The sequence below is a fragment of the Gobio gobio genome, assembly GCF_949357685.1.
Source record: "Gobio gobio genome assembly, chromosome: 25".
Taxonomy (NCBI): domain Eukaryota; kingdom Metazoa; phylum Chordata; class Actinopteri; order Cypriniformes; family Gobionidae; genus Gobio; species Gobio gobio.
Genome location: NC_137121.1, coordinates 22,942,903 through 23,003,850, shown reverse-complemented (window position 1 = coordinate 23,003,850; position 60,948 = coordinate 22,942,903). Strand labels below are relative to the sequence as shown.

Genomic DNA, 60,948 nt, shown 5'->3' with positions numbered 1-60,948 from the left:
TGCTGGAAGAGGTGTTAGTGAGGCCAGCAGGGGGAGCTCACCCTGTGGTCTGTGTGGGTCCTAAATCCCCAGTATAGTGATGGGGACACTATACTGTAACAAGCACTGTCCTTCGAATGAGATGTTAAACCAAGGTCTTGACTCTCTGTGGTCATTAAAAATCCCAGGATGTCCTTCAGAAAAAGAGTTGGGGTGTAACCCCGGCATCCTGGACAAATTTGCCCATTTCCTCTGTCCATCATGGCCTCCAAATCATCCACATGTATATAGTGATTGGCTTCATCACTCTGTCTCCTCTCCACCAATCAACTGGTGTGTGGTTGGCAGACTCTGCTCGGCGGTGCCCACAGTGGCGAGGGCTCTATGACAGCACATTCCTCCTTCCTCCCGGGTTTCAGCACCAGTGTAACGAGGTTAGTTAATAAGGGAAGAAGGAGGCGGGAACCGGCGAACGTTCAAACACACTTGAATTTATCAAACTAAACAAACAACAAAACGAAAGTAAAGTGGCAGTCCCTCAAGGATGTCTGCCGCACACACATAAACAAAACATAACGTAAATGTCAAGCCCCGTCCTCTCTCGTCCCCTGTCGTCGCCCCCCCTTTTATGCTCCCGAAGCTCCTCCGTGAAAAATATGAGACCCTTGTGGAGCGCAGGTGACACTTATTAACACTCACGCCACGACCTCGCCCCGTTCTTACCGCTCTCAGCCTCATCCCGCTTGCCACACAGAACGTGGAGCATTCACAGAACATGCTGGAGATACATGCGAGTAATACAGGTAAGTACCGAAAATTCCTTTTCTACTTCATAACAAAACTTAGTTCCTTCAACAGGACAAAATCACTGGTCTTCGTTTGAGATCAACTTGCAGATTGTAACAAAACCGAAGATTCAGGTAAGCAGCTCAATATATAACAAACTCACTGATAAACAAAGTTGCTTAACTTCCTTGGTGATAATGACTGGAAAATACACAGGATAAACAAAGCTTTCAGCTCAGAACAAACATAGAGAAAAACAGGTATGTCCTTCTTAAGTGAATATAATCCAAAGGTGAGTCCAGTCCCCTTTTTCAACAACTAAAGCATATCAACATAAAGATCAGACAAAGACTAGCTGTGTTCGAAATTGCCCCCTAGACCCTCATTCACTTTTCCCTACATGACTCCACTAATATAGTCCACTTGAAGACCTGAATGAAAACGAGTGAGTGAATTCGGACAATGAGTGCGCTGGACGGGCTGCCGCTTTTGCATAGTTTGTGCTTGCTGTTTAATAATCACTTGAAACTTAGCAAACTGGCAGCTCATGTAATGAAAACTTTTATCTTGAACTATGTAATAGAAACTATAATGTATAAACATTAATTAAACAATTTAACAATCAATTAAAAAGGAACTTATACCTGTATGATATTACGCTGTAGCCACATTGAGGTTTGGAAAATTGATTAATGGATGATTCGGCTGTGGGTGCCATCTTCCGACGAGAGGTGCGAATTCATTCGGTGCGACGGTCACAGTGCATTATGGGTATTCTCTAGTTGTTAAGTGTACATCAGTTGTACACTTGTTATTGCGGTGCATTATGGGATCGAATGAGTGCACTCAATGACATCCACTATGGTTTCGGACACCACTACAAATGGCTGTCCCCTCAAATAGTGCCCTATTTGATGGTATAGGGGACGATTTCGGATTCCGCCTGAGAGTCCAGTTTTTGTGACACATTCGCTCTAAAAAATACATAAAACAAATTATTGAAGTATGTATGTTTTTGTAAGTATGTTTCACAGTAAACTGCTATTTCTGTAAAACATACTTACAAAATCATTGGTAAGCGTTTGAGATCAACTTGCAAATTGTGACAAAACCGAAGATTCATGTAAAGAGCTCAATATATAACAAAATCACTGATAAACAAAGTCGCTTATCTTCTTGTATATACAGTATATATGAGATTTAATTCCCCTATTTTTAAAGTTAATCTGTAATCACTAAAAGTTCATCTTTAAAAACACAAATATAATAACACTTAAATGCAATCTTTAAGACCTTTACGATCTTTAATGTCAAAATTAATATCCATTTTTCATTGTTATATATTTAATGTATTTAGACAAAATAGTATATAATTTATTATTGGTTGTTTATCAATAATCGACAATAAAATGGAAGCAATGATTGATTTGGCGGTATCATCCAGAAATGTAATATCAGTGTATCCCAAAATATATTATGTAATGGCTTATGTAAACAGCTATATATTTTTGTGACTTGTTTATCAGTGATGGCATAACTATAGGCAACCCCTTTATAATCAAATCTGTTGGGAAACAATAGTACAAACACACACAGTTGTTTTTTTCCAACCAGACTTTCAGACACACAACTTCAGTTCAATCAGGATATTCCCACGAGGAAGAAAGAGCTAAATTGGTATAAATAACTATGAGTCAGCCTTCTCGACCCTGTCCTGTCCTCACTGAGGCTTCTTTGGGAGATGTCTTTGTGCTCTTTCTAAAGACCTGAGACGACCAACATGATGTCACTGGGAAGGACTTGTTGGTTGTGTGCTCTGTTAATTGGTCTCTGGTGGCATTCGGTACTTGGAACACATTCAACTAGCATAAAAAAGCACCTTGACTTTATAATTAATAATCTAAATCTTAAAAGTCATAAAAATACTTAATATAATCAACTTCTTAATTTATCTACCTGGATTTTAAGTTTAATTAGAAAAGATACAAATCTCAACAAAATAAAAAAAGATTTATGTGAAGTCAAATTATTTTCAAAGGAGGATTTGAGGCATTTAAAATTAGGCTGCATTTGATAGACCTTTCTGGAAAGAGAAAATTTCCCCTTTTGAAGCCCCATGGATGAACTCTTGTGTCAATGTTTTCATTCTCTTTCATTTCTTTGCACTTCAATGGATTCTTCTTTGGATTGGAGCCCATTATAAACACACTGACATAAAGAAACTGAGGTCAGACTTCAAAAAGGTTTCAATTTTTGTACATAAAAAAAGCATTGTGTATTTTTTTTTACTGTTGAACTACACAATCTCTGTTGAATATGCAAAAACATCTAAGCCATTAGTAAGTAGATTTCAAAGGTGTAAATACTGTAAATCTCTGGCTCTAAAGGCTGGGACACACCAAGTCAACGGTCGGCCGCCGGGCCATTATTGACTTTCAGTTGGCTTGGTTTTTTCTGTGTGTTCTGCACCGTTGGCTCTAGTCGGACGGCATCTGGGTTTTTGGGCCGAGTCAGCATGTAGAATCAGTGTCTGGCCGTCAGTGAGAGTTCTTTGACATCGGATTGGTGCGTCCTGGGCTTAAAACACCACTCTTGTTTGTTTGAACATCCCGATCAGCCTAACACCGAAACACTGAATCCAACAACCAATGGTGTGAGTTTGGGGCTGAGATAACTGTTTGTTCAACCAATGACAGATGCAAGCACTTCAACCTTTATGATAGGCTAATATTGACATATAATACTTTTATTTTTACAGCTCCTATTAGATAACATTATAGGGAATTATTATCAACAGTCTAAACTTCTGTCCACATATTATAAATGTATACCATGCAAACTACAGTTAGAATACAACATTGAAAAATGTTTCGTTTCCTGCCAGAATATTAACCATTAAGTTTACAGACATTTCCTTTAACTCTAAAACACAACACAATGCAAAGCATCACTCAAAATACGGGTAAAACGCCTGTGAAAAATCTATATGGAAAATTCCTTCATATTAAAGCTGCAGTCCGTAAGTTTAGTCTCTTTGTCGCCATCTCTGTTTGAAACCTGCAATTGTAGTTATTTGTGGAATTCTCGTCTTTATGTGGGTTGTGCATCTGCACGGCTCCTCAGAGCGGATGAATCTAATGTTTTGAGGAGTATGTGCGGCTGTCATTCATTCACCGCACCGGTGTGGATACTGTACTTTGAAATCACAGACTACAGCCGCGTTTCCACCGCAGGAACTAGGAACTTTGGGGTGGTACTCGGTGTGTTTCGACCGCAGGAACCGGGGTCTAAATGAAGTTCCGGGTAAATATTTCCCCCTCCAAATGGCCCTGCTTGTAAGATAGTACTTTTTCAAAGTCCAGGAACTTTCGGGGGTGGGACTTGGGCGCTGAACATGCTGATTGGTTGAGCTCACGCAGCATTTTGTTTCAACCGGCATTTTTTAAAATATTTTGCGAGGTTCGTTCTGCGTTTAGTGAATATCAGTCTTGCTCTTTCTGTCCGATGGCGCGCGTTGTCTCAGCAATCGCACGGTCAATGTCCGTAATAGCTGATAATAACCTACGTTGACTTATTTTAAATCTAGCTTTACGAGCTTTCAGAATACGCTTTAGTATCAGTGCTCGTCTCTTTTCCGCCGTTTTGTTAATTACCTCTTTAGTAAACAATACATAACCAGCAAAAGCAGCGCTGCTTGCATCTCCTCCATACTTGTTATTGTTGCAGACAGTGTCGCGCAAAAATGACTACTGTCCGTCGCTGACTGGGAGGAGCAGCCGCACACAGTCCCACGTCTCTGGACTAATTTGCCTAATCTTCATGGTACTTTAGACCGCAGTGGAAATGCAGACAGTAGCAGGTCTGGGGGAGAAAAAGTTCCTGTAAAAAAGTTCCTGGTACAAATTGTTCAGAGTAATTTCGGTGGAAACTTTTGAATTTTTTTTTTAGGTATAATAATCGATTTAAAATGCTAAGAATCGAATGAATCGCGATTCGATAGCGATTCAGTGCTTTAAAATAAACATCAGATAACACTACATGCGTGAATTAATGGAGACGCTGCGCCGTCATCCGCGCCCTCACAGCTCTCCTCACAGACACTCCTCACTCTCCTCACTTTACCACCTTTCACTGGATTGCGCTCGCACTCCGTCCGTAGCTCTCATTGACACATGTTTGAGCAGCCCACGTTTGAGCTCTCCCCAGGACGTCCACTGCTATCACATGAGCAGATGACAGCTCTCTATCGAGACAGGGATAGTTCTGAGTCAAACCGCTCAAGCCATTGTCAACTGCCAAGTCACCATGGTCACTGTTGAAATAACTGCTTTCATTGCGTGGAAACGTCACCGTTATTTTATATAAAATAAAATACTGTTTTGGGGTCATACAATACCTGAGCAGTTGAAGTAAAAACTTGCTTATTCAAGGATGCACATTTATTGCATGACCGGAGCAAACACAGGCTAATGTAGCCTAAGTGTCTAAAATGCATACGCACAGTTCTGATGAATGATAAATGAAATTTAACTTAATGTCGTTTAACTGAATGTAAGGAAACTGCTGAAATAACTACAACTACTACAACTTTATCTATCAATCAGATGCGCATTAAAGTTGCATCCGATACTATGGCAACAGTAGAAACCGGCGCGTTTTTTTTTCAGAATCATCATAAGGAAAATGTTCCTTATAAAGAGAACAAATAGGGCTTTTCTGTGAAGAAAATTTAGTTTAGGATTAGTTTGAAAAGTGCATGATATTCTAGTCTCTCCATGGATGCATTGCATGTTTAATGTACCTGGAACACTTTAATAAGGTTGTGTAGCCATTAATACTATCATACACAATAGTTAGCATGAACTAACAATACTTTTAAAGCCTTTTTAAATTTTGGCTTATGTCAGTTTCTACAAATGCCTTTTTTTAGGCTATTAAAATAAAGTGTGTAATAATAGTAAAGTAATAACATGAACTAACATTAACAATGGACAAAAGTTTTTTTTTTTTGTGCCCACTCTCTGACCCCTGAAGGCCGCTGTGTAATTCACACCCTGACTAAGACACATTGGGAGAAGCATTTTAATAATCCTATGAATGCATATAAAAAAAAGCAGAATTGAATCGAATTGAAATCAAATTTTAATGTGAATCGAATCGTTTTGAATTCGCAAAAATAGTTCTTGAATCGAATCGAAAAACCTATGAATCGTGAATCGAATCGATTCGCTGCCTACCTAAATATTCACAGCCCTATTACAAGCTTACCATTGTGAATCGGGCTAAGGTAAGAAGATAGTTTTGAACACTGGCTGGTTATAGCCTAGAAATCAGGCCAATGACAGCGTGTATAGAGTCGGTGGGCGGGCTTAACATAATAACGGCAGAGTTGTGACGGTTCCGTGTGAAATCCCTGCTAACAAAGAACGGCATTCTTAAAAAAGGAAGATGTGTTCTGAGTTTAAGTTTAATCTATCAACTAGCTCCGCTGGTGGGAAAACGCATGGGACTCAGCCACAACCCGCTTGTGATTGTTGTCACCACTGATAGCGCTCTGGTTGGTTGTAGCGCTATCCTATTGCGTGCAGAAGGAATTTGAAAGACAACCGTTTATCCCGCCTCTTGAGCCCTGCCAATGGTGTGTTCCCAGACCCAACATCGTGATGTGGGTCTGGCTTGTCAGGCTGGTTATGTACTTGCTCAAAAATTGATTTTGGATTATTTTTAACCAAAACAAGTTATGGACTCCAGCTTTAACACAGTACATCAAGCCCTTTTCTTAATGTTAAATCTAACAGTCAGCCATGTAACTCGCTAATCCAGTCCAATAAATAATTGCTTTGATTCTTTTCTTTTAGGGTTTAAAAGAACATCAGGTCTACAGGGAACATAATATGAAAAGAAATGGGGAGCAAAATGTTCTGATGGCGAGGTGTGATCATTACAATGGCAGTGGTTATTTTTGTAATCTGATGGTTCAGTTATTTAGGGCCCATCTGACAAATGAGATCATTATCTCTGGTAGGGATGAATTACCTGTTGAATTACTTAACAAGTTAATGAGCAATTTTCTAAGTGCGTGGGCATGATGCATCTCAACCCACAGATATGAGGACAAATAGACATTATTACATGAAGAAAGGCTTGTGTTCAGAAAGGACGAACTGGTTCACTGGGTATTTTCTTTTATAAAATGACATTCAAAGCATGTTTTAGTGTAATTGGACCTGATTTGAGCTTAGTTTTATTCATTTCAATTACGGGGTCACTTGCTATACTGTTCAATAGTCATTAAAGTTGGGAAAGATGACTAAAATCTATCCATCACTGATGGTATGAGTAATTTCATATCACGGTAATAGTATATGTCATGATTTTGCTGGAATTTCAAAAGAAAAGAAAGCAGTGAGCTTCACAGTCCTGCCAACTAGCCACCAAAATGTATCTACCGCGGCATAAAAAACACTAGCAGTAAATCTACCAGCTTACACATGGTATAAGCCATCATACATACTGCTTCTTTTTCATCATCTTTCTTTGATGTGAATTGATATACGAGCTTTAAGCTTGTCCTCCCTGTGGCATGAAACCCAGAAGAGTCTTGACTTTAGGTCCTGTGGTCTTTCTGTAGTCAAAGTATCAATTTTAATGTTACTTTTGGCTCAGACTCGATGTTAAATGATGACTTCCACATATTCTTATGAATGAGTAGCGCTTTTCCCGTCTCCCCTGCTGAAATATAAATGCAACTGTAGTTACTTAAATGGATGAGTGGAAAAAGCCAATGAGCCGTGCTGTTGGTAAAAACCTGAGGGAATCTATTTTAAGACCCTAAACACATAACAAGGCACAAAAAGACAAGTGAATTTGCATCATTTTGCTTTTGATTTCTGTGCAGTCCAGAGAATATGCATATCTCGAAACCCCATCGATTTCGCTTTTAGAAGGCCTTTATTAACCCCCCGGAGCTGTGTGGATTACTTTTATAATGGACGGATGCACTTTTTTGGGCTTCAAATTTTGGGCTGCCATTCATTGCCATTATAAAGCTTGGAAGCACCAAGACATTTTTTAATATAACTAATAGATTTAATATATTTAATAGATTGTATTCGTCTGAAAGAAGAATGCCATATACACTTAAAATGGCTTGAGGGTGAGTAAATCATGGGCTAATTTTCACTTTTGGGGACGAACTATCCCTTTAAGGTCTGTTCACACCAAGAACGATAACTATAACTATAACTATAACTATATTAGCATCCACACCAATGCACGATAACATTCTGTTTATTATAAGCGCACACTGCAGTTTTGGTGTCTGCTGTGTGAAATACTCGAGCGATTTAAAGTTGGTAGATTCTGATCGACTGCCAATGTTTTTAATGTTCATCAGCTGAAAAAAATCACTCTGAAAGTGATTCCGAAGATATCGTTCCTCTGTGTTGTTTTCATTAAAGTTGTGGTGTGGACTCTGCTGTTCTCATCAAATTAAAACTTTATAGTTATGGTTATCGTCCTTGGTGTGAACAGGCCTTTACAGTATATCTGTATTTTGGACTTAAAAGGTGCTGCAACCTTTACAGAAGTTCCATCTATTTATTGTTGTTCGTTTTGCAACCCGAATATCAACTGAGCAATTACACTGACAGTCCTTCTGAGAATTCTGCCGTCTCTCAGGATTAAGTGCATTTTTCTTTCCTCCAACCAGTCAACAATTAATTTTCCTTGCTCAGTTTATGCAAACCTCTGAACTGAATATCATTTGAGTGTCATTCTTCCTCCTAAAAAAAAGTAAAACATACTTCCCCTTTTTTACTTGATTTGGATGGTAAAATAGAATGAGGCCACGTCCCTCACATGACGAGAACTGAATCAATTTGGGCTGGACCAGACCTCCCCACCTCCCACTGTTAATCTGGGTTTGACAGCTTGTGACCGCTGTGTGATGCCACTGAGCCTAACAGTCAAACAGTAGTGGCCTTTTACAGTTTTGATCCATTTTAATTGCCAAGACCTTAGCTCTGTCAGTTAGCATTTGATACAAGTCCACCAAAATCTCCTAGGGGTACAAATGGTAATTCCTTAAGAACAGGGCGAATGTGCTAGTTGAATTAATTTCAGTGTTTCATTAAAATCCTTGAAATTAATTTTACCCTGGTGGAGCACAGCCTTTCGCACTCGGCATGCACAAAACCCCCCATAACGCTTGCGAGCCAATATATTGGTAACGCTTTATTTTGAGGGTCCCTTTTGAACATTCTGTTGACTGTAAGTAACTTTGCAACATGTCAACTAATTCTAACCCTGACCGTACCAATTTACTAACACTCCAATGAGAGTTATGCTGCCGGAATTATCGTAAATATGAGTTTTCAAGGTAAAAATTGCACATGAACACCCTCTGAGGCCGCTGGGAAGTTCGGAAATAATTTTGATACTAAAATTCTAGAGATGGGCCATGGGCGTGCCATAAACTTTAAACATGCTGGCGGGGAGAACTACGGCTGTGACAGGATTTATTTGTTTTCCTCCCAAAACAGCTAGATTGTCTTGTCATTAATGTAGTGCAAATTTACATCAGTAACCATTTAAAGCGTATTGTATGTTTAATAGCAAAAATAGCCTGCATTTGACCGAAATTACAGAATCAGCAGAAAGTGGATAGCATGGTAAATGTTCATATGGTTGTCAGTGCATGTGACACTACATATAATGTTGGTTTTAATAAGATTTTCCCAATAAATAGACAAGAATAAACCTGGTTTCCTCCATGTTCATTCCGACAACAAAGCACTTGAATGCAACAAGTTCGTAATCACGACTTCTGAAGTGGGAATAGTGAAATTTCCGATGGCACGTGAAGGCAGCGTTAGTAGACATATAGGTGCAACTTATAGACAACTGAATGTTTTAAAGGCACCATCAAAATAAAGTGAAACCAATATTTTTTCTCATATGCGCCATGCTTGTTCACACTGAGGCACCTGTGATGCAACAAAGATGGATTTTGACTAAGGTTGTTGTGCTAAACAATAAATTAAAACATTTTGCACTTATATGAAGAATTACAAAGTAAAATAACATTTTCCCCTTCTTTGGTCATATGTCATCTAAAGAACCATGTGACTCAGGACTTGCTACTCCCTTAAAGGAACACGGCAACTTTTTGGGACTTTGGCTTATTAACTGTATTCCCCAGAGTTAGATAAGTCCATACATACCATTCTCATCTCCGTGCGTGCCATAACTCTGTCTGACACACCCACCTCTAGCCTAGCTTAGCACAAAGACTGGAGGTCAAGTCAAGTCAAGTCAACTTTATTTATATAGCGCTTTTAACAATGTAGATTGTTTCAAAGCAGCTTTACAGTGTTAAACAGGAAAATAATGCAGCATAATTTTATTCAGCTGTATAGCCATTCTGGAAAAATTTCAAGTATCATACATTGACAGTGTGGGCTTTAGATCAATAATTTGATCAGTAATTTAGTTTAAATGGTTAATTTAGTTTATTATTTCGATGTATTTCGATGTTTAGTTGAAAAATTTAGTGTCCCCAACTGAGCACGCCAAGCCAGAGGCAACAGTGGCAAGGAAACCAAAACCCCATTAGGTGACCTAATGGAGAAAAATAAACCTTGGGAGAAACCAGGCTCAGTCGGGGTGCCAGTTCTCCTCTGGCCAATTAACAAACAGCGTATTATTATTATTATTATTCTGGCAGTTTTACAGCTCGGAGGTCATAATAGATCAGAATATTCGAGGGACCGGGGGCAACATGCTGGAGACGGGTTTATTGAGGATGATGTTGATTAAATAATTATTAAAGTGCAATATTCGAATGATCGGAGGCAACACGCTGGAGACGGGTTTATTGAGATGCCGTGTCGATGAGGCAGTTTCAGGGGGAGTCTAATCACGGTCTCCCAGACACTTCGGGGTCCTGTGTTGGTCTTCTCTGGGCGCAGGTCCACCATCTGATCTGGATACGGCCCGGATCCAGCTGACTGCAGTAAACCTCGGGATAAAACAGAGAGACTAACATTAGCGTAGATGCCATTCTTCTGATGATGTAACGAGTACATCAGGTGTTATGGGAAGTGTTCCCGGTTCCGGCTGACCTAGTTAATGCAGCCTAACAATCATTTCATTGAAAAAGTGTTTTATGTGTATGCCACAGTAAAGAGATGTGTTTTTAGTCTAGATTTAAACTGACAGAGTGTGTCTGCTTCCCGAACAATGTTAGGAAGACTGTTCCAGAGTTTAGGTGCTAAATAGGAAAACGATCGACCGCCTGCAGTTGATTTGGATATTCTCGGTATGATCAACTGGCCAGAATTTTGAGACCGCAGTAGACGTGATGGAGTATAATATGTTAAGAGCTCGCTCAAGTATTGGGGAGCTAAACCATTTAGTGCTTTGTAAGTAATAAGCAAGATTTTAAAATTTATGCGATGTTTAATAGGCAGCCAGTGCAGTGTTGACAGAACTGGGCTAATATGGTCATACTTCCTGGTTCTAGTAAGAACTCGAGCTGCTGCGTTTTGGACCAGCTGGAGTTTATTTATTAAGCGAGCAGGGCAACCACCCAGTAGAGCATTACAATAATCTAACCTTGAGGTCATGAACGCATGAACTAACTGTTCAGCATTTTGCATTGAGAGCATATGGCTCATATGAGAGCATATGGGAGGTATATGGCTCCAGCTAGCCTATTGCTCAATAAGTGACAAATAACGCCAACATTTATCTATTTACATGTTGTGATGTGTATAGTTACATCGTGTACAAATAACAAGGTTACATGAGACACAGCCATCTTATAAACGTATACATACTGGGGACTATATTCTCAGAAGGCGCAGCACTGCTCTACTTCTGGGGAGTGATTTGCTCGCAGCACCTGAGAAGCAGCGTTGTTACTTCCGTCAACAAAACCGGCGTGACTAGGTAGCTGTTTTTGCACAATGAACCCACAGACAAAAATTAAAACTGCGCATCCCCCCTCCAATTCATTAGCAAGGTAAATGCTACAGTACAGAGAATTACCTCTAGCACCCCTCATTTGTTACTGTGACAAAGCACGTTCGTGACAACACAGTACTAAACTGCAATACAGTAGTGACCACCCTATTCATGTAACAGTGTCACAAACGTTACATTAGATCTAGCTAATAGTACTGTTACAGTAGGCTATATAGTCATCTAAAAACGCAGCCGCGGGCGATCTGCGTTTGTCCCGTCTGCACTATCGAAGGGATGGCTGTATCCTTCAGCACACATTTCATGATCCGTGTGGCAAATTGCTTGTGTCAGACAGAGTTATGGCACGCACCGAGATGAGAATGGTATGTATGGACTTATCTAACTCTGGGGAATACAGTTAATAAGCCCCAAAAAGTTGGCGTGTTCCTTTAAAACACATTAGGCAGTGGTAGGCCTATTGAAATTCTGGTCCATACTGATAAGCCATTAATTATTTTTGCATATTAGATAACATTAAAATGTTATACTGTTTTATGCATTTAAAAAATAAAAATATAAATTCACTTTTAAGAGTGAATTCAGGTCCCTATAGTGAAAAAAAAACCTATATGAAAATGTATTTAAAATATATTTATTTAATACTAAGTATACTACAAAATCCATTAACATATTTACTGATATCGCTTCACTGTAAAAAAAAATAAATAAAAAAAAGTCAGGTCTCCAATTGAAAATTTTCTAGTGACTGATGATCACATCTAATTTTTTTAGTTGGCCAAATTGAATTTCTGTGAATTAAATTGCATCAATTCACAGAAATTAAATTTGGCCAACTGAACAATTTAGATGTGATCAGTCACCATAACCTTTTCAATTGGAGACCTGAATTTTTTTTACAGTGTTGGGACTTACTGATATAAATATTTTAATTAAACATTATTTGTTGTACTTTATTGCACAATGCACATTTCTTAATATTAATCTTAAAACTTAAAGTGTTAATATCACTATAAGGTACCAATTAGTGCCAATTTAGTATACCAAAGGTGCAATTGCAGGATATTTACATTATGTACATAAATATGTAAATATATACTTATTTTGAATACATTTTAGCAGAATTATTTATAGGGGTGTCATTATACTAGTAGCCTAAAGTATGTGAAAGACTTTCACATATCATTAATATCATCATGAAATTACTTGTGATTTTAAACATCAACTTTATTTACAGATTAACAACACTAAATTATGTAAAATGTAAAAACACACTAGCTCCTTATTAAACATTGGCTGTTATATTATATATATAATATTAATGTCGGTAATCATGCATTACTATTACTCATGTTTATACTTACATTTGCATTCTTTGCGAGTCTGCGAAGATGCTATAAACCGTTCGTTCTGCCATTGAACAAGCAATGCGCTCATTTAATCTCTATAAGAAGTAATATTAGTAGCAATAATAAGTCATCTGAATAGTGCCTCAAGGTTAGCAAAAATCGTGGGTTAGCACAAAGCAGCACACAGTTGGCACACAGCCAAAAGGAAGTGACTTTTGTTGTGGTCGTACAGATGTATCCTCAAAAGATATTATCCACATATACCAGTTAATAAGATCATACTCTTATATTAATCTGTGCTCGCTGTGCTGTTATTAGTAGAACTGTTTGTATACAGAGTTAAATAATACCTCATCAAGTTCACCTCTACATGACCTTACTGACACTTAGATTTGCAGTTAGAGGGTTATGCTAGTTGGGTAACTTCCACTCAGTCTTCTTAGTAAAAAGGAAGTGTAATTTGTTAATCTGCTCAGAGAACATTTGCACTTCTCTTTACCAATGTTCAGTGGACTTAATATTAGAATGGACCGTTTCCCCAATACCTACAGTATCATGAGAAATATGAGTGCCATTGCTTAATGCAACTGGTTGATTGGTGTCCCACTTTGATATTCTGCACAGCAAGGATATGGAAAGAAGGGGGAATCTGACATCTGAATTACTCACCGTCCAGAAAAACATTTGCTTTTCTGTTCTCCAGAGGATGTGGGTTTTATTCAACCTTCCCAGAAACTGTAGAGCAGTTCACCAGAGACCAATCGTGTAATATTCAATATTCTCTGACAGATCATAGATTCAAGTTAAGGTCAGGTTGTGATTTAACAAAAGCTTTATTTCAGATCCGTCTCATAGGCTGTCCTTGTTTGGCCGGGTTATTTTAAGAATGACTTTGGTGGCTTTGATATTTGAATAGATGTGCTTATATAAGACTGCCAATAAGTATAGCAAACAAAAAGGTCTCTGATCAACTGTCTCCTGGTGCAATATCAAAGCCATCCGGAAAACAATGCACACAAGGGCTGCCAAATTAGATGCGGTGTAATGTTGTTTTGACTGAACTAAAGAGAATCCTTGGGAAATTTTTAGACTTGTTAGACGCGCATAGCATTCAGTTTTTATGCCATTAATGGATTGAAATATAAATATATAACAACCACTGTACATATTTCAATACAGCCACCAATGGCATGAAAACTGCAATAAATATTATTTTGTTTATCTCTCTCTCTCTCTATATATATATATATATATATATATATAATTAATCAAATATTTTATAAATATTAGGGCTGGGTATTGACACATTTCACAATTCAATTAGATTACGATTCGCAAGCTTTCGATTTGATTTTCGATTTGTGTATATAAATATCTAAAATAATTGATATTCAATTCAATATCGATTATTTTAGATATATACCAGGTACAATACATGGCAAATTTTCTCAAGGAAAACAAATCTCTGAACTAATGTTGTAAACTATGGGAGTCAGTTGATACTACATTAGCCTAATAATATTGAAGGTAAAAATGAACTGATTTCTAAACAAACACTTAAATTACACAAATTTTTTAAAATAATAATAAAGTTATAATATTTACTTTACAATTACATAATCATATTTCTACTCCTATTCGTTTTTTGAAAAATAAACATGGTTTTTATTAATCTTATTAAATGGTGGCTGTCATAAAAACTTGCCAGATTTATTCATACATGCATGCATTAAATATTGAAAAACATTAAAAATGATAATGAATAGCCTATGTAATGTGGTGCATATATTTCATAAAACGCTCCTCTCTAGAGTTAATTTTTCTAGCTGACTAACGAGTTTATGGACACTGGATGTTTTTTCTTAGGTAAATGTGACGTTCTCGAGTATTTAAACAGTATTTATGTTTTTGAATTTCGTAAAAATAGACGTAATTTGAAATCTGAGACTTTGTTTCATATCAATAGTAATAAAGCACAAAGATTATTGCGATTTATTGGATGGGAGGCGCGCTACAATGTTTATTTCATTCATTAACTGAAAACTGGATGATTAATGGATTCTTGTGATTTAATTATCGATATTGTTTTGTTAAAGTGAGAATCGATTAAAATCGATATTTTGTACCCAGCCCTAATAAATATTATACTTTCCACATTATTTTAGCCACTCTGCTGTCTAGGTGTCAGCATTTTCCATTGAAAAACCTTCAATAATTTGTATGCGATCAGTTGACAAAATGCTTTAAGACAAATGGAATACAGCAAACAAATATAACCACATTTATTTCTGAAAGTATAAAATATTACACTATAAAGGCCACTTTGCAAGGGTAAATTAACAACTTTTCCAAATATGTACACAGTTAATACCTTTCCCTCTTAGATATTGTCCAGCTCTGTGGCAAACCGAAAAGTCATTTTCTCACATGACCACAGGAAGTAGTTGGCAAGAGTGTCAAATAATTTACTTGATAGCAGAAAATGAATGGCAGGAGTTTTGAAGGTTCCTGATTTTCTTTTTGTACATCCTTCAGAGGCGTCAGGTATTCTGGATGGTTCACGCTCTCCCTTCAAAACCAGTGAAGAGGCACAGTTTGACATCGAATTGACAGGCACTATATGCCCTTGAACTGGGAGGCTTAAAAACGAACAAACAAAAAAAAGCGAAAAATTTTGCAGTTCACATTCTTTACAATGGCACCAGTCGAGCCTCCGGAGCTTTCTCTTGTGAAGTGTTAGTTCAGCGTGACAGGCGAGTTTTCGCTCACTGGATTTATGCTCTTTATGAAGTTTCCTCGCTCTGAGTCTACTCACGTGTATGTACGATCTTACTGTATCCATACACTACCGGAGATGTGGTGTCAGAATGAGGTAGAACCGTTGTACCAAAAACATAGCTAGAAGTTTAAACCTATGAAGTAACAGTCACATCAAATCAACTCTGCAGAGTGGATTTAAAGAGAAAACTAAAGCAATAAATTCACATTCAACCACACCTACAATGGAGATCACTAACACGCTGGAATATCTGAAGTGTTCCCAGAATAAATTCCTCCCTCTTTTCCCTTCCCTTTCTGAAAAAAAAAAGGCTGTTTTGTCTAGAGATTCGCTTTTTCACAGATACCAATATGCTGCCTCATCGGATGTGGTCGCCACAGGAGAATTTTCCTCTTTCTTTGTTTCAAGAGGAAACCATCTCAAAAGGTAAAGTATGAAAGTGAGCCAAGATCACAAAATCTTACTCAACCCCCCTCCCCCCTCACACACACACACTGCTACAACGTACTCTGCAGTCCAACAGAAAGGGAATAGACGCAGACGTACACATCACACACGCACAAAGATCACACTCCGACACTTTTCAGTTTGTAACCGAACGCGTCGCTGTTTTGCCGGGCTACGCTGAACTCCCTCTGCTGCATTCTGTGCCTCTTCCCAAGGCTAGAACGGAGGCAGGGATTGTGCTGGAGTCGGGTGACTCCAGACCAGCTGGGGGCAGTCACGCTCTAGCTAGGCTCTGATCTCCCAGAGCCCTTTCGCAGGACTAGGACCATCCACCAGCTGCCATGCCACCCAAGCCCGCTGGGCCTTTCTGGGAGATGATGCTCTCTGTGGATTTAAGAAGTCTCTCAAGGCATGGCGCATTAATCTTGGCCGGAGGTGGTCGACTGGGAGCAGACTCTGTTTTACACAGGCGGTCCGTGCTGGAGGACACGGAGTTGTCCTGCGTCGCGTCCCTGTCCCGGTGAGCCGTTAGAAAGTTCCGAACCGTCCCCTGAGCTTGATCAGCCGTTGGGGAGCAGATGGGTGATGTGTGGAGCCATTTTAGGTTGGTTGCGGAGTAGGGCCCGGGGGGTGTGAGGTCGCTGACTCTCATTGCCTTGTTACCCATGGAAAGGGCACTTGTGGTGGCAGGGTTTGCAATGCCAGTGAGCAGGGGAGATGCTGGGGACAACTGCAAAGTATTGAAAGAGGGAGAATTACTTAAGATTTCAACGCAAACATGTCTGAGGATCTCTTAAGAAAATAGTTTTAACTATAGTAAAGTTTTTTGAAATATCCTCTCTGTATATGTTAGTTTCACATTGTTTTGAAAAAGCTTTTATCCCATTTAACGACTAAAATGTCATGGAGTGTAACCACCAAGAACTAATCATTTCAATTTTAAGGTGAGAAGTTTCATAAATATGGTTTTCTGGAGTCACGCCACATGGCATTTTACAATTATTCACGAATGAATAATCCTGTTAGTATAAATTGCATTTGTGTATTTTTGCATAAATGACCAGATCTATGGGGGAAAAAAACAGCATCAGGTCATTGACCCAGAAACTACTACAATAGGGTAGTAGTAGGGGTACACAAAAACAAAAGCATGAGAATATCCTTTTACTTTGCAGACTTTCATCTGTCCAGCGAAAGCGTTCAAAAATGACCTGTTCTTTTCCGTCATTGTTCTTAGTGAACATGAGATGTGTATTTTATACCTCTGTGCTGTAAAAATAGATTTTAATCCCTTCTTGTCTGTCCTGTTCTTCTTTGGACCAGTGATTACAGTATAATAGGTATTTCAGTCTCTCCTTTTCAATCAGCCTGTCGTCTTAACTTACACATGTTCGTGACAGCTCTCAGAAAGCCTTACCTTGGGTTTCTTAGATGGGGTCGCCTCCTCCATCAGCGCTGCAGTGTTGGCTTGGTCGCTTCGTTGAGGTTTTATGTGAGGGAACCAGTTCTTCAACATTTCCTCCATTTTCAGAATGATGTTGACATACCTCTCCCTGCATGGCACAGGAAGGACAATATTTAAGTCTGGTAACCCACAGATGCACTAAAAAACAGAGCCTTCATGTGACTGACATGACTAAAAATGAAAGTCTACAATTCTGTAACCTTGTTTGGTAAAAGAACACTTAACCGCAAGTGTCGCTGCATCATGCGTACATGTGCACAACGTGTTTCTCCGAATGAGAACAGATCCTGTGTTGAGTCACACATGTTTGTACACACACGTGGCATGGAGTGCAACCGTTTCGCTCGCCTCTAAATATAGACATAAGCCTGCAGCAGGGCACTGACGTCCACGTCACGGGGAAAAGAAATAGTCGTGCTTAGGAGCAGTGATGCAGACACACGCACATGGTGCCCATTGACTCGCACCAGCCCCCGACAGATGGTTAATGGGGATTAGCGCAAGTCACATGACCAAAGTATCTGCTATGGCCCCATTCTCGGTATTTCAAATTTAAACAGCTACTGCCGTAAAAGTTACTTTTATATTCCCCTTTTCGTTGGGGGACTTGGCAGCTGGCATGATAGAATGGGTGAATGATAAGTGTTGGGGAGGCAGCCACGCCCCCACTTGTGTCAGCTTGGATATGGCTTGGCTCGGTGCCTCGTTCAGATGGCCAGAATTAGTACCCCACCCAAAACCCCATCATCCATGTTTTTAGAGGCAGAATACCCATTTCAGGCGTGTTTTCTGCCAGGCCTGTGTTTGTGCCGCACAGGTTGCGACACTGCTGGACGCGGCCCAAAGTACACCAACGATCTAGATGTTCTAGACTCTGCACTCGCACGTGAATATTGAACTTCGTGAAGTAGCACAATGCAATGCAATAAGAGCGGATCTGGGCTGCGTGCCAGGTGCTGTTAAGAGGAAAAGTAAATGACGCACCTAAGCCAAGCCTGACCCATTATGAGGTCATTGGATGCAACAGAAGCACTGACTCCCCCCCAAAAGACGACATCACAGAATTTACACCGTCTAGCCAGAGGAGGACTAATCAATCGGATGACTGGCTACTCCCTCAAGGAGCTGGGACATTTTTAACGACCTGCGTTGAGTTCTATTCTTGTCCAGCCATTTTTAGATTTGTGGTGGCAGGTCCGCACTGGCCCAGCGGGCCACCCCCCTCCCCTCCCCTCTCTGGACAAGCATCATGCTGCAAAGCCATGTGTTTTCACATTTCCTTGTCTCATTCACTTATACCCTCAGAGCCAAGACATCCACAAGACTTCCAGACAGAGCAGAGGGCGTAGAAGTCATTCGCAAGCGACGTGGGATATACAGCTAATGTGCGCAAACACACACGCACCGAAACTAGATTTCCTCACAACGTTGCAAGTAGTGGATTGAGGTGGATTAAGTAAATGGACACAACATCTATCAGATCGACTAAAGCCCTCCCACCCTCAACCGGCCCGTGAGTGAAGTGAAAGAAGCAGTAGGGAACTTACCCCATGCAGGGATTCTGCAGGACCCCCATTATCCTCTGGATGCGGTCCATGGCCACACTCTCTTGGAAAGTGCTGAGGCCTGTAAAAGGAGAAGATACAGTTCAAACCTTTTCTTTTATGAGCAGTGCCAGCTTATTGTCTCTGACAGGCTGCGCTACGTCTGCGAGGCAGATGGGTTCTTGTGAAGCACGTGGGAGGACAGACTTGCTGTCTCTGTGGCCAGGAAGTCCAGTGTCACCCAGAGACCTCGCATTGACAGCAGTCCCAGACTCATGAGCAGGTCCGCAACCTGTTTTCTAGTACATATGGTGCTCTAGCCAATAAAACGTTTCTTTAAGTACCCAATAACGCTAATAACATCTGTTGGTGTTTTACAATAAGGTCAAGCTTGAGCAAGTTTTCTGTGCTCCAACCAGCCGCGACGCAACATGACTCCAGCAACAAGTCATTTTCCTGTCCGCACTGAAAGCGGAAATGCTTTGCGACGTAACGGTCAGTCAAGCAGAATATTGCGTGGGCGTTTCTCTGTTTGCATTCGTAAAATGAAGAACAGCTATACCACACTTCTCCAGATGGCAACAATTTAACAGTTCCTTAAGATGTGTCTCACCTTCCACAGTTAGCATCTTCTTTTTCAATGTTTAATAGCTATACATGAGACTTTTTTAAATCCCACTTTGTCGCACTTGTAAGTAACCATTGTCACATGAGTCAGATATTTACAATATTTCATCCCATTACGCAAGGACGCAAAAGGAAAACGCTAACCCAAACCCTTATCTGTATTGAGTCTTCAGCATTTCAATCTTGGCCCTGGGGTATTTTTGGAGCCGTGCGGTTTGCACTGCTTTAGACATGCGTCTTTCAACCATTCACGTTTTATTATGACTAAGCGAGGCAGCATGTGCCACCAGGAAATGACTGTGGTTGATTTGGGTGCCTCATTTCATGTATTTTCATGAGACATCTCAGTCACAAATCTCATGACACTCCTACCATCGCCTGCTGCCTCTAGTTTGGCTGTTCTCCTTGTATATCGATTTTGCAAAGCAAGTTTTTGAATCAAGGCAGATGCTTCTAAGACTAATAAGAACGAATAAAGCATTACTCACGTTCTCGGTATCTGCCTGAGCGGAGGCCATTAAGGATTGAGGACAGTGGGTGAATGTAACACTGGAGCTCCAAGCACTGCAAAACAAAGAGCATCATTCAGCATTTCATTCATCGGTTATTATTTATCGTTTAGCATTTCTCTAACCATTTCTAGACGTAATCACCATAAACAAACAACATCAAGTTAGGACATTCCTTTGTATGGCTCATAATGTCCTAAGAACAACTGATACAAACAGTGACTCATCTACTCTCTCACACATTTATGCAAATGTAATGGAACGAGTTATTACTGCATTTCTACAAGGTAGAGGAAAACAGAGTTTGTTTTTTTTTCACTCGGTAGCCTCGTGTGACTCATTCACTTTTCACCTAGAAAGAACACATGGAGGAGGGGTCTTCCTGGAAGTGGTTCTGCTTAGAGTATTTTTTTTATTTATTCTGCTCGGGTGGAGATAGATCATGTGGGAGATACGGGTGCTTTTCAGAACACCACGTCCCTTCCCCGGCAAAAGTGGCACGTCTCACCTTGCATGCGAACAGCCTGTCTTTCTCCATTTGTTCAGGTGTGAGCTGCCTCTCCCTTTGCTCCGGCACCATGGAGCTCCGTGTTCTCTTCAGCGCCTGCCTCTTTTTGCCTATAGGGCTCTCGGGGCACCGGCTGCAATTGGTCCGATCCCCTTGTCCCAGGTGAGGATGGCTGCCGTCCTCGCTGTAGTCAGAACTATTGCAGCTAGAAGGAGAACTTCCCAGAGAGCTCATGTTCTCTTTGTCCATTACCTCCCCTTTATCTCCATTCCTCTTTGAGAGCGACTGGCAAGTATGGACCCCCTGGACGACCCCCGAGGCGGGGGATTTTGGCAAGGTGGTTTGTCCCTGCACTTTGGTACAGTCTGATTCTAACTCGCTATCGTTGTCCTCATCGTCACTGGCCAGCCAGTCAATGGAATAGTCCGAATCGGAAGCTGACATCTTAGGAAGCAGGGTCTAACCAGCATGGACCATCACTGACCTGCGGGGGAAACAGGGAGGACTTTAATTTCCAATTTCAATAAGCGTTAAATCATTACACAGTACAACATGAGTTGGCATGAAAATGTCTAGTAGAGAAGGAATGACGTGTTCTCGCTTTTATATTCCTGCCAAAGCAATACAATGAAAGCAAAAATTCCACCTTTTGCAGACCTATTTGCGAGATTAATAGTCTCTAGCAGATCCCAGTGGACCAAAATGACAGCTTAACCATACATCTTCAATAAAATCCTGTGGGATACTGAATTCATGCCAGCTCAAACCAGCATGTTTTCCAGACACACCACCTGAGTCTCACACACAGACTAAAGATAAACAGTGGACATAAAAAAAAGACTTACTGCTGTGCTGTTTCACAAACAGTACCGAGAACTCATGAAACTGACATTTACGGTTAATTCGTATGTTTTTTATGACAACACTGATTCTGTTTAAAAGTACCAAAACAGACACACACACACACACGTTTTTTGTAAAAAAAAAAACTAGCCTTGTTCATGCATAATATTGTAGCAACAGGAGAGTCTTTATTTATTCAAAACTAAGATGTTTGAAATAAGATTTCTTTTTAGAACAAATTTGCACCCTAAGTAGCGCATGCATTTGTTTGTTCTGATTGCACCTAATTGAAAAACACTTGAAAATGAAGCAATACAGAACTAACAGGCTGTGTTGAAGCAGGTGATACAAAAAAACAAAAACACACACACATTCAAAGCCCTACTTGTTTATTCAATGAGGCCAGAGCGCTGCAGCCATGGTGACCACCATTTGACACAGAACAAAGACCCTAGAAATATGCCGTTCTTTCTGCAGCGTTTTATTGATGAACTGCTCCGATTCATACATTACCAAATTAAACATTTGTGGCCTTGCTTTTAAAGGAGGGTGAGTCTAGGAACACACAGCTGGGACCAGATCTGCGGCCTTGAGCATTACCAGTAATTTTTCTGCTTGTATTATCAATTCCATCAGTTCTCTGTAACTCATAATAGACATGCCTTAAGGAATACACATAAAATTAGTGTTTACAACATTATGTTTAATGAGCCAAGCCATGAATATTTGCTAAAAGCGTATGTTGCACAGAAGCAACTGCTTTGTGCTTTCTCTAAGGGTGCCGACCGAACACTCATCTTTTTATAGTCGAGCCGAGGGCTTTTTATGAATTAACAGGACATGTATGTAATGGAAAAATGTGTTATGCCTAAAAGAATAAAAACCTTTAAAAAGAAAAAAAAGGAAACTGCCCAGTGCCCGCACACTGCATTGTTAGGTGGCCTATGCATTGTGGTCACATTATGTCGAAAAAATAAGTCATTTTTAAAGGGATAGTTCACTCAAAATGTTTTATTCTGTCGTAATTTACTCACCCATATGGTGTTCCAAACCTGTAGGAGTTTCTTTCGCCTGTTGAACACAAAAGCAGATTGACTTTCACAGTATTTTTTCCTACTATGGAAATACAGTCAACTGTCTGGTTACCAACATTCTTCAAAATATTTGCTTTTGTGTTCAACAGAAACTCGTACAAATTTGTGACAACTTGAGGGTGAGTAAATGATGACAATTTTCATTTTTGGGTGAACTATCCCTTTAAGGGATCAGGTAAATATAGCCCCTCAAGCACTGCATTTTCACTTTTTACAGTATATTCCCTTTCAGTTATTACAAAAGTAGTGTTTCTCCAAAAATATATTTTAAAATGCACAGTTTAACATAAATTAATAATAACTTCTTATAAAACAGAAGTACTTTTGTCGCTGTCATTGTGCACGCACGAGGATTTTCAGAACACATGCCTAAACACATTCCCATCTCTTGGGCATTTAATCCGTCCATCATCAGCTGGTCGGTATCATTGCAAACAAATGGACTGCTGAGCCAGAGTTCTGTCCTGCCAATAAAGCCACATTATGTAATGGCTCTACCTCAAGCACGCGACTAATTGGCTTTATAACAGTCACAAAGCTCAGCCTTTCCAAATGGAAGTAATTGCTGACCAGCTTTTTCCTGTCAATACTGGTTTCGCCAAAAGTTGAATCAAACAAAACGCCGCGTTCAGCACGACCGCCGTTAGCGAACAAACTCCTCATTCAAACCGAGAAACTGCCCACATCGGATACTTTACAAGTTTTGTCGACAGCTGGGGACGGGGATGAAAAGGCCCTTTATTAGTTTGTGGTAACATGTAATTTGACAAAACAAAGAAAGGTTTATTTCCACAGTGTTTACGTTTGGTTACCAGTGTAAAGACAAAGCAGGCACGTGACAATTATTTAATAGCGGCATTTAGCAAATATAGGAAGTCGTGTACCCGTAACCGAGACGCATTTCTCGTACGCCTGACAGTCTCGGTTGCTATGGGCAACACGTATATTAATATTAAAACGACTATGAAATAAAACAAAACCCTTACAGAATTAATGTACCTGTCTGATAACTGAGGGTGGGGCCCTGATGATGACTAACACCTTAATACACCCTTCCAAGAAAAGACCACCGCAATTTTCTGGCCTTTTCAAAGATATCACAGAATGTTTCTATTTTTTTATATATATATATGGCCTATATATAGCTATACATATATTAAAACTAACAAGCTCGCATAAAACGGATACGAAGCCACAAACTATTACAAAAGACACGATTGACTAAATCATGCTCCCATATAACGTTAGGCTAATATAATGTATATACATTAAGTATGCATATGTTTGTCTCCCTTTAACGTTAATAGGCGGATGCCTCTGTTCACGCAGCGGCATCTTCTAACATCTCTTACATACACATACATAAAGCCCTATATCTCACTGTTATTCCTATATGAGTATGCAATTTTTACACCTCAAAATCATATTATCGCTGTTATTTAAAACGCGAGTCCTACCTCAAGCCGGATGGGACGAATGGTCGCACTGTCCTTTGTTTCAACAGTATATCCAAAGACAACTGGAGCGCCCGATGGAGCCTGTGTTGAGAAGCGGACGTGGTTCCAGTGATGTAGACCTGCAGTTGTGTGGCCCCGTGTTACTTCTCCCAAGGCAACGTGTCTGAGAGGGCGGGCGCTAAAACGCCGAGCGCTCCGATTTGACAGTCCAGACCCGAATCTGACCAATAGAGTTTGCGTTGAGAGCGAGCTCCGGCTGATAGGGGAGACAAGCTTACATATTAAAATGATATGCAAATTAACAAAACACGTGGACACGCGGATCGGTTTCATTCCAACAGGCGGACAGAATGTCAACTGCGAGCGGTTTTTTTTGTGTTGCTCACAGTTACTAACTTTTTTTATCCCTCATTAGCTCGGATGCGATGACGCCAGATATGCACCTCCCTCTCATGTGTTTGGGTTAGGCTGCTTTTGAAAGTCACCATGAAATAATTTTTTTTAAGGAATATTGCAGTATGTATTAGGCCTATAAATGATCGGACGCATATCCGTGTACATCATTATTTCTTTAATTCAGTGCCCCCTCTAATCTTTAATCAAATTAACTTCCCCTCCCTCTTGCAGCTACATCTCTTCTCTGATGACGTGTTTACCGGCGTGAGGGCGGGGCAACCTGTCACTCACATGAGCTCAACCAATAGCAAACCACAACCATCTAATCAATTCCTGATTGACAAAATAAGGCCCCACTTTACATTTTTTCTTGCTTTACTTAGATCACTGTATGGAAGAAAAGACTATCACAAATTCTGTTTCATACCAACTTAAAACGTAAATTTTTTCAGAGTATGAAACAGCAATTATGGTGGAGTTTGGGGAGGAGGGAGCATATATAAGTGCATATTTTTCTACAAATAGACGCTATCATAAATCACATTCACACAGTGGATAACTACAACAACAGTAGCCTATCTGTTTCAAGAGGTGTGTCATTATGTATCACTTTATTGTATTTTGTATATCACGAGTACATCATAAAAACTTTTGTTTTTTTGTTTAAAAATCTTTGGGATGATTGACGTTTAGCACTAAAAGGTTTGCGCTAAAACTGACGGCAAATTTAAATTTGCATAACGTTCAGTAATAACTGTTTTGCATAAAGCTTTTCGACCTTAAATTGGTTAATCTCAGGAAACCTGTCAAGAAAATGTCTAGTTTATATTTTAGGCATTATGTGTGTGTGTGTGTGTGTGTGTGTGTGTGTGTGTGTGTGTGTGTGTGTGTGTGTGTGTCAATATATCATGACACGTATCAGTAATGAGTATTTGAGGGTGAAAGTAAACAGTAACTGTCACAAAGAAATAAAAATTCTGTCATAATTTTCTCACCCTCAAGTTGTTCCAAACCTGAATGCTTTCCTTCTTTTCTTCTGCACAAAAAAGAAGATATTTTGAAGAATGTCGGTAACCAAACAGTTTATGGACCCCATTGACTTCCAAAGTACCCCCCCCCCCCATACTATAGAAGTCAATGGGGTCCATAAACAGTTTGGTTGCCGACATTCTTCAAAATATCTTCTTTTGTGTTCAAAAAAGAAATTCATACAGGTTTGGAACAACTTGAGGGTGAATAAATGACAGATGACAGAATAGGCTTCATTTTCATAGACACTGATGTATTTATTAATGTGTTTTTTCACAATATTGACCTATGGACTTGGCATTTTACGACTTCTAGTACACTTTTAGGTCTATTGATCATTTCGCAACTGTAAACAACAGACCCATGTGGAAACATTTGCATGCACCACGAGCACGCTGACACATGTGTCTAAGGATAAATTCAATGTGCACATTGCTTCTGTTGTTCTCCGTTTCGCTAGATGCAGGAGCCCCGTTGCGGGGCTTATCCTTACCTGCCCCTGACGGACTGCAATGTGCACAGCTGGCTGTTTGTGGACCAATTCGAATGAATGAATGAGGCTGAACGTGATAGGCCACCACGTTCTGTTTCGTGTCGGGTTGCACACGTGATTGCCTTTACGCTCGCACTGTTTTCACACAGCCCGTTGAGTTTCCATGGTGAGGGGGGCAGGGCGGAAAAACATTCCAAAGTAGTTCACTTGCTGTGTTAAGAATGTTGCACCTTCTCTAAAAGCCTCACAGCAGGTGAAATTGTGTTGCTGTATTTCCGTCACACGTTATTCAGCGCACAGCCCGAACGGGAGGAAAATGGCATGCCAGGTGGTCTGTGTCCACTGGTATTTTCACGCTCATGCTGTGGTGGTTGTTCAAGTTGGTGGCTGTGACGGTGAGAGAGCAAATAAGGACTCGCAGTCGCTGCATCTCTCTCTTTGGGGGGTGGGATCTCTGGTTGGAGTCCAGACAAAGATTCAACGGCTGGAGCCAATGAGTCATAGTCCTCCTCCCCGGAAAAACGTGAGCACATGTTAGAAAAAAACCCACCCATCTTCTGTCTCTCCTTTCGGCTTTGCACAATTGAAAATCATAATTGATGTGAACAGAATGTTTCTTCCATCCCTCTCCCTCTCAGTTCCTGTCGGCATTTGACAACCAGGAGAACATTAACAAAACATTGTGGGTTCTGAACTGAGCCAAAGACGCCACCCAGATGGATTACCGACTGGGTACAAACCGGTCTGGTTTTAAATGCAAACTGTCTTCTTGGAGCGGCCAGTAATGGCATGTTTGGGCTAATTTATGAGGTCTTGCTGTGACTGTTTCTCGATAAAGGCCCATTCACAACAAGGACTAGAACTAAAGTTTGAATAATTGTTCTAATTCAATGAGAATCGAGAAGTCATGCCACAACAATAATGACTGCAATATTCGGAGCGGCTAGCAATAGCAAGCTAGCTTTGAAAGTATGAGATCCCACCCTCCTCCAAAGCCACGCCTCCTTCAAAACGCATGAGCGCACACAGCAGAGTTCGCAAAGCATCGCGAGACGAGAGACTGCGTTAAGTTACCTCACGTATCAAAGTACATAACATTATAATAATGATGAACATAAACAACTTAAAGAGCACTGACCTGTACCACCTGACTGCTGCAGATTCATTTCTGCGTTGATAGTGTTGCCTTTGAAACACATATAATGTCGCAGGTTTTCATCTCTTACAGTTGTTATGGCGTGAACGCAGCAGAAGCTGGGTGTTTTGGTCCAAAGGGAACTGTAAAAGGTGGCTGCTGTTTCGGTTGTGGTACTTGGTGACTAACGTCTGTCTAACTCATAGCATGAAATGAGCTGGTGACGTGTGATGTCTGCGCAAACACGGAGGTATGAAAATGAGCGGGTGGGACTTCATATCATTGCATTCGGACCGAAAACAATGATTGGATGAAAATTTTATGGCCCTACGCCTTCCACAGACAATAAAAAAATCGAACCATATTCTCTAACCAGTTCTCCACCCACGGCTCGGCACGCACTTAAATTGTAAAACATACAGACAGAGTTCGGACAGAGTTCAGACAGCATGTTTCTGTTCAATGGATACACATTATGGCTTTCCAAAACAGTGACTTTTTGTAAACTTTGTTCAATAGGAGCGCCGTATGCTCTACTATGACCAATCATTTACGCCGTCATCAACCGGATGTTGATAGCGCGTGAGCGCAGGTGAGACCTGAACAGCACACGCTGTTATCTGTGTTTGTACAAAACTCTTTTAAGCCTTGCCAGTTTAAACATTCAAGCGTAAGAAGATGTGACTCACGCGCGCTGAGAGAAGATTTGTGTGTGCACTCATCCGAAGCGCACACACGGAAAGCCGTGTCTCAGACAGCGTGCAAATATTTTGTTCTCTTTTAAATCTTGCGCTTGAACGGACAAATTCACACAAAAATGTCAATGTGCCCGTCTTGGCGAGTATCCTAGAAAACATAGTAGGTTATGTCTTAAAGGGATAGTTCACCCAAAAAACCCAGAAATGTTTATGTTTATCTGCTTACCCCCAGGGCATCCAAGATGTAGGTGTCTTTGTTTCTTCAGTAGAACACAAATGAAGATTTTTAACTCCAACCGCTGCAGTGTGATAGTCGTATAATGCATGTCAATGGGGATATTTTAGAGTATGAGAGCAATGAGAGTAAAAACACATAGACATACAAATCCATATTAAACCATGCGGCTCGTGGCGACACATTGATGTCTTAAGACACGAAACAATCGGTTTCTGCGAGAAACCGAACAGTATTTATGTTGTTTTTTTTACCTCTTTGTCAGACGAATGTCATCTAGTATTCCCAGCTCCATAACTTATATAGCGCTTTTCTTGGCACTCAAAGCGCTTTACATATAGAAGGGGGAATCTCCTCAACCACCACCAATGTGCAGCATCCACCTGGATGATGCGACGGCAGCCATATTGCGCCAGAACGCCCACCACACACACCAGCTGATTGGTGGAGAGGAGACAGAGTGATGAAGCCAATCTGTATATGGGGATGATTAGGAGGCCATGATGGAGGGGGGCCAATGGGCAAATTTGGCCAGGATGCCGGGGTTACACCCCTACTCCTTATCGAAGGACATCCTGGGATTTTTAATGACCACAGAGAGTCAGGACCTCGGTTTAACGTCTCATCCGAAGGACGGTGTTTGTTACAGTATAGTGTCCCCATCATTATACGGTGGTGTTAGGACCCACACAGACCACAGGGTGAGCGCCCCCTGCTGGCCTCACTAACACCTCTACCAGCAGCTACCTGGTTTTTCCCCAGTTGGTCTCCCATCCAGGTACTAACCAGGCTCAGCCCTGCTTAGCTTCAGTGGGCTGCAGGGTGATATGGCTGCTGGTTATAATAAGGTCAAAATAAAAATAAAATAAGGTCAAAATACTTGCGCGATCAAAGATATATAAACGTAGATGCCTCATTCGATCCGCGCAGGCACTAATGAGGATTCTATGTATATATTTATGATCGCACCGGTATTTTGCATGTATTTTGACCTTATTTGCCGGAAGTGATGGCGCGGGGACGGCTGATGCAGAGTATGGATATGGATATTTTTCTTACACAAACGCATCGATTCGTTTCAGAAGGCCTGTATTAACTGGAGCCGCGTGGAGCACGTTATTTGACGGACAGATGCATTTTTTATGGACTTCAAAAACAGAGCAACTATTACTGCTATTATAATGCTTGTATTAGCCAGAACATTTTTAATATAACTCAGATTTTATTCGTCTTGAAGAAGAATGTCATATACACCTTGGATGACTTGAGGGTGAGTAAATCATGGGCTAATTTTCATTTTTGGGTGAACTATCCCTTTAAGTGGTGCTGTCAAAAAATTTGCGCGTTAACGCACGCAATAACTTTTTTCAGTTTAACTCTCTAATAATATTTAAAGCCATTAATGCAGCATTCGTTTTTCTATCATCCTTTGGCTAGCTTTACATTATATGATCACACATGACAAAAGAGAACACGCTGTCTGTGAATGTCCTGTTTGCGTCTCAATCAGCCCAGTTTCCTAGGTGGTGAATCAGTATATCGTGTACATGAATGTGGCCGACCCCCTACTAGTGCCCTGACTACTGAACCAGGAAGCTGATTGAGATGCACCCCTTGTCTGAAAGATGCGCGCCAGAATCAATTTCTCTTTCGCGCTTCAATGAACAATAACACAGACAGAATTATGCCAAAATGCCCATTTTGTCGAGTATTCTCATAAGAGCCGTGAGTAAATGAGTTAAATAACGTCTTAAATGAACTTAAAAGAACTGTGGAGAAAATGAGATGCGCGTGACAGTGCGTCAGATCCATGTCATGTTCGGCAGCGGCAGATCTTAAAGGAACAGCAGACTAGTAAACCAGTTGCTGTGATGTCTCTCATTAATGTTCATCAAAGAACAAAGGTAACAGAGAAAATTGTAGCTTTAATAAGGAGTTATTCTATATTTAATTTATTATTTATGCAGACAGTTTAATAACTTTATTCACTTTCTGTATACCCCTCCTTGAGCCTTGGGGGGTTTTGAGTACCCGAATGATCCTAGGAGCTATGTTGTCCAGGGCTATATGCCCCTGGTAGGGTCTCCCAAGGCAAACAGGTCCTGGGTGACGGGTCAGACTAAGAGCGGTTCAGAAGTCCAGTATGAACGACAAAAAATCAAGGACCGAGATGTCGCCCGGCATGGCGCAGCCGGGGCCCCACCCTGGAGCCAGGCCCTGGCTTGAGGCTCGTATGCGAGCACCTGGTGGCCGGGCTCACCACCTGCAGGAGGGATCATAAGGGACCGGTGCATAGAGGATCGAGCGATAGTCGAAGGCGACGCCCCTGATGACCCGATCTCTTTAGGGACGTGGAATGCCGGTCTGTCGTGGTGAAGAAGGAGCTGAGCTGTAAGACAAAGCTCTCGATTTACCGGTCGATCTACGTTCCTACTCTCATCTTTCGGTCATGACCGGAAGGACAAGATCCCAGGTGGCCGAAATGAGCTTTCTCCGAAGTGTGGCTGGGCGCTCCCTTAGAGATAGGGTGAGAAGCTCGTCACTCGGGAGGAGCTCAGAGTAGAGCTGTTGCTTCTCCACATCGAGAGGAGCCAGCTGAGGTGGCTTGGGCATCTATTTCAGATGCCTCCTGGACACCTTCCCAAGGAGGTGTTTTTCTGGCATGTCCCACCGGGAGGAGACCCCGGGGAAGACCTAGGACACGCTGGAGGGATTATGTCTCCTGGCTGGCCTGGGAACGCCTCGGGGTCCCCCCGGAAGAGCTGGAGGAAGTGGCTAGGGAGTCTGGGACCTGGAGGGCCGCTGTCCTGCAGAGTTTAGCTCCAACCCCAATTAAACACACCTGAACCAGCTAATCAGCTAATCAGTGTCTTATTAGGACCGTGTAAGACCTTGATTAGCTGGTTCAGGTGTGTTTATTTGCGGTTGGAGATAAACTCTGCAGGACAGCGGCCCTCCAGGACCGAGTTTGGAGACCCCTGGCTTAGACTGTTGCCCCCGCGACCCGGCCCCGGATAAGCGGAAGATTATGATGTTGACTTTCTGTATATATCTAACAGGTAGGAAGGCCACAGGTAAATATGACATTTATTATAATGGTTTATGTGAAGATTGGTTTAAGTTTAATGTTTTTGTTTTTTTCAGAGACATCAGTAGCAGTATTAGTCTCAGTGATATATGCATTCCTTCATAAAAAGATGCCATTACAACAAATATTTAACATATACTGTCTTTAAGTTGTTTCTACATTAATTTGGAGAGTAACTGTGAAATTATTACAATATAAAAATATTCAAAACACATGTTTATAATCGCATCTAATCGCAATTAATTACAGAAAAAGTTTCAACAATTGACAGCACTAGTTAGACAATGCAGTTTGGATCGGTGCATTATGTCTTAAAGTGACAGCAGCCTAATTTTCCTGCTCTCTATGTTTCTAATGTTAATCAAACAACAAAATACAAGGAAATCACTCACTGCTCTTGACTGAATAGCTTTTTTAAGTTTAATAATGATTCATCTTTTATCTAATTTATACAGTGAATACATTTACATTTGATTACGTTATTCAATTTCTGTACCTGAAAACTACTGTTACCTAAATAACCTTTGTATCTTTGCTCTATTGTATTTATTTGTGCTATTGCTTGTAGTTAGATTATTTGTTCTTATTTTCTTCATTTTTATTGGACAGTAGTCCTTTTTCCCCTGAACATAGCACATACAGAACCATACCGGAACCGTGACCCTAAAACCGCTATAAAAACCACTTAACTTGCGAAGGGACTTTCAACCACCATAACAAAAGAAATGTTTCTGGAACAAATCACAGACGACAAATTTTGCAGACGAAATTTAGTCTTTTCAATAGGAATGTGTGCTTTGGAGTTTTGCGTGAGGATTTCAAGTTTTTCAAGATTTCAAGATGTTCAAGTTGGTCACGTAAATTTGCAGCAAGTTGCTTATTGACGATAGATAATGGACTTTTTTTTGCCTATGAAATATAATTGAGATATCAGTTATGTGACTGTACTCTTATAGAACGATTCTTTCCCAGCTGATGAATGCTAAAAAAATTGACGACCAATCAGAATCCACCCGACTTGAGCTTGAGCATTTAAAGTGGCAGGCGACATACCTGCGATACACGCTTATAAAAGAAAGAATGTCTTTGTCCATTGGTGTGAATGCTAATAAGGTTATTGTTATAGTTATCTGGTTTTCTAAAAAGGACATTATGGTGCGTAGATCACAGGCTGTGACTTTTATGTCACACCGTAATTGCAAGAGGGGAAGTGCAAGCAAGGCCATAGGTGTGGTTCAGCTGTGTTGATTCTCTTTGAGATTACAGCAAGAGGCAAGGAATGACAACTATATTTCTCAACATCATCCCTTTTAGTTGCAAGGAAGGTGTGTTGCAAACCCTAAACGTGCTGCTAAAAACAGCAGCAGTGATCTTCTCTTTTGGGCGGGAGGCAGCAACCCTGATATGCTATTGGCCGACACAATCTTTACTCTCTTTTGGTACACAGTGCAGTCGCACTCGAACATTCTTTACCCGTTTACGTGTCCAAAACACCCCGCAGAGCATCGCTTGAAAGGATGGAGAGCAAACAACTGGATGCTATTTGCAAAGGGGGTTTTCTCACAGTGCTAAGCTTGTCCACTTAGCAATGTGCAATACTATGAGAACATTTAGTCCTATACGCTGAACCTGATCATCAAAGGCTAAGCAAAATGACACAGCAGTTAAGTTTGCAACTTGTGGGAATAAAAGTCCAAAAAAAGGAAAGCCTGAATCATCAGCTATTATTCATATTCTCTCAGTCATTTCTCTACCACAATTAGGTAATCTGTTTCTCTGGAATATTTATTGAAGACATGTTCTAGTATCCAATCGACCTTATCAAAATATACATAGTCTGTATACATAGAAAGAAACAAACGTGTGGTGTATACGAGATTACAGTGTAAGTGGGAGATAATTATTGGTTTATTGCATTTAATCATAGACCATGAAGATCTACAGTCACCTCAAGATAATGAAAGCTTCTATGAGAAACATATTACAGATGTTACATATTGAAGTAATTACAGGAAAATGTATCATGCGAAACTTGTGAAGAACATGTCCGATCCTTAAATCAATCTTCAGAATTAAAGAAGTAAATAAGAAATGATGTTGTGCTTAAAAACATTTAAGCATTTTTATTATTAAAAGTCCATAATTAAAGGGATAGTTCACCCAAAAATGAAAATTAGCCCCTGATTTACTCACCCTCATGTCATCCGAGGTGTATATGACATTCTTCTTTCAGACGAATAAAATCTGAGTTATATTAAAAATGTTCTGGCTAATCCAAGCATTATAATAGCAGTAATAGTTGCTCTGTTTTTGAAGTCCATAAAAAATGCATCTGTCCGTCAAATAACGTGCTCCATGTGGGTCCAGGGTGTTAATAAAGGCGAATCGATGCGTTTGTGTACGAAAAATATTCATATTTAAAAATGTATTTCATTTTTTTCTATGGCTCTGCATCAGCCGCCCCCCCGCCATCACTTCCGGCGAATAAGGTCAAAATAGATGCAAAATACCAGCACGATCATAGATATATACATACACTCTAAAAAATGCTGTGTTAAAAACCCAGCAATTGGGTTGTTTTAAGCAAACATTTAACCCAACCACTGGGTTAGTCCATTTTCAACCCAACATGGGTTATTTTTAACAAAGCAATTTTTAGGGTGTAGATTCCTCATTAGTGCCTGCCCGGATCGGTCGAATGAGGCATTTACACACACATATATATATATATGGCGCTGGAAATACTAGATGACATTCGTCTGATAAGAGGTAAAAAAATAACAAATTCTTTTCGGTTTCTCGCAGAAAAACGATCGTTTTGTGTCTTAAGACATCAATGTGTCGCCACGAGCCACATGGTTTAATATGGATTTGTATGTCTATGTGTTTTTACTCTCATTGCTCTCATACTCTAAAATATCCCCATTGACATGCATTATACGACTATCACACTGCAGCGGTTGGAGTTAAAAATCTTAATTTGTGTTCTACTGAAGAAACAAAGACACCTACATCTTGGATGCCCTGGGGGTAAGCAGATAAACATAAAAATTTCGCTTTGGGGTGAACTATCCCTTTAAGGCTCATTACCGTTCAATCTTTTTCTCATTACATTATTGTGAAGAAGAAACAGTAATGTATGTTATCCAATTGTTTTGTCTCATTTTAATACATGTATTAGAAGTAATGAAAATATGGCGAGAAAAAGTCAGTACCCAGATGTGTTGTGGTAATGACAGAAAACTTATATAAATTATAATAATGGGCCCTATTTTAATTATCTGAGCGCATGTTCTGAAGCGTATGGCGCAGATGCACTTACCTAGTCTCTTAATGAGTCATTTTTATTTTATTTTTTTTTTTTTTGCGTAACGTGCAATAAACCAATCATCTCCCATTCCCTTTAAAAGCCAGTTGCGCTTGCACCATGGCGGATTCGCTATTTACATGGCAGAATTTGCGAGTGAAAAGACTGAATGCTTCTCCAGAGAGGAATTCTTTTATTTTTAATATTTAAAAATGTCTGTGTGCTGCTGCGCATCCTTGTGTGTAACCCGGCTATAGGCGCATATTACTAACGCGCCCTTTAAATAACACAAAAAATACTGCACTATTGACTTAAGACCAGATTTTTGTTGGTCAATGGCGCAGTTGTTTTGAGTTGCCTCAAAATAGCAACGCACCAACAATGCGCCTGAAAACACCTCGTTCTCAGACCAGCACGCCCATGGGCGAACAGATGGGCGCGAGTGCATTTGCTATTTAAACAACGTGGCACTGGACGTGAAAATGATAACTGCGTCGGGCTGAAACTAGCAAAAAACGCCTGGCGCCAGGTGTATGATATAGGGCCCATTGTCACAATTCCTAAAATGAATGAATGATCCTAAAAAAAGTCTTCAGTTTCTTTATGCAATATAAATATATTATTATTTAAATATAGGATATATTTTATTTCCTATTTCATATATTTGGTTTATTTTATTTTATGAAAGAAAACCTTTTATATTTGTATGCAATTCACCTTAGATTACTTCTCACATACTCGCAATCGTGAACAGCAACATCCTTCACTTCCTGAATAATAGTCATTTCAAAATGCTCTCATGGAGTGACTGCTTTCACAGTTGGCAATTACAGGGTCCCTTGAACACTTGAGCATGTTCTAGCACTTTTGTATTGGTCTCTCTGCCACACATAAGGCATTGATGCTCAGCCCATCGTTCGTGTGGCTGGACTACGATGAGTCACAGGTGAAAATTGGCTTGGTGATTTAGAAGCACTGTCTGACAGACCCTGATGATTCACTGGGATGGAGGGTTGCGGGGGAATGCTGGATTTCACACTGACTTTCTTTATCTCATTCATAAAAAAAGAGAGAAAAACACCTGGTTGCCAACATTACCTCCGTCCTGAATGTCACCTCCACGGGTAGCTAGAAATGAATCTCTGCCCTCACTCTAGAGAAAAGTGTGACTTTATGGATAACTACATGGGAGAATCTCACAGAAACATGAATCTCTCATCAAAACAGGTCTAGGTTACATCTCACCCCAAAGCATCTAAGGAAATATTATATCTATATTTTCATAATTACTTTCAGATCCCCCACCCCCCAAAATTCTCAAATTTGTTTTGAATTGTCACTTGGACATCTTGTTCTTGACATCTTGTTTCACTATATTTAGCTATGTGGTTTTGTAAATGCATTGCACATCGTCCATGGTTGGTGACCTCACACCTCATTTGCTTGAGGGAGTTTGGAAAATAGCACTTACACGTGAACTTTAAATATTATGAATGTGGAATAATTTTCAATTGTGCATTTGAAGTAACATAATGTCCCTTTATAGTAGACAAAACGATGTTTAAACTGCATTGCCACAGTGTGGAGGACTATACCCTAACAAAAAAAAAGAAGTTTATTTAAGTGTGCTACTAGTTTACTTCTTTTAGTCAGACGTATACACATACAATGTGACTTTTACCTGGCAGAAAAGTCTCAAAAGTATATATTTTGATCGAGATATACTTAAAAGGTCAAATTAAGTATTCCAAGTATACTCTTTACTCTAAAAAATAATGTGTTGGCGCAACAAAAAAACAATTAACGCAACAGTTTAACTTTGAATGAATTTACGTTCAACCAACAAACTACACTGAGTTAGAGGAACTTTGTAGCATAAACACAAATTTTTAAGTTGATTTCTCCAAAAAATTAAGTCGCTCCAACTACCAGAGTAAAGGTCCTTTCGCACTGGATGTGATTTTGACGCGCAAATAATTTGCGCAATGGTTTTATTTTTTGATCAGCTGTTTGTGTAATGAGTGCTCTAGCGACGACAGAAAAGGCTTCAACCAATCACATACAAGGAAACAAAGGTCACGAAATGTCCAGTTGATGTCACTAGCTATTCAATCAACATTAACCTTTGCCAGGTATCGCATTTCTCACGCGCCCACTGTAGGCTACAGACAACGATAACATAACCTTTTGAGTTAAAACTCGTTGATTCTTTTCTAAACCTTGTGTCCGCGACTATGGAAAGTGAATGTTTGCGTCAGTGTGACTGTGGCACTTAAATGTTTACATTGTGACTGAACTGGAAACATAGCAGCTCCGGATCGATTGGTTCCTGAAGTGTGTGTTTGTCTCGTCAGATGCAGTGCTACTGTCTCTGGAGGAGCTCCTCAAATTGTCCCACAGACATTCGAAAGTGCAGAACCGGCCATGATACATTTTTAGCTCCTGTACAAGATTTGCAAACTCCCCTTCAGACTCTCTGTTCTTTAAGACTGGGTGCACCTAAAACCTTCTTTTTGGTCTTTTAAATAAAATGAAAAGCTCGTCTTCACTGAATGATGAAGTGTCCATGTTTACTCAGCTGTCGCCGCAAATGTTTTGGAATGTTGGAGCTCTGAAACGTCACAGATGTCGCAAACGCGCGTCGCGGCTGATGTGAATGGTTTTGACGCAAACTATTTGCACGCAAAATATTCGCATTTTCGCTTCGCTTTTCCGTTATGCATTACTGAATTACTTTTACGTGTTGATGTAGCATATTACATCCTTTAACCCCATAGTTTTACATACTGTCTTATAATTTTTTTTTTAATATTGATCTATAAAGAAAACAGATATGTTCCTAATTTTGAGTATGTGGATTTTTTTTTTTTATAAAGGAATTTACTTCAAATCTGCTTAACTCTTTCCCCGCCATTGACAGAATTTTCCGGCTATCCATGTTTTCACTGTTATATGGTAGGGGGCGCTATTACGCATCTTCTGAAATAGTACAGACTCTCCGGATCAAAACGCATTATTTTACATTGCTTATGCTCATGTAAAATAATGCGAACATTAAACAGCATATAAATAAAAACTGCCTAACATTAGTGAATTAAATATCGGCGCATGAAGAGGTATAGGACTGGGGCGCTTTGGGGGTATTGATGGACGCAACTCCGAATGAAATCTTTGACAAAAAAGCGATGTTCTCAGCTTTTTTTTTTATGAAACTTACCCACATTCAAGTGTTAATAAATTAAGAATACATGAAGCTAGAATAAAACTAACTTTCTTTTGATATATTGCATGTTCAGATATTCATACAACAAAATATTCTGGGGGCTATGAAAGTTTTGTGAAAATGATAAAAAAAAAGAAAGAGTTAAAATACAGTTAAAGGTATATTTCAAGTATAAAAATGATTTCCTAAATAGGAACATATAGTATACATATGAATAGTATGCTAAGTTCACTTACAAGTATACTTGCAATATAAAGTAGTTTACTGAGAGTATACTTCAAAGTGTACTTTTATAAACTAAAAAAGTATTTTATTAGTAAACTATTAGTCACTTGTATAGTTGCAGTGCAAACAAAAACTTAGTTGTAAACTAGTTGTGTACTCAAAGTTTACTACTGTTACACTTAAAGTATGCTTTTATACACTAAAAAGTGGGCCAGTTTAGTCCCAAGTAATATTGAAATAATACACTTATAAGTACTAGTACATTGATATTAGTATACAAACTTGTAAAATATACTTGTTTTTATTCTATTTTAGTATACTTATTTTTTGTAAGGGTAAATTACGTGTGGTAATGCTCCTTTGAGTATGGCCAGCAGAGATGACTAATCCTTAATGGCCATATCTGCTTTGCGTTTCATGTGTTACATACTGATCCAGAACTCTGTGTGTGTAAACGTGAGTGATGGCAGATGAGTACACAGCCTGTGTCCTACATTACAAGCAATCATAAAACACGTTCAGCCCACAGCTTCACAGAAATAACGTGCAAGTAAGTGAAATCATGTTGAAGGGTAAAAGAACATGACACTCCGAATAGAGTTTTGAGGTCAGCAACAGGCCGATTCTAAATCTAACAGGATTATTCCAGACAGAGACATTGTTCGGGGTGGAAATCCATGTGCCGTGTTTATTGATTATGTAACTAAGTCAGCTATAACAGGCTTTGAGATGTTCTGCTCTTCTGCTTTGACTCCTTCTATGTTATATGCTCTTCAACTTTGGGCACTTTTCTGTCCCAGGGGTTACATTTTTTTTTGTTGGTCACATTATAAATGGAAACTTTGAAATGCCTCGAATGCCTTTTATACATAGATTTTATTGTTTTACCCTTGTCACAAACCCAGACAATCTTTAACTAATAAACATAAACCATTTCAAAATGTATAAAAATATTTACAATTATTTCAACATTATGACTGTCAGATGTGGCTACATTTCAGGCATTATCTCACAAGAAAACATAACTATTGGAATTTTTTGGTGAATGGGTGGTGAATTTGTATGCATTTAAACGATTTAATTATTAATTTTAGGAAAAATGTAAGCATCCACCCCTAAACCTAAATGTCATTGGGGCGTAAGCAGATCGTATGAAAACATACAAATGAGATCGCTCAAATTCATATGAATTTACAAAAAATTCGGCAAAATGTAAAATAGTTACACGTTTGTTTTGTCCCTAATAAAGTTTTATATTTAAGATACATATCCTTGGTGTGAACAAGCCTTTCCTGTTAATCAATTTACAGGTTTTTACTGTTGCATATAAATAAAAATTATGTTTGCAAAACGTAAAATAGTTACATTTTTGTTTTGCCTGTAATAACTTTTTTATTTAAAATAGCTTTAGCAAAACAAAAGTCTTTCCACCACAGAATGCTATTAAACGCAATAAATTACAGAAATTACAGTGTTGTGGAAATGATCATGACTTTAAAAAACTAAAGCCCTTTCACACAGCAATCCCGGTAAATTACCGTAAAAGTACCAGAACAACTTTTCCGGAGAATACCAACACAATCTCACAGCAATTCGTGACTATTTTACGTTTTACTGAATTGGTGGCTAATTCGTACATGGTCCTTCATAATGAGATTTGTTTGAAAATCGTATGCTTTTGTACGAATCAAATTGTACGAATTCATACGACAGTTTTCTTCTGTGATGCATTCAGCCCCTTTCAAACAGCAATCCCGGTTAATTACCGTAAAAGTCCCAGAACAACTTTTCCGGTAAATACCAACACAATCTCACGGCAATTTGTAGCTATTTTACGGTTTACTGAATTGGTGGCTTATTCGTACAAATTTGTACAATCTCATTCGTACGTTTTCGTACGATCTGTTTGAACCCCAGTGACGGGAAGGTTTAGGTTGGGGGTTTGGGGTGGTCCTTCATAATGAGATTCTTTTGAAAATCATACGTTTCTGTATTAATCAAATTGTACAGATTCATACGAAACCACCACCTCCTAAAATACTTCCGTTTTCCCGTGAGATCGGGTTGGTAAATATACAAATATGCTGTTCACACAAGCAGCGTTCCGTCTTTTTACTGGTAAGAGACCATTCACACATCAGTACCAAAATAACGGTAAACTCTGTGACGTCAATCATTGGAAATTACCTTTAAAGGATGAGCTGACAGACGTATGGAGATAATCACACAAAATGTGGTTTCGCTCTTAAAAACACAAGACGCATAATAGTTCCTATAGTAGCCTACTGTTGTTACTATATGCAATAGTACATGCAGAGCCCAAGTGCTAATAAAAGATAAAGAAGGCAGGGTCTCGAGCACGAGGCATGGTCAAAAGGACCCACAGCACATGACCCTTATTTATTCAATGGTTATTAATATTAAAGACACTTGCATAACTAATAGATCTGACCATAGAATGACCAGGTGGTATATTGCTGCTGAATTGGTGATCAGGCTCATATTGTGCTTCGGTTTGTGTGGCGCCCCAGATGGTGAGATTGGGTCTTTTCAGGCAGCGTTGGCCAGATGTACCCGGGTGATTATGTGGTTTTTCATGTCAGCTCGGCTCTTAAAAGAGATCAGTCATGGTTGTCTTTTACCGATCTGTTGGAGCTATGTCGAAATTGTGTATGACGTGCCTGTCACCCACACAGCCAAAGTAAAAAAAGTGCTGTTTCTAGCTGCATTTAGTGGGCACGAGTTGCATGTGCTCAGCAAGAAGTGAAACCCAGATGCTTTCAGGAAGCCTGCACTGTGACTTTAAAGGGCTGGACGTCCTGCCCATTTTGTTCCGTCTTTACGTGTGTGTGTGTGTGTGGGGGGGGGGGGGGGGGGGGTGTTCTCGTAAGACTCCACACAGTCACATGTGCTCGGAGAGAGCTCTTGGCTCATTTTTCCACAGACAGTTCACATGCAGGCAGGGTACTGAAACTCTGGCAACGAATCACAGTTGAATCTTTAATGGCTTTGTGCATGTGTGTGTGTATGTGTGTGTGTGTAAATGTCTGAACAGCTGCCAGCACAGCCCTAGCGGCAGTAGGCTCTCTCTCCACAGGGCTGAATGCTACATGTGACTGGGGGTGTATTTTAACTGGATTATGTAAGCGCTCCGGCCGAGTCTATGCACAGTGCACGAATAAAGATGGCTGTACATGATTCAGAGGCGTGCATGCTCTCTTACCGGTGTTCATTTCCAAACAGATTAAGTGATTCCTGCGCAGAGCTGTCGGTTACGACAGACTTCGGCCCTTGTGTTTGTACACCTGTCCCTGTGCATGTGCACAGTATATTTTTGGCACTGTACTTTGATACTTTTTTGAGGAAATCAACCTAGAAATGGCTTACTTATGGTTAGATATTAAACAGAGATAGTTTAATAGGGGGGAAATTAATATCCAAAAAAGTATGCTTAACCTTTAATGTCAGGTTTTAATTATTTTTATACTGATAAATGAATAATTGTAAATTTAAAAGTTGCCATCCATAAACTAACTAAATTGATAAATCTGAGGCCTGACCTTTAGTGAATGATTATAATATTAAAGCTTGACCTCAAAGATCAAAGCTTGACGTCACATTTTTTATGTATAATTTTCTACTGATAATTGTGAACTAAAAATGCTTGCATGTAAAACATGGATATGTATAATTATTATTAAGAGTATAAAACAAGAGGAATATATATATATATATATATATATATATATATATATATATATATATATATATATATATATATATATATATATATATATATATATATATATATATATATATTAGATTTTGATGAATTAATTCATATTTTGAATTATCTTTTGTTTTTTATTTTTTATATTTAAATTTTTGTATGTTTTAGTGTTGTTATGTACTGTTGTCATTCATAATTTTTTAATATTACTATTTAGCTTTAATTTATTGTTATTTCAGATTTAGTTTTAGTAATTTTAGTACTTCAATCAAACTTATTGGTTTCAGTTAAATCCCAAGCCAACATTTCTATTTTTTTTGGTTTACACACACACACACACGCACACACACACACACACACACACACACACACACACACACACACACACACACACACACACACACACACACACACACACACACACACACACACACACACACACACACACACACACACACACACACACACACACACACACACACACACACACACACACACACACACACACACACACACACACACACACACACACACACACATTCTTGTAACCTTTCTAACCTGAGCCCTTACCCTGAACCTGCCCTTAACCTAATTATAACCGTAACCCTAAAACCAAGTCTTGACCCTCAAACGGGTCTTTAAAGACTGGCCAAAATGTCCTCACTTTACTCTCTTTGTCCTCAGTCAGCTGGTCTAAAATTCAAACCAGTCCTCACAAAGGTAGTTGTACAAGTAGTACACACACACACACACACACACACACACACACACAGTGATTATCTCCTCATCACGGCACCTGTTAGTGGGTGGGATATATTAGGCAGAAAATAAACATTTTGTCCTCAAAGTTGATGTGTCAGAAGCTGGAAAAATGGGCAAGCATAAGAATTTGAGAGAGTTTGACATGGGCCAAATTGGGATGGCTGATGAGTCAGAGCATCTCCAAAACTGCAGCTCTTGTGGGGTGTTCTCGGTCTGCAGTGGTCAGTAGTATCTTTCAAAAGTGGTCCAAGGAAGGAACAGTGGTGAACCGGCGACAGGGTCATGGGCGGCCAAGGCTCACTGATGCACGTGGGGAGCGAAGGTTGGCCCGTATGGTCCGATCAAACAGATGAGCTACTGTAGCTCAGATTGCTCAAGAAGTTAATTCTGATTCTGATTGAAAGGTGTCAGAATACACAGTGCATCACAGTTTGTTGCATATGGGGCTGCATAGCCGCAGACCAGTCAGGGTGTCCATGCTGACCCCGTCCACCGGCGAAAGCACCAACAGTGGGTATGTGAGCATCAGAACTGGACCACGGAGCAATGGAAGAAGGTGGCCTGGTCTGATGAATCACGTTTTCTTTTACATCACGTGGATGGCCGGGTGCATGTGCGTCGCTTACCTGTCACTTAACACATGGCACCAGGATGCATTATGGGAAGAAGGCAAGCCGGCTGAAGCAGTGTGATGCTTTGGGCAATGTTCAGGCCTCTTTCAGCAAGATAATGCGCCCTGCCACAAAGCAAAAATGGTTCATCAATGGTTTGAGGAGCACAACAAGTTTGAGGTGTTGACATGGCCTCCAAATTCCCCAGATCTCAATCCAATTGAGCATCTGTGGGATGTGCTGAACAAATAAGTCCAATCCATGGAGGCTCCACCTCACAATTTACCAGACTTTAAGGATCTGATGCTAACATCTTGGTGCCAGATACCACAGCACACCTTCAGGGGTCTAGTGGAGTCCATGCCTCAGGTCAGGGCTGTTTTGGCAGCAAAAGTGGGACCAACACAATATTAGGAATAATGTTATGCCTGATCGGTATATATACTATTTATATAAATACTTCTAGGTATGACATCTTTAAACATAACTTCTACAACAGGTATTATAATAATCTTTTCCTTTCTAAGCGTTTTACCCACATAATTATAATGCAATGAAGGCTAGTCCTGTGATGAAATGGTGGTGAACTCTTGAGTGAAAACTGCAGTCAAGTGAAATGAGCCCAGATCAATTAGATGTGTTTATGGTCGACTGCTCCCTGATTCGCTCTGTCTCGCCATGCAGAATGGATGACTTAATGCTATCAGTGCACAGCACCGAGCTGATCACCCACAATCCTTCTGCACCCTGTAATTCAATCACAATGACACCAGCCTGGACCGAAGGCTTCGTTCAAAGGTCTACTGGACTGATATTAGGGGCTGTTGTGGAGTCAAGCATTAAGAACTGTAATTATAGCATCATTCATTCATCATTTATTCTGCAAAATGCTTTTCTTTTCTTTTTTTGACATTTAATGACAGATTATGATTGGCAGGGGGAAAATGATTCATTATTTTTTATAGAATAGAGCATGTCACTGTCAAACATCCAGCTATTCTGTATAACTCATACTGACAGCAAGTCTCTTGGTTCCATCTATCAAGGATGGAAAAAAAAATTGCGTTCAGAATGGGATACTAGATTACGAAATACTAGACAGTATACACTTTATACTACATACTACTGAATAGAAATACTATTAACTGCTACATTATTGTCACATCACATTACTATGTTGCATGACAATTCAAAGTTAAAATGGCTGCCAGGAAAAAAAACTTATTTTGTATTTTATTTGCATAATGTCTTGGCAGTCCAGGAAATCTATGTTAAAATTGTGGTGGAAATCACACTGGAAATGGAAGTTGAGCAAATTGCAGAAGCTGGCTTTATTGCATACTGCAGATTTGTAGTTGGTCATCAAGGTATTCAATGTGTACTAAAAATTTGCAGCATATATACTATATACTGCAGAAATACAGTATCCATTAACGTTTAGCATTATCTTCACTCTCAACACAGACTGCCGTTACTGTATCAATATTCCCACGATATTCATGTGAAAATATTTCATATTATATAACAGTTTGATTCCATCCATACCTTTCTCAGTTCCCATAGTTATTCTGTTCTCAAGCAGGTCATCTGATCTGAACACCACAGACCTGTTTGTAATACTATTATGAAACTATCTGTCAGCAGCAAAGTACAGAGAGACCGTATCGCACTAGTTCTTCTCAGATCAGATCGGTTTATCTGACATGACCAGCAGGCAGACGTGACCGTGTGGATTGGCATAAGGTGGCACCCTGCGTTCCCACAACCCTGAGCTTCCAGCAGTCTCCACAGGACACAGAGTAGGCATTAAGGGCTCATGCTCACGATGTTTACTTGGGTTTACAGGCAGAGAGAAAGAGAACGCCTGCAGACTTTGCAAAACTTTCCATATTGCTCATTAAAAGTGTCATGAAGTGCCTTGTTTTAGCCTGGTTGTTCACACAAAAGTCTCAAGTAATGGGCGTGTAAAGCTGTGGAAAAGTGGGAGAGTAGAAGGTGGGAAAGGGGGAGACCACCAATAAAACCTGCAACACACTCATTATACAGACACATGAAACACGGTGGGGAAAAAAAGTTGAGGGCACCTTGATGCATTAAAAAAATCTGACAACAAACTCCCAAGAACGAGGAAGAAACGTGGAGGAACATTTAAAAGGTCTAATAATATCTTCATTACATTTACGAGCACTACAGTCTCTGAACAAACGACACACGTCAGTTTAACAAAGAAAGAATAAAGGCATAGTTGCTTTTTGGCCATTGTTCTTGGAATTTCTGTGTATCAGATCACGTTCATGATCGTTATCAGTGTCCTTATTTGCACATACACTCACCTAAAGGATTATTAGGAACGCCTGTTCAATTTCTCATTGATGCACTTATCTAATCAACCAATCACATGGCAGTTGCTTCAATGCATTTAGGGGTGTGGTCCTGGTCAAGACAATCTCCTGAACTCCAAACTGAATGTCAGAATGGGAAAGAAAGGTGATTTAAGCAATTTTGAGCGTGGCATGGTTGTTGGTGCCAGACGGGCCGGTCTGAGTATTTCACAATCTGCTCAGTTACTGGGATTTTCACGCACAACCATTTCTAGAGTTTACAAAGAATGGTGTGAAAAGGGTAAAACATCCAGTATGCGGCAGTCCTGTGGGCGAAAATGCCTTGTTGATGCTAGAGGTCAGAGGAGAATGGGCACTCGTTACAACCGAGGTATGCAGCAAAGCATTTATGAAGCCACAACACGCACAACCTTGAGGCGGATGGGCTACAACAGCAGAAGACCCCACCGGGTACCACTCATCTCCACTACAAATAGGAAAAAGAGGCTACAATTTGCACGAGCTCACCAAAATTGGACAGTTGAAGACTGGAAAAATGTTGCCTGGTCTGATGAGTCTCGATTTCTGTTGAGACATTCAGATGGTAGAGTCAGAATTTGGCGTAAACAGAATGAGAACATGGATCCATCATGCCTTGTTTCCACTGTGCATGCTGGTGATGGTGGTGTAATGGTGTGGGGGATGTTTTCTTGGCACACTTTAGGCCCCTTAGTGCCAATTGGGCATCGTTTAAATGCCACGGCCTACCTGAGTATTGTTTCTGACCATGTCCATCCCTTTATGACCACCATGTACCCATCCTCTGATGGCTACTTCCAGCAGGATAATGCACCATGTCACAAAGCTCGAATCATTTCAAATTGGTTTCTTGAACATGACAGTGAGTTCACTGTACTAAAATGGCCCCCGCAGTCACCAGATCTCAACCCAATAGAGCATCTTTGGGATGTGGTGGAACGGGAGCTTCGTGCCCTGGATGTGCATCCCACAAATCTCCATCAACTGCAAGATGCTATCCTATCAATATGGGCCAACATTTCTAAAGAATGCTTTCAGCACCTTGTTGAATCAATGCCACGTAGAATTAAGGCAGTTCTAAAGGCAAACACAGTATTAGTATGGTGTTCCTAATAATCCTTTAGGTGAATGTATATATTTAATTTGAAGAAGACGTGATTAAATATGTGCACATACACTGTGCTGGGTCATGTTTAAAGCACTAGAGTATATTAAATATGTTCATAAAAACTTGAAACACGCTTACTCCAGTCCGTATATGATCTACTATCCGATTTGTGAGGATTGTAAAAATCGTTGTGGCGTTCCGCACAGAAACCGTTCTCAAACGCGCTAAACATTTTGTTACATTGTAACAGTCATATTTTCCATGTTTGTAGTCAAAACTTCAGCTCATCATGGGGAGAATGAAACAATGTGCTGAGGAAAGGCAGAGGTGAAGGAACAGCGCTGGAAGTGTCTTTCGTGCACTCTAATTTTTTAATAATGCGACCTCATGCATAATATGGCCCAGTGGTTGGATTGTATGAGCACTTTCTCATGAATAAATGGAGAGAAGAGGCCAGAACCGGATGACGTAGAATCGTGCTCTCCAGCCCCGGCAGCCAATCACATGCTCCAGATGCACGTTTCTACCTCAGATTCTGTGACTTTGCTTCGACTTTGTTTTTCAACCGGAAGAACGAAATTTCTCTGAAAAACGCAAAAACAACCGATTTCCACTTATTGGTAAGTGCTTTTAGTGTTTTCAGAGATGTGAAGCCTGTAGACGCAAATCTAGACGCACCCTAGCGGCAGCAAATCTAATTTGCAGCCAGGGTAGTCTAGCAACTCTGGCTTGCGAGCTGGAAAAAACAAACTCTAGTCAGGCCAATCACAGTCGGTGGGCGGGCTTAACATAATGACGGCAGAGTTGTGGCGGTTCCGCATGCTACTTGTAAACAAAGAAGTTAGCGAACAGCGGTCTTTCAAATCGGCTTTGGCTAAGACTCTGGAAGGCTTGGAGTTAAGCTTTTCTTTGAGAAAAAAACAAAGAATGGCACTAAAGTCATTCTTAAGAAAGGAAGATGTGTTCGTAGTTTTGCTGACCGGATACGGCGAAAGTTTAATCTATCAACTAGCTCCGCTTCACCTTCTTCGTTGCTCTGGTTGGTTGAAGCGCTATCCTATTGCGTGCAGAGGGAATTTGAAAGACAACCGTTTATCCCGCCCCTCGGATTGAGCCCTGCCAATGGTGTGTTCCCAGACCCAACATCTTGATGTGGGTCTGGCTTGTCAGGCTATGCAGCCTGTACACATCTAAAACAAATGTGTTTTGGGGTTTCATGGCCCTTAAAAAATAATGTTCTGAAAAGAAATATGGCTTCAGCCATAATGTGCCATCCCGTCTTAACTTGAGAGGGTCATTGTGCATAAAGAAATCAGTGGCTTCGTTTTCCATTTAATTGACCGTTCGCAAAGACCCGCCCCCTTTAGTTACTGTTGCTATGTCCGGCAAGCCATGGCGCTCTCACGGTATGCACACATTCTCATGTAGAGAAAATACATTGCGGAGCAAAGAAGACACTGACAACACGCCGACAGACAGGACAGAGCAAGTTACTTTTGATATGAAACAAAGTCTCAACTTTGAAATTGTCATTTTTTAAAGAAATGTAAACAATAAATACCGTTTTGTGGCTCTTTAATGTGTCATGATCGCTGTAGCGCCTCAGTTAGAGCTGCTCGTGAACCGATTATCTCTTCCTTCTAGTTCACTGATAAGCATGAAATAAACATGAATGAACACTAAAAGAAATGTTGTTTCAACTGCGGAAAGACGTCAGTACACACCGTTTCTCCAAGTTCAAGTCCACCAACGCTAATCTGCTAACTCTCCTGACTGGATCTCGGCAGATTCGGCGATGTGATTGGTCAGATCACCTGTCAATCAAACTTGCGGCGAAGGGTGAATTAAGATCATTTTCAAAAAAAAATTCAGTAAGAATTTAACTGATCTATGGAAATTGATTTAATATTAAGCCATTTCAACATTTCAAGTCAAGATGGCTCTGCTTTCCCTATTATAAAGCTTAAAGGGCCAGATTTACTAACAGCTTGCGCCAACACAAACCATCTTTTGGTATTTAAAAACTACTGTCAGGATTTACTAATTACTGCAGAATTTATGAGAGTCTTTAAATGAAACATGCAAGGTGATTTACTAAGGTTTGCACCATTATTTAAAGCCCCCAAAAAAGCATGTCTTAAACCAGACACTAATTTGCGCTGCTCTTGGTAGATTGCATTGGTCATTATGGAAATGATCCGGCTGCGTCTGTGTTCTTTAATTTGCCTACGTCAGTAGATCACGCGTAGAACTTTGCACTCCCATGGGCGCTTTTATGGGATTGCGCTCTCACGCCAATTTGCCATGTTTAGTAAATCTGGCCCATAGTCTTCAATCATTACCATTCAAGTGTCAACAATTTAGAACTGACTTTTCTAAACATCTTATAATTTTTTTTAAATTAAAATTTGAAACGACTTCTTTCTGGTGACATATGCCGGACTTCTCTAGTCTTTCTGTCCACTAAAACCCCATCCCTTTGTTATATCTGCCTCCATCCAATTAACAACCAGTGGATTGAAACAAAACACCCGTCCGCACCAATTTTTTTTTTGCTATTTGGATTTAAATAGACAAATGCTTAAGGGTCAATGATTGGATCATTATTGCAGTGATTATTATGTTTTTTATAATGTTATTTCACGAGTTTGTGTACCCATATAATCTTAGTGAAATTGGTAAACAGATTTGGCTTGCTGTCTGCTATAGAGGGGCTCGGAGAGGATATTATACCCGAGCTCCGATTACCCCCCTACCCAAAGGAAAAATTGTACAAAAAGGAGGATCAGGGGAGGAGGAGGAATGCTGCGAGAACTAACAACGGGAAGAGATAAGCTGCTGGTTTTTGTACCTTGGTATTAATTGGAAGATTAGATGGGTGTACTCCTCCCGAAATTACGTTTCATAACTTCACATGTTTGGCTACAGTTCTTCTAACCCTAATTGATGGAGTGTGTAGCTTTTAATTTCTTCATTAAACAGGTAGAAAGACACACGATCTTGACAGAATATTGATGCACCTATTGATGGAAATAAAAAATGGAAGCTTTAGCGTAAGTTCTGCCAGGAAGACTTAATTGTCATGTCACTTTAATTTTATCTATCCAATCACATGCTAAATACCTGGGTATAAAAGATCGGTACTTACTCATGTCTGAGTTCGCAGATGCTGACACCGCCATCCTCCCCACCACCTCCAAGTCAAATCCTTCCCTACATCCACCCCACCACCACCAGGATGGTCCCTTCCATACCTCACGTGGGGGTTGGCTGCGCCTCTGCCTTCGTCTTCAGGCAGGATATGCAGAGTCCGGACCCTCAGATTGCGAGCTACGGACGGGGCCTATGCCAATATACTTTATTGCTTGCTGGGTTGTTAATAAATGGATAATTGTCACAGTATTTATTCTCCCGAGTCTTTCTGGCAGAAATGTTTTGGTCCAGATCTTTCCAGCAAGTCCAGCACTCTGTAAAGTCTCCTCCAGCACATCCCAAAGACTTTCAATAAATTTAAGGTTTGGACTCAGAGGTGCCATTTCATGTATGAAAATGATTCTTCATGCGCCTTCCCAACCATTCTTTCACAGTTTGAGCCTGATGAATCTTGACATTGTCATCCTGGAATATGGCCGTGTCTTCCTACATGGTTGACACACACTCTATCAATTAGGGTTAGAAGAACTGTTGCCAAACATAACATTCTAGAAACATTTTAATCACTGCAATAATAATCCAATCACTGACTCTTAAGCATGTGCCTATTTAAATCCAAACAGCAACCTTTTTTTGGCTGGGCAGTATATTTGACAATACAGAAAATCTGTCCCTATTGGTCACCGTGACTTTAACCTGGCAAAATACTTGCATATTTGTGTTTTTTGTGCCTTGCGTTAAATGTTGTGAACACAAATGGCTCTCATTTCATGGTATGCCTCACAGCCCTATAGTTGAACAACTCCTCATCCCCTCCTCACTAGTCACGGCCACAGTAATGAGAGCTTTACATAAGTTTCTACTGTTTTTTTTTTTTTTATTGGACTGTTACTCTCATAGACTTGCATAACTTTAAGAGGCCTATACCAGGGCTGTATTTCTTTTGTTTGGATTCCATCCCAAATTTCAAACATTAAAAATCGCCTGGCTCATTTCCAATCCTGAGTTCTGTGGGACAGCCTTGAGACTTGGTGGCGGGGAAACCAAACCGGAGTTTTCTTTCAAACATACGTCCTGCTGAGTGAAAAAAAACACGTCTTTAAGGGATGTGAACCGGGTTTGTTTACGGAACCCTCAAATCTCAAGTCTCAACCTTTGCTTCACGCACTTTAGATCTTCAGATCCTGTTTTACACGTTTATGAATAGCTAGTTGTATTGAAATAGTTGTGAAGTTTCCTGCAGTAAGAAAAGGAGATCTCTAATAGCTATCCAAACACAGCCCTGACATCTAGGCTAAAACAAGGCAAAATTTGGGCTGTCTGTGAAAAACGTTAAACTGAAAAAATTTATTGAATGCGTTAACATGCCAATTTGGACAACAATATATATATATATATGTGACCCTGGACCACAAAACCAGTCATAAGGGTCAATTTTTAAAAAATTTTTTTTTACAAAAAATCTAAATATTGAGAAAATCGCCTTTAAAGTTGTCCAAATTAAGTCCTTAGCAATGCATATTACTAATAATAATACATTTCTGATATATTTACGGTAGGAAATAAAATATCTTCATGGAACATGATTTTAATATCCTAATGATTTTTGGCATAAAAGGAAAAATCTGTAATTTTAGCCCATACAATGTATTGTTGGCTATTGCCACAAATATAACCGTGTGACTTATGACTGGCTCAAATCTCAAGTCTCAACCTTTGCTTCACGCACTTTAGATCTTCAGATCCTGTTTTACACGTTTATGAATAGCTAGTTGTATTGAAATAGTTGTGAAGTTTCCTGCAGTAAGAAAAGGAGATCTCTTTGATTTCACATAGACAGCAATGAGAACAAATGGAGAGCAAACAGAGACTCGTGCTTACTGTAAGTCCCCAGCGAGCAATTTTGCGTTTTAAAGACGTCTAATAGCTATCCAAACACAGCCCTGACATCTAGGCTAAAACAAGGCAAAATTTGGGCTGTCTGTGAAAATGTAATAGACGTCTAACCATAGCCCAATAATAGACTAGTCATCTAGAACATGAACATGTCAAAGAAATGAAACCAAACTCCTTGTAATCACTGTTGACTTTGCTTACATGAAGGAATATCATACATCCCGCAAGTTATTTTGGCAAAAACGACATGTAACCAAATTCAAGGTTCTTTTGGGTAGAAGTGGGTTACTCTAAGAGTTACGCTTTCTGTCTGCCACAGCATTCGAATCTCACTCATGTGATGTTAATATGTGCATTTTTAAATTTGGCTCATCGTGATTGGTCAATACTGGTGTGACACATCTTGAGCCATGCAACAGAAGTTGTTAGTCTTTTCTTCCCTACGTATATTTGAGTGATTTACTCACCCTCAAACCATCCTAAGTGTATATGACATTCTTCTTTCAGACAAATACAATCGGAGTTATATATATAAAAAAAAGGCTAATCAGGGGGAATCGATGGCTTTGTGTAAGAAAATTATCCATATTTAACATGTTATAAGGTAAAATATCTAGCTTCCGGTGGACTGCCTTCATGGGATAATTTTCATTTTTGGGTGAACTATCCCTTTAAACGGAATATACTTTGAAAAGCTGTATTGTTGACTGTCTACGCTAGCATACGCAAAAGAAAAACAGAGTATACTTTGGGCTTTATGTATTGAAATATACGCAGATGTGAATGAGGAACGGAAGAAGAGATGTTTATTATGAATTACGATTAAAATTTTGGTCTACTCCTCAATCAATTACGGCTTAAGCAGACTTTAGATTATGCTTGCAAGTTGTATTAACTACTGTTATGGAGATTTTTGTCCTTTTAGGAGCCCGAGGTCATCATTCACTTGCATTTGGAAAAGAGCATTATTTTAGGAAAAAGCATTTGAGACAAAGTCTGATTCCACAGTGATTTGCTTCAAGGAAGTGAGCTGAATGAGACGAAACGAGACAGAGGGAGGTGTTAGGGCAGCATGAGACTGAAACGCATGCGGAGAGACGTGACAGACGTGTCTGCGAGGTTCTGGCTCCGCTCATGTGATTGCTGTGTCTAGGGACTGCCCTGTGAGGGGTTATGCACTTTCTCCAGCATACACGTGACATGCTGTCCCTGTCTCAGTCATTGCCCCTCTATTCCTCCTTCTTACCCTGGATATCTCTCAGAGTTTCTTATCTCTTCTCACTCACTTTCTTCTGACAAATATGAGTGCACACACACATACAAACAGATACATGCTACTCTAGCACCAACACACTAGCGGCACTGGTGTAACTATGAGAGGCTTGAGTTAAGCCAGGGAATGTTAAACTTTTATAGCTTAGAAGAAATTAGTTCACTCAATGTATACCACATGTGTTTTACCTACCTGAGTACACTAGGCTTTGTTTCGCCAGTCTTATACATAGTGTACATTATTATTGATATATATATATCAGTGCTGTGCCGTCAAATTGATTAATCGCATCTAACATAAAAGTTTTTGTTTATATTATATATGTGCATTTATATATTATATGTATGTATGTATGTATATATAATATATATATATATATATATATATATATATCACTTAAATACTGCAAAAGAATTAAATACGTATGTGCAAACTGCGCGTACAAAGTATGGCGGTGTGAGTTCAGTACGCGTGTACTCTTCTGACGAAATTCGCGTCACGCGCACTGTACGCTAACCCTTGCGTACACGTAAAAAGTTAAGTATACTTTGGCCTTAAGACTTAATTTAATTCATTTAAAACTGAGCTTGCGAGGATACTCAACAAAACTGGCATGTTGGCCTAATTTTGTGTTTTTGTCCGTTCAAGGGCTGTCTGAAGTCATGAATAAGAGCGTGATCACAAAATGTAGCGCTAGCCAAAGGATGACAGAAAGAACGGATGCCGCGTTAATTGCGTGAAATATTTTTTACACGTTAAACTGAAAAAATTTATTGAATGCGTTAACATGCCAATTTGGACAACAATATATATATATATATATGTGACCCTGGACCACAAAACCAGTCATAAGGGTCAATTTTACAAAAAATCTAAATATTGAGAAAATCGCCTTTAAAGTTGTCCAAATTAAGTCCTTAGCAATGCATATTACTAATAATAATACATTTCTGATATATTTACGGTAGGAAATAAAATATCTTCATGGAACATGATCTTAATATCCTAATGATTTTTGGCATAAAAGGAAAAATCTGTAATTTTAGCCCATACAATTTATTGTTGGCTATTGCCACAAATATAACCGTGTGACTTATGACTGGCTTTGTGGTCCAGAGTCACACACACGTGTGTGTGTGTGTGTGTGTGTGTGTGTGTGTGTGTGTGTGTGTGTGTGTGTGTGTGTGTGTGTGTGTGTGTGTGTGTGTGTGTATGTATGTATGTATGTATATATATATATATATAATTGTTTTTGTTTTTTTTACAAAAAAAATGTTTTTCTTTAGTTAACTTTTTGATTTAAATCACTCACATCAGTAAAAATCAGACTACCATTCTTACAATTGTATAGTTCCTAATACAGTTACTTGTCAACTGGAGTGTTTATTTTGAACCCAGCCTTTCCCAAAACACTACCCAACTAGGTCAAGCTGACCTAGGAATTGCAGGCAGTGCATAAAAGAAAACGGAAGGTCATGGGGGAAGGGATGCCTCTGCTGCTGAGGTCTGGTCTTGCTGCCCAAGGTTAGGACGAACTCCCTTTGAGTCCCTAATTTATCAGCACCCTGCACCCTCCATACATTAACCCTTCCATGAAGTCAGCATTCCCTAGCCGTCTGCCGGAACTTGGCATGCTTGTGGTTCTACGCTACCAATTAGGCATCCGCAAACCAAGCAGGAATGCTTGAGCCCACAGTTAATCATAGAGGACATGAGCCGTTAACGAAGCTTTGGTTTTCCATGCTTATTAAGTTCAAGATCTGCTAGTTTGTTGTGCATGAGTATCCTATTGAGGTTTGGTGAAGGGAGGATGATGACCGGGTTGGTTTTTGATGGACTGTGGTTCAATTTGGCCTTAATCATTTCTGCAGAAGCCTCATTTCTGGAGAAGTGTTGCATAAGGAGAATTCAAGAATCAGTCATTTGGGATTAGGAAGCATCTGTCTTCAGAGTGAGAAAGACAGATTCAAGCCAGGAAAAGCTCTGGTGGGCTTAATCAAGGTTGCACCACAGAAATATAAAAGTGCAGAATTTTGAAACTCTATACTCTTACATAAAGGTTGAACATTTGGATGCCTGATTCCATCTCATAACTAAAAATATATTTGTATGTATTATATATTATTTATATTTTGCAATTACAAGAATGTTTCTCATAATTGTGATCTATGACTCATCACTGTGTAATTGTCACAATGTGACTTTAAATCTTGAAAATGTTGAGTGTTTCTTAGAAAATTGCGACTTTATATCTTGCATCAAGTCTTTTTTTTCACAATTGCGACTTTATTTCTCGTAAATTCCAACTGTTTATCTCACAATGTGTCTTTATATCTCATAATGGCAACCTTTTCTCTCGTAAATTGTGACTTTATTGGCATGTGTGTCTTTATGTCTCATTATGCCAACTTTATTCTCATAATTGCAGCTTTATGTCTCACAATGTGACGTCAAATCTCACAATTGCGACTTGGTTTCTCGTAAATTCCAACTGTATATCTTACAATGTGTCTTTATATCTCATTCCGGCAACTCTCTTTCTTCACTGTAAAAAATGTATAATCTTCCCAACTCAAAATTTTCTAGTGACTGGTCACATCTAAAATTTTCAATTGGCCAAATTGAATTTCTGTGAATTGAATTGTATCCATTGTGGCAACAGTCTGTTAACATGGGCTCAATTAGAAATAATATGTTGAGCCAATGGAAAAATGTAATTTACCAACACTGTAAAAAATGTCAGGCCTCTCCAATTTAAAATTTTCTAGTGACCGATCACATCTATATTTTTCAATTTGGCCAACAAAAAAATTTAGATGTGATCAGTCACTAGAAAATTTTGAATTGGAGAAATGTTTTACAGTGAAACTGTGTGGTTGGTCCAATTAAATATTTTAAATTGTAGTAACAATTGTTTATTTCTCACTGTCCCAAAAGACAAAAATGACTAAAAACATAAATATATTAAGCAAAATACAGAAACAGACAACAGGGTTGACATTTTATCACATTACTTTATTAACAAATAAATTCCAACACAGGATATTTGGGTGAAAATACCTTATTTTCAATAAGGAAAACGTCTCGGTTACGTATGTAACCCTCGTTCCCTGAGGAGGGAACGGAGACGTACGTTAGTGACTAACGAATGGGGGTTTCGCCTAGAAGCCAATTACCTTCGAGGTGTTTAACAGCGCCCAATGGCGTGCCAATGCCATGGGCATGCGGAATTTGCATGCGTAACTCCGCCCCATCGCGTGGGTATATAAGGAAGTACGCTGGCAACATCGCATTATGTATCTGCTGCGGAGCCAAGATCTGAACTCCGCGTTCCAGCAGCACAGCTGACGTGGCTGAGGAACGTACGTCTCCGTTCCCTCCTCAGGGAACGAGGGTTACATACGTAACCGAGACGTTCCCTTTCGTTCAGTCACTACGACGCACGTTAGTGACTAACGAATGGGGGTTCCAATATAACCGCGCCACTCAGCTGTCGTCCAGTGCCCTGCGTAAGTGAGAGATCCCGCCACTTAAGGCCGTAGGACTCCCACTTATCACAGGATTACCAAGGTACACTGGGAAGCATATCCCAGTGAGGGAATGCCAAAGATGCCTACCCGTGGGGAGGACTTAGAGAATACACATATGACCCGCTGTGGGCTGCATATGGGAAACTCTAGGGTACCAGCCGAAGGTGGATTTTTAACCCTAGGGGTGGCAGGGGCTTGCCAAGGGAAAGACACCTGCTCACTGAGGAGGCTTACGGTGGAAATACTCGTGTGGGGGTCGCCGGAGGGAACCATGCACACGGGGCACCTGGCCAGACATGAGGGTCTGGGATCGAAAGGGCAGACTGAACTGATGTCGGCGTCGACAGTGCTGGAGGAGCTCAGGGCTCTCGGGGAGCTCACCTGAGGAGAATATCGCACGTATCCAGTCCGTGGAGTGGAGTGGCGAGCAAGCGAAGACACCTAGAGCCTGGTTCATTACCGGCCCCTCTGGGGGGCGAGTACATAGTCGGACACTGGCTCCACTCGGAGATTGTAGAATCTGGCGAATGTGTTAGGTGTCGCTCAGCCTGCAGCTCTGCAGATGTCTGTTAGCGAGGCGCCATGCGCTAGAGCCCAAGAGGAGGCCACACTCCGGGTGGAGTGTGCCCTCACACCAAGGGGACATGGTCGACCTTGCTGCTGGTAAGCCAAAACAATGGTGTCCACTATCCAGTGAGACAACCTCTGCTTTGAGAGAGCTCTTCCCTTCCGCTCTCCACCATAACAGACAAAGAGCTGGTCTGAGGTCCTGAAACACTGCGTCATGTCTACGTAAGCGCCGAGAGCGCGTACTGGACAGGCAATGCCAAGGCTGGGTCTGCCTCCTCCAAAGGCAGCGCTTGCAGGTTCACTACCTGATCTCTGAAGGGAGTGGTAGGAACCTTGGGCACATATCCAGGCCAGGGTCTCAAGGTCACGTGAGAGTTAGCCGGCCCGAACTCAAGGCACGCTTCGTCAACTGAAAAAGCCTGCAGGTCCCCGACCCTCTTAAGAGAGGCCAATGCGGTCAGCAGAGCCGTCTTCATTGACAGGAACTTAATGTCAACCGACCGCAAAGGCTCAAAGGGAGGCCTCTGCAGAGCACTTAGAACTACTGAGAGGTCCCAAGAGGGAACGAGAGGAGAGCGAGGAGGATTCAGTCTCCTCGCCCCCCTCAGGAACCTGATGATCAGATCGTGCTGACTTACCTTTTTGTCTCCCAAGAGGTCGTGATGGGCAGATATTGCAGCCACATACACTTTCAGGGTGGAGGGAGACAGCCTTCGCTCCAGCCCCTCTTGGAGAAACTCAAGCACGGACCCGATCGGGCAATTCCAGGGGTCTTCTTGGCGGGAAGAGCACCAGTTGACGAAGAGGTTCCACTTCAACGCATAGAGGTGTCGTGTAGACTCTGCCCTAGCGGAAGTGATGGTGGCGGCCACCGTAGGTGGCAGGCCACTCAAACCTGCCGCGTCCCGTCCAGAAGCCACACATGGAGCTTCCAGAGCGCTGGACACGGGTGCCATAGGGTGCCCCGTCTCTGAGAGAGGAGGTCCGGTCTCAGAGGGATAGGCCAGGGAGGGGCTGTCGCAAGGAGTAGCAGTTCTGAGAACCAGGTCTGGCCGTGCCAATACGGGGCGACCAACATGACCTGCTCCTTGTCCTCCCTGATCTTGCACAGTACCCGTGCGAGAAGGCTCACTGGGGGAAACGCATATAAGCGTAGGCCCTGGGGCCAGCTGTGCCCCAGTGCATCCGTGCCGAGCGTGCCCTCGGTCAGGGAATAGTACAGGCTGCAGTGGGAAGAGTCTTGGGAGGCAAACAGATCTACCTGTGCGTCGCCGAACTGTTCCCAAATCAGCTGGAACGTCTGGGGATGGAGTCTCCATTCTCCAGGAAGTGGCTGAATCCGTGAGAGCTCGTCGGCTGCACGGTTCAGGTCTCCCGGGATGTGGATAGCACGAAGGGACCTCAGGTGCTTCTGACTCCATAAAACGAGATGGCGGGCGAGTTGAGACATACGGCGGGAGCGTAGACCGCCCTGGTGGTTGATGTACGCTACTGTGGCCGTGTTGTCTGTCCGGACAAGTACGTGTTGACCCCTCAGCAACGCTGGGAAGCGGTGCAGGGCGAACCGTACTGCCAGCAACTCGAGGCAATTGACATGCAGAAGGCGCTGGGGTCCTGTCCAGGAGCCCGAGGCTGCTTGCCCATTGCACATGGCACCCCAGCCCGTGGAGGAGGCATCCGTTGATACAACAACATGCCTGGAAACTCGTTCTAAGGACACGCCGGCCCGTAGAAAACTGAGGTTCGACCACGGAGTGAGTGTCTGTAAGCAGGCCCGGGTTATTTGGACCCGGAGCGTGCCAGACCGCCATGCCCATCTCGGGACTCGATCGTGAAGCCAGTGCTGAAGCGGTCTCATTTGTAGCAATCCGAGCGGCGTTACCGCGGCTGCAGATGCCATATGTCCCAGGAGCCTCTGAAAATGTTTCAGTGGAACCGCACTCTTGCTCTCGATTTGACGGAGGCAAGTCAGCAGAGACTGCGCGCACTCGCTCGTAAGCTGCGCGCACATGGCGACCGAGTCGATCTCCATACCGAGAAAAGAGATCCTCTGCACGGGGCAAAGTTTGCTCTTCTCCCAGTTGACCCGAAGGCCCAGACAGGCTAAGTGGTGGAGAACCAGATCTCTGTGTTCGCAAACCTGCTCTCGAGAGTGACTCAGTATGAGCCAGTCGTCGAGGTAGTTCAGGATGCGAACCCCGTGCTGCCGTAGGGGCGCAAGGGCTGCCTCGGCAATCTTCGTAAAGACGCGAGGGGACAGAGATAGCCCGAATGGGAGGACCGCGTACTGGTATGCCCGCCCCTCGAAAGCAAACCGTAGGAACGGTCTGTGTCGAGGTAGGATGGAGACATGAAAGTAGGCGTCCTTCAGGTCGATCGCTGCAAACCAATCGCCGGGACGAACGCATTCGAAAAGGCGTTTCGCTGTCAACATCTTGAACGGAAACTTGTGAAGGTAACGGTTCAAGATGCGCAGGTCCAGGATTGGTCTCAACCCACCGGTCTTTTTGGGTACAATGAAGTAGGGGCTGTAAAACCCGGACTTCATCTCGGCTGGAGGGACAGGTTCGATCGCACCCTTCGCCAGTAGGGTGGCAACCTCCGCTCGCATGACAGGGGCATTGGCCCCGACCATAGTAAAGCGGACTCCCCGGAAACAGGGAGGAACCTGCGCAAACTGAATCGCGTAGCCGCGCCTGACTGTCTTTGCGACCCAGCGGGACAGCCCTGGAATCTGAAGCCAGGCTCCCAGGAACTGCACCAGCGGGGTCATTTGGACTACAGGCGTACCCAGTGTGGGGCAGCGATGCAGCGTTACCGACCCGGACAAGGGAGGCTGTTGGGCGTCCCGGTGTGGGGGTGCGGTTAACTGCTGCGTCCTGACAGAGGAGACCAGGGAAGGACGCACGTTCCACTGGGGTCTGCTCTGCCAGGAGGCTGGCGACAGAGTGGGATGCGAGTGGCGGGACCCGTGGGTGGCGCGCACTGACATCACCGATCTCTGGGGGCTCAGGGATGGGAGTGTTAATTCTTTCTTTGACCAGATTAGGGTGCTGCTGACCCGGGGGCCAGCAGCTAAACAAAGGATTCTCCCCCGGCCCTCCACCGGGGGAAGGAGTGGTCCTGCTACCATCTCCTCGAAAGAGATTTCCCATCCCTGAGCCGTCCGTCTCAGGAGCGCCGCTTGGCCTGGCGTTTAGCGGGGCGGCCTGAGGGGACTTGGACGCCTTCCTACGGCTTCCTCCGCGACCCGGCCCGGGTGAAGGCTGCTGCTTGGACCGGGTGGGAGGGGCGGGAGCCTTAGGAGGGCGTCCTCGGCGGCGAGCAGGCTGAGGCGACTGTGCCGGCAGCTGGGGGGAAGCAGCAGCTGGCCGCCGGGGCAGTACATGTTTGAGAGCCTCAGTCTGCTTCTGGGCGGTTGAAAATTGTTGGGCGAAGTTTTCAACCGCTCCGCCGAAGAGGCCAGCCTGGGATATGGGGGCATCGAGGAAGCGTGTTCGCTCGGTGTCCCGCATATCGACCTGGTTTAGCCACAAATGTCGCTCCTGGACCACATTTGTGGACATCACTTGACCCAGGGAGCGTGCGGTCACCTTCGTCGCCCGGAGAGCGAGGTCGGTGGCGGCACGCAGCTAATTTAAGAGCCCCGGATCAACTCCACCCTCGTGCATGTCCCTGAGGATCCTGGCCTGGTAGACCTGTAGGATCGCCATGGCATGCAAAGAGGCGGCAGCCTGCCCCGCAGCTCTGTGC

General features: G+C 41.2%; 1 protein-coding gene across 1 annotated transcript; it reads right to left on the bottom strand.

Annotated features, from left to right (window-relative positions):
• Positions 1 to 15,322: 15,322 nt before the first annotated feature.
• On the bottom strand, positions 15,323 to 24,779 carry ciartb (circadian associated repressor of transcription b). Its single transcript, XM_079810385.1, has 6 exons — positions 24,374 to 24,779; positions 20,980 to 21,463; positions 20,451 to 20,526; positions 19,339 to 19,417; positions 17,744 to 17,879; positions 15,323 to 17,056 (listed from the first exon to the last, which is right to left on the bottom strand). The coding sequence occupies exons 2-6, from the start codon at positions 21,421 to 21,423 to the stop codon at positions 16,646 to 16,648; spliced, it is 1,146 nt and encodes a 381-aa protein (XP_079666511.1). The 5' UTR covers positions 21,424 to 21,463; positions 24,374 to 24,779; the 3' UTR covers positions 15,323 to 16,645.
• Between the last annotated feature and the right edge of the window lie 36,169 nt (positions 24,780 to 60,948).

Bases quoted from the DNA above. Each gene is read 5' to 3' on its own strand.
- ciartb (XM_079810385.1), bottom strand. From the start codon at position 21,423: ATGTCAGCTTCCGATTCGGACTATTCCATTGACTGGCTGGCCAGTGAC. The intron at 20,527-20,979 runs GTGAGACGTGCC...TTTGTTTTGCAG, and splicing joins ACAGGCTGTTCGCATGCAAG to TGCTTGGAGCTCCAGTGTTA. The intron at 17,057-17,743 runs GTAAGGCTTTCT...AATACTTTGCAG, and splicing joins CCCCATCTAAGAAACCCAAG to TTGTCCCCAGCATCTCCCCT.